The sequence below is a fragment of the Coregonus clupeaformis genome, chromosome 3, assembly GCF_020615455.1.
Source record: "Coregonus clupeaformis isolate EN_2021a chromosome 3, ASM2061545v1, whole genome shotgun sequence".
Lineage (NCBI taxonomy): Eukaryota > Metazoa > Chordata > Actinopteri > Salmoniformes > Salmonidae > Coregonus > Coregonus clupeaformis.
This window is the reverse complement of record NC_059194.1, coordinates 767,723-839,811: the sequence shown is the minus strand read 5'-3', so window position 1 is coordinate 839,811 and position 72,089 is coordinate 767,723. Positions and strand designations below refer to the sequence as shown.

General features: G+C 43.7%; 2 protein-coding genes across 2 annotated transcripts in view; one reads left to right on the top strand and one right to left on the bottom strand.

Moving 5' to 3' along the window:
• The window catches only part of stard15 (StAR-related lipid transfer (START) domain containing 15), a 23,524-nt gene extending 10,845 nt beyond the window's left edge, over window positions 1-12,679 (bottom strand). Inside the window, exon 1 of the mRNA XM_041846810.2 lies at window positions 12,223-12,679. Within this exon, the coding sequence (XP_041702744.1) occupies window positions 12,223-12,369 (147 nt within the window). The 5' untranslated portion in view covers window positions 12,370-12,679. The remainder of the gene's footprint in view (window positions 1-12,222) is intronic.
• A 22,433-nt stretch (window positions 12,680-35,112) lies between these two features.
• LOC121538619 (transforming growth factor-beta-induced protein ig-h3) lies at window positions 35,113-69,080 on the top strand. The gene is made up of 17 exons (XM_041846799.2): window positions 35,113-35,269; window positions 35,561-35,659; window positions 53,533-53,597; window positions 53,761-53,918; window positions 56,781-56,945; window positions 57,422-57,568; window positions 57,807-57,948; window positions 58,071-58,283; window positions 59,621-59,758; window positions 59,953-60,095; window positions 60,983-61,119; window positions 63,190-63,320; window positions 64,857-64,981; window positions 67,797-67,899; window positions 68,005-68,054; window positions 68,218-68,245; window positions 68,349-69,080. The coding sequence occupies exons 1-17, from the start codon at window positions 35,154-35,156 to the stop codon at window positions 68,408-68,410; spliced, it is 2,022 nt and encodes a 673-aa protein (XP_041702733.2). The 5' UTR covers window positions 35,113-35,153; the 3' UTR covers window positions 68,411-69,080.
• The last annotated feature ends 3,009 nt before the right edge of the window (window positions 69,081-72,089 follow it).

Below are 72,089 nucleotides of genomic sequence, written 5' to 3'. Positions count from 1 at the left end.
GGAACACAGTACACCACCATAACAACAGCATTTGAAGTTGAGGAAGTTGAATATTTTATATTACAGTAATACCTGTGTGACCATATGGAACCAACAGAATACACCAAGACCTAACTAAATTAATTTACCATATGAGATATATTAGTTGAATGAATAATAAACTAAATGAAGTGTTGCCTATGAGATACAGTGGGGAAAAAAAAGTATTTAGTCAGCCACCAATTGTGCAAGTTCTCCCACTTAAAAAGATGAGAGAGGCCTGTAATTTTCATCATAGGTACACGTCAACTATGACAGACAAATTGAGAAATAAAATTCCAGAAAATCACATTGTAGGATTTTTAATGAATTTATTTGCAAATTATGGTGGAAAATAAGTATTTGGTCACCTACAAACAAGCAAGATTTCTGGCTCTCACAGACCTGTAACTTCTTGTTTAAGAGGCTCCTCTGTCCCCCACTCGTTACCTGTATTAATGGCACCTGTTTGAACTTGTTATCAGTATAAAAGACACCTGTCCACAACCTCAAACAGTCACACTCCAAACTCCACTATGGCCAAGACCAAAGAGCTGTCAAAGGACACCAGAAACAAAATTGTAGACCTGCACCAGGCTGGGAAGACTGAATCTGCAATAGGTAAGCAGCTTGGTTTGAAGAAATCAACTGTGGGAGCAATTATTAGGAAATGGAAGACATACAAGACCACTGATAATCTCCCTCGATCTGGGGCTCCACGCAAGATCTCACCCTGTGGGGTCAAAATGATCACAAGAACGGTGAGCAAAAATCCCAGAACAACACGGGGGGACCTAGTGAATGACCTGCAGAGAGCTGGGACCAAAGTAACAAAGCCTACCATCAGTAACACACTATGCCGCTAGGGACTCAAATCCTGCAGTGCAAGACGTGTCCCCCTGCTTAAGCCAGTACATGTCCAGGCCCGTCTGAAGTTTGCTAGAGTGCATTTGGATGATCCAGAAGAGGATTGGGAGAATGTCATATGGTCAGATGAAACCAAAATATAACTTTTTGGTAAAAACTCAACTTGTCGTGTTTGGAGGACAAAGAATGCTGAGTTGCATCCAAAGAACACCATACCTACTGTGGAGCATGGGGGTGGAAACATCATGCTTTGGGGCTGTTTTTCTGCAAAGGGACCAGGACGACTGATCCGTGTAAAGGAAAGAATGAATGGGGCCATGTATCGTGAGATTTTGAGTGAAAACCTCCTTCCATCAGCAAGGGCATTGAAGATGAAACGTGGCTGGGTCTTTCAGCATGACAATGATCCCAAACACACCGCCCGGGCAACGAAGGAGTGGCTTCGTAAGAAGCATTTCAAGGTCCTGGAGTGGCCTAGCCAGTCTCCAGATCTCAACCCCATAGAAAATCTTTGGAGGGAGTTGAAAGTCTGTGTTGCCCAGCGACAGCCCCAAAACATCACTGCTCTAGAGGAGATCTGCATGGAGGAATGGGCCAAAATACCAGCAACAGTTTGTGAAAACCTTGTGAAGACTTACAGAAAACGTTTGACCTGTGTCATTGCCAACAAAGGGTATATAACAAAGTATTGAGAAACTTTTGTTATTGACCAAATACTTATTTTCCACCATAATTTGCAAATAAATTCATTAAAAATCCTACAATGTGATTTTCTGGATTTTTTTTTCTCATTTTGTCTGTCATAGTTGACGTGTACCTATGATGAAAATTACAGGCCTCTCTCATCTTCTTAAGTGGGAGAACTTGCACAATTGGTGGCTGACTAAATACTTTTTTTCCCCACTGTATTACATAAGGTGACATCCATCTTAATGCGCTCTGTTTACATTACATCCATCTTAATGCTCTCTGTTTAGATTACATCCATCTTAATGCTCTCTGTTTAGATTACATCCATCTTAATGCTCTCTTGTTTAGATTACATCCATTTTAATGCTCTCTGTTTAGATTACATCCATTTTAATGCTCTCTGTTTAGATTACATCCATTTTAATGCTCTCTGTTTAGATTACATCCATCTTAATGGCCTCTGTTTAGATTACATCCATCTTAATGCTCTCTGTTTAGATTACATCCATCTTAATGCTCTCTGTTTACATTACATCCATCTTAATGGCCTCTGTTTAGATTACATCCATCTTAATGCTCTCTGTTTAGATTACATCCATCTTAATGCTCTCTGTTTAGATTACATCCATTTTAATGCTCTCTGTTTAGATTACATCCATCTTAATGCTCTCTGTTTAGATTACATCCATCTTAATGCTCTCTGTTTAGATTACATCCATCTTAATGCTCTCTGTTTAGATTACATCCATCTTAATGCTCTCTGTTTAGATTACATCCATCTTAATGCTCTCTGTTTAGATTACATCCATCTTAATGCTCTCTGTTTAGATTACATCCGTCTTCGTGCTCGTTATACAATATAGTTTACATCATATTAAACTCTATTCAGTATAATGTACATAATATTAAACTGGATACAGTACAGTGTACATCATATTAAACTGGATACAGTACAGTGTACATCATATTAAACTGGATACAGTACAGTGTACATTGTATTAAACTCTATAAGGTATAGTGTACATCATATTAAACTGGATACAGTACACTGTACATAATATTAAACTCTATAAGGTATAGTGTACATCATATTAAACTCTATACAGTATAGTATACATCATATTAAACTGGATACAGTACAGTGTACATCATATTAATCTCTACAGTGAGGGAAAAAAGTATTTGATCCCCTGCTGATTTTGTACGTTTGCCCACTGACAAAGTCATGATCAGTCTATAATTTTAATGGTAGGTTTATTTGAACAGTGAGAGACAGAATAACAACAACAAAAATCCAGAAAAACGCATGTCAAAAATGTTATAAATTGATTTGCATTTTAATGAGGGAAATAAGTACTTGACCCCTCTGCAAAACATGACTTAGTACTTGGTGGCAAAACCCTTGTTGGCAATCACAGAGGTCAGACGTTTCTTGTAGTTGGCCACCAGGTTTGCACACATCTCAGGAGGGATTTTGTCCCACTCCTCTTTGCAGATCTTCTCCAAGTCATTAAGGTTTCGAGGCTGACGTTTGGCAACTCGAACCTTCAGCTCCCTCCACAGATTTTCTATGGGATTAAGGTCTGGAGACTGGCTAGGCCACTCCAGGACCTTAATGTGCTTCTTCTTGAGCCACTCCTTTGTTGCCTTGGCCATGTGTTTTGGGTCATTGTCATGCTGGAATACTCATCCACGACCCATTTTCAATTCCCTGGCTGAGGGAAGGAGGTTCTCACCCAAGATTTGACGGTACATGGCCCCGTCCATCGTCCCTTTGATGCGGTGAAGTTGTCCTGTCCCCTTAGCAGAAAAACACCCCCAAAGCATAATGTTTCCACCTCCATGTTTGACGGTGGGGATGGTGTTCTTGGGGTCATAGGCAGCATTCCTCCTCCTCCAAACACGGCGAGTTGAGTTGATGCCAAAGAGCTCCATTTTGGTCTCATCTGACCACAACACTTTCACCCAGTTCTCCTCTGAATCATTCAGATGTTCATTGGCAAACTTCAGACGGCCCTGTATATGTGCTTTCTTGAGCAGGTGGACCTTGCGGGCGCTGCAGGATTTCAGTCCTTCATGGCGTAGTGTGTTACCAATTGTTTTCTTGGTGTCTATGGTCGCAGCTGCCTTGAGATCATTGACAAGATCCTCCCGTGTAGTTCTGGGCTGATTCCTCAAAGTTCTCATGATCATTGCAACTCCACGAGGTGAGATCTTGCATGGAGCCCCAGGTCGAGGGAGATTGACAGTTATTTTGTGTTTCTTCCATTTGCGAATAATCGCACCAACTGTTGTCACCTTCTCACCAAGCTGCTTGGCGATGGTCTTGTAGCCCATTCCAGCCTTGTGTAGGTCTACAATCTTATCCCTGACATCCTTGGAGAGCTCTTTGGTCTTGGCCATGGTGGAGAGTTTGGAATCTGATTGATTGATTGCTTCTGTGTACAGGTGTCTTTTATACAGGTAACAAACTGAGATTAGGAGCACTCCCTTTAAGAGTGTGCTCCTAATCTCAGCTCGTTACCTGTATAAAAGAAACCTGGGAGCCAGAAATCTTTCTGATTGAGAGGGGGTCAAATACTTATTTCCCTCCTTAAAATGCAAATCAATTTATAAAATTTTTGACATGCGTCTTTCTGGATTTTTTTGTTGCTATTCTGTCTCTCACTGTTCAAATAAACCTACCATTAAAATTATAGACTGATAATTTCTTTGTCAGTGGGCAAACGTACAAAATCAGCAGGGGATCAAATACTTTTTTCCCTCACTGTATATAGTACAGTGTACATCATATTAAACTCTATACAGTACAGTATACATCATATTAAACTGGATACAGTTCAGTGTACATCATATTAAACTCCATACAGTAGGCCTAGCTACAAGTCAAGCACAGTGTATCATATCACAACGTAAACAAGCAAATATGTGGTTTTCCCCCATATCTCTGACCCATCAGTGTGGGATAGCTGGGGGCCACAGCAGTAGAGTGGGGGGGAGCGTGGGATAGCTGGGGGCCACAGCAGCAGAGTGGGGGGGTGCGTGGGATAGCTGGGGGCCACAGCAGTAGAGTGGGGGGGGTCGTGGGATAGCTGGGGGGCCACAGAAGTAGAGTGGTGGGGGGGGGGTCGGGATAGCTGGGGGCCACAGAAGTAGAGTGGGGGGGTGGCGTGGGATAGCTGGGGGCCACAGAAGTAGAGTGGAGGGGGGTCGTGGGATAGCTGGGGGCCACAGAAGTAGAGTGTGGGGGGCGGGATAGCTGGGGGCCACAGCAGCAGAGTGGGGGGGAGCGTGGGATAGCTGGGGGCCACAGCAGTAGAGTGGGCCATTCCAAGCCATTCCTTCTGTTTGGGTTTGAGTGTTTTTATGTCCAAGACAAATGTATCTTATCTCATCAGATCTTTTCTAATGATGGTGGCCCCTAGCCTTTCCTTGTGTTTGGGTTTGGGAGAGGAAGGAAGGACTGAGAGAGGAACCAGTGGTCAGAAGTTTATTGTTTGTATTTAACTATGAGGCTGCTACAGGAGTTTCCCATAACACTTCCTTTGGATACCCTCTCCATTAAGCATTATAAGCGCATTTTTAACACCTTATTAGCTGTGAATAATGCATTATAATGCACAACTTAGTTTACTTTCCTGTTGCACTCCATAGCTGTAGTAAATATGTTTATTTAGGCTCTTCTGTGATCAATTAGCTTTATTTTAATGAAAGTCATCTTCAGTGGGGAACATTGGTTTTTTGGCTCATCAAATGGCTCATCAAATGTCGGACTCTTTGTGAGTAAAGAATTAAGAATTAAGAAAAGACAGGATTCAAGATTAAAGTGGAAACTACAGGACAAAGAGATGATACATTCAATTCAATTTGACCCATTGTCATCGAGGTGTAAAGTCCAGGAGAGGAATACTGTAAAGAGGGGTTAAGCCCCGGAATAAGAATTCCACTTCCTTCCATTGTAAATCTTACAGGATGCCTTTAGTTGATCAGTGTGCAGGGATTACAGTGCTGTATAGCATTCCAGGTGCAACACAATCAGATATTGTGTGTCGGGTCAACGTAGCAAACGGCTCCATGTAACTCAATCAGTAGATCGCTGGTGTTGCGTTAATAATTCACCATCCAGGCCTGGCTTCAACAGAAGGCCTATTAGCTTCCCCGATTTCCACTGCCGTGGTTGGCTCCTTAGGTTAGGTCCCTCTGAATGGAATGTCGTCAATACCTCTACGCGAATGTTCTATTATTCAGGAGCCAAGAAGTGCATCAGTGCCCCCGGAAAGATTCATGCATTATAAAGACAGGTCTGTCTAGCCATCATCTCCTTTCTGTTGACGTTCGTTCTGGGTGTCAACATTTGTTTTCTCATTCATCTTTCTAAACAATTCATAATTCATACACTGTTTCTTGTCTTTCCTCTTTATTTACCCCCATCTGGGTTCCCGACAGGGTCAGCTGGAGTTCCTTCAGTAAGGGCTGTTACCCTCTTGGCAGCAGAGGGGAATCAGGTTTCCTCGTTACTAGCTGCTAGCCATTACCACAGTTTTCCATTGTTCATTTTTCAGGACGTCTCCTGGGTGGACGTCACCTCAGAGACCAAGATTGCTTTCCTTTCTGACAGGCAGAAACCAGAGGCCTTCTACATAGGCATGGTCTGATCATCTAGTGATCCTCTAGTCTTACCTAGGACTACAGTATAGCTGCTTTCTACAGAGGTGTGGTCAGATGATCTAGTCTTACTCTGATTCAGAGGGGTTGGGTTAAATGTGGAAGACACATTTCAAGTTGAATGCATTCAGTTGTATAACTGACTAGGTATCTTGCCCTTTACGTTTCCTTTTCCCTTTCCCTAGGACCAACGTTCCCTCTACATTGCGCGCGTGCGCGGCCCCGCACTTCCTCCAGGACTGCGGAGTAGAAGAAATGCCAGGCCACACAGAGACACAAGAGATTGTGTCTCTGTGCAGTTCGCCCCATTAGTTTGCACTTTATAGATAAACGTTTTTTCTGTGATCGAATCAACATTATATCATCCCCTTTTCAATGCAACAAATCAAAACAAATCTAACTTTGCAAGATTGAGTCTGTGATTTTGTGGTAGGCAGAGCCAGAGCGCAACGGAGTAGAATTCTACTGGCGGGGGGTAGCCCATGACCGGTCTTTCAATAACCCACGAGAGAATGCGCTTTTCAGATCAGATCAGATCAGAGCGCAGAGTCACGCGTGTTCACATTTGTTGATATTCTTTGCTAGTTAGCCAGTTATTAGCCCAGGCATAGATAAGTATAGGTCAGCAATGGGGAGTTACTGCTTCCTACAAGAGCACAAAAGTGTAGGCTGCATTTCTTTGAAAAGCCAGTCAGGTAAAAAAATATATGCCATTTTTAGCAGACGCTTTTATCCAAAGCGACTTACAGTCATGCGTGCATACATTTTTTGTGTATGGGTGGTCCCGGGGATCGAACCCACTACCCTGGCGTTACAAGCGCCATGCTCTACCAATTGAGCTACAGAGGACCACGAAGCTTGTCTTAATGAAAGGGGCAGTGTTGTATTTTGAGATAGGCTTGAATATGCAAATAAGCCAATAGGCAGAGGGGTAGCCTACATTGTCTAATTCTCTGTATGGTAATAATAATGAATGTTTTATTTGTAAAGTGGTTTCTTGCATCATACAACACAATACAATGCAATTTAAAGTTACCTATTTGGCCAATGGTGTTACAGACCAAGTAAAAAATAATGAATTAATGTCAAGTCCTTCATAATGTAAAAACGTTTTTAAAAGTCTCATGCAATGCAGGTCTGCATTGAACACCACATATTGGCTACTGTAGGCTATATCATAGAAATCAAAAGCTATTTCCATGTGAAAATGTTCTGGGATTTTCTCCATTGGTTTTGTTGGTAGGCCTACATTATGTTAAAATAGCCACAATAGACTATTGGCTACTGTCTAAAACTGTAAGTGTTCACTGTAAGCGGGCGCCGGAAGTTGCACAAAATTCTCACAATGTTCAAGTTTCCGCTCACAAGACCTACAATTTGCCTAGTGCCCCAATACTGCTATACTGCTATACTACTATACTACTACACTACTTTACTACTATAGTACTATACTGCTATAGTATTATACTACTATACTGCTATACTACTTTACTACTATAGTACTATACTGCTATACTGCTATACTACTGTACAACTATACTGCTATACTACTATACTACTATACCACTATACTGCTATACTACTTTAATAATATAGTACTGTACTGCTATACTACTGTACTACTGTACTAATATACTGCTATACTGCTATACTACTATACTGCTATACTACTATACTACTATACTACTATACTACTATGCTACTATACTACTGTACTACTATACTACTATACTACTATACTACTATACTACTATACTACTATACTGCTATACTGCTATACTGCTATACTGCTATAATAATATACTACTATACTACTATACTACTATACTACTATACTACTATACTACTATACTACTCTACTGCTATACTGTGGTGCAGAATTGGGATCCACCTGAATTCCTATCCAATGGTGCAATCACAAACCTTCCATCCTCTGGAACTGATTAGGATTTTAGGACATGAATACACTCAGAAAAAAAAGGCACTATCTAGAACCTAAAGGGGTTCTTTGGCTGTCCCCATAGGAGAACCCTTTGAAGAACCCTGTTTGGTTTCAGGTAGAACCCTTTTTGGGTTCCATGTAACACCCTTTTCACAAGGTTCTACCTGGAACCAAAAAGGGTTATCCTATGGGGACAACCGAAGAACGCTTTTGGAACCCTTTTTTCTAAGAGTGTAGGCTATGTTTTGGGAAACCACTAAATTATTGGTAAAGGATAGCAACATTTTACTGCATAATGTTGCTATCCTAAATTATCATAAATGAGAGGAAGCTCTCCTTTTAATAATTTAGGATTATCATCTTCATCATATTTTATGAGCCCTCTCTCTCTCTCTCTCTCTATCTCTCTCTCCCTCCTCCTCCTCCTCCTCCTCCTCCTCCTCCCCCCTAGCTTAGCATTATATCATCATAGCCCTATTCACTACACATTCACTAGACATTAAGCTCTGAGACTGAATAAACTGCTCTCGTAACAACAAGCATTTGCTGCAAAATGAGAAGATGAGAAACCTCTGCAGTTATTTATCTAGTGAGTTTTACAGGGGTCTCTAAGGGGGAGAACAGAAGAGAACCACAGCATTATGGGTAATGGAATGCTCCAGGGGTCTCTAAGGGGGAGGACAGAAGAGAACCACAGCATTATGGGTAATGGAATGCTCCAGGGGTCTCTAAGGGGGGAGGACAGAAGAGAATCACAGCATTATGGGTAATGGAATGCTCCAGGGGTCTCTAAGGGGGGAGGACAGAAGAGAATCACAGCATTATGGGTAATGGAATGCTCCAGGGGTCTCTGAGGGGGGAGGACAGAAGAGAACCACAGCATTATGGGTAATGGAATGCTCCAGGGGTCTCTAAGGGGGGAGGACAGAAGAGAACCACAGCATTATGGGTAATGGAATGTTCCAGTATTTGTCATTACCTGCCACTAATATGGTCAAGAGACCAGCACATATTATAATAACTCATGGTCGACTATGTTAACAGTCACCAGTGCTTTACAAAGCCTAAATCCTGGTGTAGTTAAACACCTACCTAATCAGAAAATTGTATGAACAGGGGAATTACTCAATGCCATGTTATCAGTGGCGGCTCCTGAAAAAATTCTCAGGGGGGGCAATTTTTCTGATGATTTAGGTGACCTACACACATTTTTAAAAAGATATGTCCAGCAACAACATGAAGACAGGGGCAGCATATAAGTCAATACCAGAAGCATTTATTGACTGATCTCAAAAGTGTTGGCTTACCAGGGTTGGTGGAGCCCTCAGTTTCATCTTTGCCTCGCAAAGCTAACTCAAACACTCCGCAAAACTTCACACACTGGATTAGCCGGCTGAGGATGTGGCGGTTCTTGCTAATGTCGTAGTAAATATATTTGTTATAGTGAATATGGAATATGATATGTTGAGTAAAATGTTGTGCTAAGATCTATTTAGGTCAGGAGCTGGTTATAAGTTCTGTTCCTATCCAATAACAATGGACAAAAGGGTCCTATCTTGTCAGCCTTGTCAGCAGGTGGCCAAGGACAACACCCACGCCATAGGCCTCTCAGTTCTTCCAACTCACGAGTTCTTGCTCTGAGGACACACACACACACACACACAAACACACACACACACATCATCACTGTTAAACACACACACACACACACACACACACACACACACACACACACACACATCATCACTGTTAAACACACACACACACAAAAAATCCCCTCTCTTAGGCTGAACATTTGAAGACAGAGAACCCGACTCAGAGCCAATGCAACAGTGACAGTAGCCTGGAGGGGACCTCGCCCAACTCATCAGGACCAATCAGAAGATCAGAACTACTAGATTCAACCTACTTCATTTATTGCATAAAATGTCTGCACACAATGTTTCGGGGCTCTCTTCAGATAATAATAATAATAATAATAATAATAATAATATGCCATTTAGCAGACGCTTTTATCCAAAGCGACTTACAGTCATGCGTGCATACATTTTTGTGTATGGGTGGTCCCGGGGATCGAACCCACTACCTTGGCGTTACAAGCGCCGTGCTCTACCAGCTGAGCTACAGAAAGTGGATACTCATGGATGCGCATCGCAATTGTAAAATGTCAACACAATTGGAGACACCACGTCATTTTTGGAGACATGTTATTGACAGTAAACTATTGTAGATGCGACTGCTAACTAAATAAAACATTTTAGCTGGCTAGCTAATCATCTTAGCTAAATGTGGGGCAAACAATTCAGTTATTTACCGTTAATTTGAGGGATTGGGGTGAAAGAAATCGAGTTACATAGTGATACTTTACGATATACTGTATTGACAATATCGCAATATTTTAGCGCTAGTTGGCTGTACCTGCACCAAAAACACCATTATTGTTCCTTCATAGCTTGTTCTCAATCTTTTCACATTGGGAGCCAATTTGTTTTCAGCACTTTATTTCCATGACTGATCAAAACTCGTTCTCATGGCTTTCTGATCCCTCTGCAACAGACATATGGTGCGCAATAAAATCACAGTATCGAATCGCACTACGTATAGAATCATGAGACTCGCAATGCATATATCTTATCGTGAGGTTCCTGGCAATTCCCAGCCCAAGTTCATTTGCCACAACAAATCTCTTCGCTAGCAAACGCGATGTCTTCTCCAAAACGGCAATGTGTCTCCAGCAATGTTTACTTTTTGACGTTCTATGGCATCTCCACTTTCCAAGCATATATGACCACCTGTAATATTTTGGTAAGTGATGCAAATAGTGAACTATGTAGGGCCAGGATGTAAAATATATGTAGCTGCAGCAATTTCTCTTATCTGATATGGTAAGTAATGGGGCTTAATGTATAGCTCCCTAAGAGTTTGACGAACGGGTCCGTGCACGCGATTCCAGATATCTTTACCTCTGAATAAACTGCCTTTATTATACCATATCCACCCTGTCCAAAGTCTCTACTTGGTCTCAGTTCTCCAGTAAACTTGTGATTATCAACACTAACCTCATCGTTGTGGCGGCGGACAGCTAGCCTGTATCCCTCATCCAGTTGAGTGGCAATGTTATTTTTTCGTTCGTACCAATTTTTGGAAAATCCTCGGGTGTAGGACTTTCCGCCTTTAGTAGAAACCTGTTGAATTATTAAATTTGGTCTGGGAGGTCCTAATTGTTTCGTTGCCAATTTATCTTGATTTGTTCGCCGACAAAAAGGAACTTCTTTCAAAGAGACAATCGAGTTGCACTGCCATTTTGACAGTAATAGTGAATTGATTGATGAGGCTACCCGCTCTTTTCTTAGTTACGTTCATGGTTATGTTACGTATGACGAAAGCGCGTAAGTGCAAGCCCTCAGACACCCATGAGATTGTATTGAAAGCTCTGATATTTGAAAAAATAGATTTTACATGGGAGTCTATGACAGACTTCTGGGCGATTTTCAACCTGACTGAAATCGCCCCAAAAGGGGGGGTGGCCATTTGAAGCACGACTTTAGCCTGATTGGACATTTAGTGGCAGATCAGACCAGACGTCTAGATTACAACACTGATAACTACTGTTGCCGTGATATAATTGATTAGAAAAAAAATCCCTTCCTTTTCCCGTTTGGCAGTGCGTCGCCCATATCGCCCTATTGAACACACCGCCCCTGCATGTTATTCACAAGGGTAAAGCTACGCCTCAAGTCTAACTATAGTCTACTCCAGACAAATACCATGAATAAGGCTGTATACAGGATTTATTGATGATCGTATTGATTTAAACATTAGGAAAATGATCATTATGATTCCATACATTAGATTCGAAACTGTTCAGTTGAAAAAAAATGATAATAATCTCGAGAAGCGCTACAGTAGTCGGGTTGCTCTTGGAAACCTCAAATTCCACACTTCCAGTGTTCTCTCCTCTCCTCTCTGCAGTGCAGTGTTTTCCCTTTAAGCACAGCACCAGTCGTACCAGAAGGATGCTGTAGAAGCGAGACACTTGCCTTTAGTTTCTGGATAGTTTTACACTCTTCGTCCCTGCACCACACCGTCACGCTTCCCTTGTTGTAGCGCGCTGTCCATCCTTCGTGGTTTTCACATTGTTCCTTGAAAGAGGTAAAGTCTGTATCGTCCGGTATCTGAACGGACATCTTCTTGTACCCCTCCTTGTGATGAGGACAGACAGAGAGTGGTAATCCCCTTTTGCATTAGATCTTCCTTTATCTCTGTTAGCTCCCACTGCAATGCTGAGTTCGATGGTTCTAGTAGATATCAGCACAAAGTGCTTCCCAGGGGAAATTCAGGTAACAATTGAAGTCCCAATAACAAGTAGAAACTAATTTGAAGGTAGAGCTATGACTAATTGACGAGGACTTTTGTCCGGAGTCCTGTTGATAATGTCACCTACTCTAAGCAGGTGCACCTTCGTCGTACTAATCTCCACTGCCTCTGACTCTCTCACACCCCCTATCCAGTGGCGGCTGGTGAAAAATATTCTCGGTGGGGCTGTGCCATACTTTTTTTTTCCTGTAACCATCGCGATATATTTTAACACAAACTGCAGGACAGCAGTGCTCAGTGAAACATTCAGTAATTATTTAATGCCAATATTAAAAAGTTGAGGCATTCTTACACAAAAACATATTACACAAACCCAAGCCTTTCATTTGCATTTAAAGTGAACTTTTCACCATTGGTAGTAAACAGGCAACGCAACAGGCATGCTGTCAGAACAGAGTGGAAAGTGGACAATAACATGAAATTATTATAAAGTTTATAGGAAATCTTACACTGTATAAAAGGATGTATAATATAGAAATGGATATCAAGTGGATGAACTCAAACCTTTGACTGGAAGAATAGCATACAGTATTTTATGATCATACTAAATGTGACTAATTGTTAATGTGCTCCAGAACTGCAACAATTAATTGATACAAAACAACATATATACAGTAATATTAGCAAAGACACTATTAAGACTTTCTAGAGTACCATATATAACTGGATTTTTTTATGCTAAGGTCAACTATATACAAAGAAACATGCGGCCAGAGCTGCTCTGTGTGTGTGTGTCTGTCATCTTATTTGTACAGGAATTTTGCCCGTCTGTCCTTCTGAGTGGCAAACCTCTCAATGACCCTTTGATTAAAGTCAGGAATGTCCCTGACAAGTTTCTTCTCCATGGAGAGCATGGCCAGAGCGTTCAGGCGATCCTGTGTCATGCTGTTTCTCAGGAAGGTCTTGATCCTTTTCAGTGTAGAGAAGCACCTTTCTGACTCAGCAGTTGTCATGGGTGTGGTGATGAGGATCTTGAGGAGGCTGGCAGTCTCTGTGAAAGTGCTCTGAAGGTTGTTCTCCATGAAGAACTGGTACAGGGGCACTGCACCACTACAAGCCTTGAACTCACTGTTCTCATAGATGAGGGACAGTTCGGTTTTGAGCTTGGCCTTGTTCAACATGGGGTACGCCCACGGTTGTTTCAAGCGCTGTATCGGGAACTTCACACTGTGTTGTGGGAACAACTCTCCGTGCAATAGTGTTGCGCTGATGAGGTGCTGGGTGAAGGAGAACCTCTCTTTGGCATGACTCAGGATGGTATCACATACCTGTAAAAGATACATCATCAGCTTTAATTTGCAATTAAGCTATTTTGATGCAAGTGATCCTGACTGACACATGCCTATGTCCAACTCAAGTATATGATTACCAAGGTGCTGATTGTTCAGGGTTTTGGCTACATACTACCAGGCCTGAAAAAAGTTCTAGGGGGAAACACTGACAATTACATCACAACTTACCTCTATAGCCAACCTCTGTTGTTCTCCTGGTCCCAGCATCCTCCGTCGCTTGATGGGCTGTTGCTGCTCGTCAGATGCGCTGTCCCCACACAAAGAGGGAATTGAGGCCCTGGGTCCAAAAAAATAAAGTTTAATTTGATAACTTGCAATCAGACTTCTTAACTCACTGTAATTCCCCCTCAACACACAACCAGTGACTTTTATATATATATATATATATATATATATATATATATATATATATATATATATATATATATAGACAGACAGACAGACAGACAGACAGACAGATAGTGTGTATATACACACAAACTATGTCTAGTAACTGCTTTTAACCTGTGATGTACATAATTAACTGATGTTATTACGTTTTAAAGCCTTTTTCTATTACATTTGTGAGAGGGATGCAACATCATTTTGTTCTGCTGTGCACTTAGCAATAAAGTTAATCTTCAATAACAACTAGGCCTCTTCTAGAAATTGACCTGGTGGACACCTGAATAATTATTACAAACTGTGTAGTACTTTCCTGCATTATTATCAACGTCTGATTGTGTCTTCTCTTTCCTTTTAAAATACTAAAACAAATATAATTGTGACGGCTCTATGATAATCACTCACTTTGATGACCAGACACATTTAGGCTTTTAAACTGTTGTAAGTGAACTATTCATCTTTCTAACAACATCTTTATCAGCCAATAGTAAATATAGTTATTTACCTGATTGTTAGCATGCTGTCTGTGAACCTCTGGACAAGTGCTTTAATGAAGACAGGGTCGATGTTCCTCTTCTGCAGCTGGCTGAAAAGCATGTCCACATTTGGCATGATCTTGTGGAACAGTGCCAGGAAAAACAGAAAGCCTCGTCTTCGAGCATCCTCACAAAGCCCCCCGCCTCTCTGACAGTCGGGGCATCAAAGTTCCCAGAGTCTCTGATGGTCTGGAAACACGTTAGGAGGTCATCCCTGTACTCGTACACAGTGTTTACAGCGCGACTGTGGAAGTTCCACCGTGTTGTAGAGGCTCTGGGAGTCTATGCGCAACCACTTCGTCAAGCACGGTGGTTCGCTTGGGAGACCTGGAGAAGAAAGCAGAAAATCCTGCAAGGTCGGAAAAGAAAGTGCCGATCCTGGGGATGCGTGAAGTAGCCTGCTGCATGATGAGGTTCAGCTGATGTGCATAGCAGTGGACGTAGTGCGCATTTTCGTACACATCCAGTATTTTACGCTGCACTCCGCCGGTGGCTCCCCTCATCACACTTGCTCCGTCGTAAGCCTGGGCAATAAGTTTGGCCTTTTGTCCATGTGAGAGTATGGTGCTGAGCCTCTCCAGCAGCGCTGTAGCGATGGTGTCGGGCGGTTGCGTTCTCGATCAAAATGAACTCGAAAAACGCTCTTGGACGTTACTTTTAGCATCGATGTAGCGTATCACAAGCACCAACTGGCAGTGGGTGGAAACGTCAGTCGTCTCGTCAGCTTGAATGGCGATAAAATCAGCACTCTTTACTTCCTCCAGGATGTAATCCTTAAGCACTGACAGCATACAGTCCAACAGCTCGTTCTGTATCGTCTTTGACGTGCCCTTAAAAACGGTAGCTGTCTTCAGGTGCTCCTCCAGCACACTGTCGAGGAGGCAACAAAATCCACTAAGCCCCGGAAAATGCCGGGGTTGTCCGAGGAGTCAGTCTCCTCGTGCCCACGCAAGGCCAACTCAAAAGCCCCACAGAACTTCACACAATCGATAATTTTGGATAGAATGTGCCTGTTTTTATCCACCTCCTCATTGTGTTTCCTCACCGCAATCCTGTGGCCGTCATCCAGCTGCGTAGCAATGTTCACCCTTCCTAATACAGCTAGCTTTACAGAGTTGTCCATGTGTGCCCTGGTGTTCTCATGTTTCTTTACCTTCTCTGACAGGTTCTCCGTCGTTTTAAAAAGCAAGCACGGAAAGTAAAATAAAGCATTAGCATCAGTGCACCCAGCTAGCCAAGCCTTCCTGGTGTACCAGCTACGGGAGAAGCCGCGCATATACTGCTTCCCTTTCTCGCTAGCCTGCTGTCTGATTGAGAGGTCAGGTTGATCTGGGCCCAGCTCTTTCACCCGAACTTTCTCTGACAAAGTTCTCCTCTCAAACGGATCTTGGAGGAGAGATTTCACCGAGTTAGGGTTGGGTCTTGGAGGAGTAACGCTTTGCGCTCGCCATTGTCGTCTAGTAAAAATGGCGCCACTGGAGCCCGGTCCTTATTTTATCAGGGGCGAGCTTGAGGGCGATAAAATAATCGCCCTCCTTGGATTCGAATTAAAATCGCTGATTAGCTACATTTTATGTCATACATTCATATCTTAAATTAGCAATTGGCTTAACTGCTACGTAGACCCGCCTCCTCCGGGGCACTTTCTGTATCGCCCAGAGCTGACGAGGCGTTTGACAGGCAGAGGAAAGGTTGCGAATATGATTTTCTATCATATCTTACACATATTACTGTGTGCATTCCATATTTCAAACACACAAATATTGACATACTGATGTTTTTATTATTATTATTATTATTTTTATTTATTTTTTATTTTATTTTTTAAAATAATTTTATTTAAGGGGGCGGCGCCCTAGCGCCCTCTATCGGCCAGCCGCCACTGCCCCTATCACTATTCAAAGTGGTGGAGCACGGTAAATAGATAGAGGCTTCACGTTACCAATATCCCGATTTTAGGTGCGGTGCGGTAGTCCTAGACAACATGTCCGCGTATTTAGTCAGACTGACAGATTAACAACAAGATTCAGGTGTCATGTTTATGATGTAGACTAGAGGAAAAATAATGATGTTCCTTCTGTGTTTGTTTTGGTCTAATTGTCTGCTGGTGAGGGTAGGTGAAAACAACCGGTAATAATACTATAATAACGTTTATAATCATTAAAAACGTCCCTTTGTCCACTAATGAGTTATTGTATATAAGGACAATGATTTTGGCTCCTACAGATTAGGCATATTATTTTAGATGTGTTTTTAAGGTTTCATATCAGTTTTGCATTGCACAACCACTAGCGGCCACCTGAAATGTCACAGAAAGTATCAACAATGGTTTTCAGGATACATCGTACCATGAGAGGGCACTCATCCACCTGAAGAGCAATCATGATGATGATGTTTTTTATTTATTTTTAAATTTCACCTTTATTTAACCAGGGAAGCCAGTTGAGAACAAGTTCTCATTTACAACTGCGACCTGGCCAAGATAAAGCAAAGCAGTGCGATAAAAACAACAACAACACAGAGTTACATATGGAATAAACAAAAACAAAACATACAGTCAATAACACAATAGAAAATCTATATACAGTGTGTGCAAATGTAGTAAGTTATGGAGGTAAGGCAATAAATAGGCCATAGTGCAAAATAATTACAATTTAGTATTAACACTGGAGTGATAGATGTGCAGAAGATGATGTGCAAATAGAGAGACTGGGGTGCAAATGAGCAAAATAAATAACAATATGGGGATGAGGTAGTTGGGTGGGCTAATTACAGATGGGCTGTGTACAGGTGCAGTGATCGGTAAGCTGCTCTGACAACTGATGCTTAAAGTTAGTGAGGGAGATAAGATTTTTGCAGTTCGTTCCAGTCATTGGCAGCAGAGAACTGGAAGGAATGGCGGCCAAAGGAGGTGTTGGCTTTGGGGATGACCAGTGAGATATACCTGCTGGAGCGCATACTACGGGTGGGTGTTGCTATGGTGACCAATGAGCTAAGATAAGGCGGGGATTTGCCTAGCAGATATTTATAGATGACCTGGAGCCAGTGGGATTGGCAACAAATATGTAGTGAGGGCCATCCAACGAGAGCGTACAGGTCACAATGGTGGGTAGTATATGGGGCTTTGGTGACAAAACGGATGGCACTGTGATAGACTACATCCAATTTGCTGAGTAGAGTGTTGGAGGCTATTTTGTAAATGACATCGCAGAAGTCAAGGATCGGTAGGATAGTCAGTTTTACGAGGGCATGTTTGGCAGCATGAGTGAAGGAGGCTTTGTTGCGAAATAGGAAGCCGATTCTAGATTTAACTTTGGATTGGAGATGCTTAATGTGAGTCTGGAAGGAGAGTTTATGGTCTAACCAGACACCTAGGTATTTGTAGTTGTCCACATATTCTAAGTCAGACCCGCCGAGAGTAGTGATTCTAGTCGGGCGGGCGGGTGCAAGCAGCGTTCCATTGAAGAGCATGCATTTAGTTTTACTAGCGTTTAAGAGCAGTTGGAGGCTACAGAAGGAGTGTTGTATGGCATTGAAATACGTTTGGAGGTTTGTTAACACAGTGTCCAATGAAGGGCCAGATGTATACAAAATGGTGTAGTCTGCGTAGAGGTGGATCTGAGCGTCACCAGCAGCAAGAGCGACATCATTGATATACACAGAGAATAGAGTCGGCCCAAGAATTGAACCCTGTGGCACCCCCATAGAGACTGCCAGAGGTCCAGACAACAGGCCCTCCGATTTGACACATTTAACTCTATCTGAGAAGTAGTTGGTGAACCAGGCGAGGCAGTCATTTGAGAAACCAAGGCTATTTAGTCTGCTAATAAGAATGTGGTGATTGACAGAGTCAAAAGCCTTGGCCAGGTCGATGAAGAGAGCTGCACAGTACTGTCTTTTATCGATCGCGGTTATAATATCGTTTAGGACCTTGAGCGTGGCTGAGGTGCACCCATGACCAGCTCAGAAACCAGATTGCATAGCGGAGAAGGTACGGTGGGATTCGAAATGGTTGATGATCTGTTTGTTAACTAACTGTAAGTCGCTCTGGATAAGAGCGTCTGCTAAATGACTAAAATGTCAAATGTAAATATAGGTCTGTAACAGTTTGGATCTAAAGTGTCACCCACTTTGAAGAGGGGGATGACCGCGGCAGCTTTCCAATCTCTGGGGATCTCAGATGATACGAAAGAGAGGTTGAACAGGCTAGTAACAGGGGTTGCTACAAGAGAGATAGCGCCTGGGGAGTAGGAGTGAGACTGGGGGCTACAGGGCCTGGGTTAACCTCTACATCACCAGAGGAACAGAGGAGGAGTAGAATAAGGATACGGCTAAAGGCTTTAAGAACTGGTCTTCTAGTGCGTTTGGTACATAGAATAAAGGGGGCAGATTTCCTGGCGTAGAAAAGATTCAGGGCATTATGTACAGACAAGGATATGGAAGGATATGAGTACAGTGGAGGTAAACCTAAGCGTTGGGTAAAGATGAAAGAGATAGCATCACTGGAGGCACCGATTGAGCCGGTCTCCGCGTGTTTGGGGGGGTGGGACAAAGGAGCTATCTGAGGCAGGTTGAGCGGGACTTGGGGCTCTACAGTGAAATTGTATATTAAGAACTAACCGAAACAGCAATAGGCAAGGCATATTGACATGGGAGAGAGGCATAAAGCAATCACAGGTGTTATTCGAGAGAGCTAAGACAACAAACTGGTAATGGCAACGAAAGTTTGGGCTGAGGCTAAACAGATAAACAGGATGGGGTACCGTATAATAGAACAGTCCAGCAGGCATCAGCTCTGTAGCTGAGTGATAATAAGGTCCAGTGAACAGCAATAGGTGAGTCTGGGAGTAGTTCCATGGCTGCTACGGCAAAGGCGAGCAGGAGGCATGGCTGTTGATTGCGTGTGCTAGCGGGCCGGGGCTAGCAGATGGATCTTCGTGGTCATCACAACGGGAAGCATGTTGAAACCACATCAGGCGATTACGTCGGCAGGCCAGTCATGATGGATCGGCGGGGCTCGGTGTCAACACTAGGAGGTCCCGTCCGGTTGACAGAGAGGTAGATAGCCGGGAGATGGTCCTGGCTCGAGGCTAGCTCAAGGCTAACTGGTGCTAGCTTTGGGACAAGTAGTGATTAGTGGTGATTAGCCAACAACAACAGCCATTCGGTTGCAGCTAGCTAGTTGCGATGATCCAGTGTTAAAGGTCCAGTGATTCAGTGATTCCGGCAGAAAATCCGATATGTTCTGGGTCGATAGCGCGCTGTGCGCTGTGCAGACTGGCCAATAATTGTCCAGGCTAGAGCTGGCTGGTAGGTAGTGCAGGCCATGGACAATGGTGAAAACCGATAACGGTGGTTAATAGCAAGTAATAAATGTGTGTGACATTTATCTTAGCTTGCTATTCATCCATGATAATAAGGCCCACTCTCTATTCATTACCTGTCTAACAATGAAACCTGACCACCATTGACTACCTCAATGGTTGATGATATTGGATCCAGGGGACAGACATTATCAATGAAACTATACATATGGTTTCCCTTTAAAGGGAAGTCTGTTAAACTTTACTACAATTATGTGAGGCCACAGGTTTTGTGAGGCTACAAGTAGGCTATTATATAATTATATTATATATATATTAAGTAGGCAAGTAGGTATGAACACAAAACATCGGAGCTCGCAATAACATGGCCCAGAGCACTTTTGTGAGCCACTGACCCTTGTCACTTCAAGACATCTGCCCTGGTAACCTGACCCAACTACAAGCACAAAACTACACTAGTATGATAGTTGTTTCATCTAAGTTACCATATGCTACTTTAAATGGACAGATTACACAACCCGTTCTTCTTAACCCCGCTGCATCATCTGAGACCTTGATTTCTGGAAGGTCTAACACATTATTTGATACAGTGGCAAACTGATAAACACTAGACAAAACGTGATATGACCATAAGTGAGAAAAATACTTAAAAATTAATATGTATACTATGTATTCCATTCCTAGAGAGGTTGGAGTGGCCAATTGACCAATATTTGGTCCCGGCTACTACTGTGCTTCTAAAGGTTTGAAGAGAAGAAGGGTTGGATGGCGCTGAAACGAATAAGGGTTGGATGGCGCTGAAACGAATAAGGGTTGGATGGCGCTGAAACGAATAAGGGTTGGATGGCGCTGAAACGAATAAGGGTTGGATGGCGCTGAAACGAATAAGGGTTGGATGGCGCTGAAACGAATAAGGGTTGGATGGCGCTGAAACGAATAAGGGTTGGATGGCGCTGTCAGATTTATGCACTGAGAATGTTTACAGGAGAGATTCTGGAGAATTTACGCAACCACCACTAACTAGGCCCCATGGCAACAGTATAGTTAACTGTTCATCACTAACTAGGCCCCATGGCAACAGTATAGTTAACTGTTCATCACTAACTAGGCCCCATGGCAACAGTATAGTTAATTGTTCATCACTAACTAGGCCCCATGGTAACAGTATAGTTAACTGTTCATCTCTAACTAGTCCCCATGGCAACAGTATAGTTAACTGTTCATCACTAACTAGGCCCCATGGTAACAGTATAGTTAACTGTTCATCTCTAACTAGGCCCCATGGCAACAGTATAGATAACTGTTCATCACTAACTAGGCCCCATGGCAACAGTATAGTTAACTGTTCATCTCTAACTAGGCCCCATGGCAACAGTATAGATAACTGTTCATCACTAACTAGGCCCCATGGCAACAGTATAGTTAACTGTTCATCTGTAACTAGTTCCCATGGCAACAGTATAGTTAACTGTTCATCTCTAACTAGGCCCCACGGTAACAGTATAGTTAACTGTTCATCTCTAACTAGGCCCCATGGTAACAGTATAGTTAACTGTTCATCTGTAACTAGGCCCCATGGCAACAGTATAGTTAACTGTTCATCTCTAACTAGGCCCCATGGCAACAGTATAGTTAACTGTTCATCTCTAACTAGGCCCCATGGTAACAGTATAGTTAACTGTTCATCTCTAACTAGGCCCCATGGCAACAGTATAGTTAACTGTTCATCTCTAACTAGGCCCCATGGTAACAGTATAGTTAACTGTTCATCTCTAACTAGGCCCCATGGCAACAGTATAGTTAACTGTTCATCTCTAACTAGGCCCCATGGCAACAGTATAGTTAACTGTTCATCACTAACTAGGCCCCATGGCAACAGTATAGTTAACTGTTCATCTGTAACTAGTCCCCATGGCAACAGTATAGTTAACTGTTCATCTCTAACTAGGCCCCATGGCAACAGTATAGTTAACTGTTCATCTCTAACTAGGCCCCACGGCAACAGTATAGTTAACTGTTCATCTCTAACTAGGCCCCACGGCAACAGTATAGTTAACTGTTCATCTCTAACTAGGCCCCATGGTAACTCACTCCTGTTGGACATGGCCATAAAACCCTGATAGAAGAAATAGACGGCTGTCCACAAGGTAACGTCATATTTAATCTCTGTCTTCTTTCAACAACAATAGAAGAAATACAGCCCCAACGACCAGTTAACTATCTATCCATCAACCACTCTCTCAGAGAAGATTGTATATCGATCCATTTTTCATGTGTTACTTTGAAAATTTGAGAAATTACATCTCAAATACATTCCTCCTACGCTGACCATTATTAGAAAATTATTAAATAAATAACCGTACACACAGCAAATGCTATTACACACACACACACACACACACACACACACACACACACACACACACACACACACACACACACACACACACACACACACACGATCGTCAAAAGGAGTAGACCAAGGCGCAGCGTGGAATGCCTACATCTTTAATGGAGTACTTAATACAATGCACAAAACGAAACGTGAAGTCCTCGGTTAACAAACAAACCGACACGGAACAAGATACCACACCACACAAATGCCAAACGACTACCTAAGTATGGTTCCCAATCAGAGACAACAAGCAACAGCGGATTCACATTGCCTCTGATTGAGAACCACCCCGGCCAACATAGAAACACAAAACATAGAAACTAACACCCTGGCTCAACATTAAAGAGTCCCCAGAGCCAGGGCGCGACAATTACACACACACGTAGTGATTCTCTGTTTGTTTGAGGAGGGTAACAGTAATAATAATATGCCATTTAGCTGACGCTTTTATCCAAAGCGACTTACAGTCATGTGCGCATAAATTTTTACGTATGGGTGGTCCCGGGGGATCAAACCCACTACCCTTGGCGTTACAAGGGCCGTGCTCTACCAGCTGAGCTACAGAGGACCACAGCGTACCTATAGAGCTTTCAGGGGCATCACAAACTTTCAGTCTTCCCTGATGATGTAGAGGGGTCCTCAGCTGTCCAGCTCTACTCTGACCCACCCGTCCCTGAGAAATGCCTTTTAAAGAATTATAATGTTTGTTTTTCACCCTCCAACACGCCAGCCAGTAAAAACAACTCAGCCCCACAAAACGTATAGCACACTAAACCCAAGATGTACTCTTAAGGAGCCTGCCGTTACTCCTTAAGGTCCAAGGACCTTGTAATGATATCTCAGAGGTAGACTGGCTCTGGTAGCCAAAACATCCAAATACTCAATTTAAACGTGAATCGATTCTCAATTGCGGTACGGTTCTAGAAACATAAAGCCCTTTACTTTCATATCACATCAAAATTATTTCACAAATGCAAAATCTACACTTACTGTACACTGTCACAGTTGCAGACAACAGTATCTTTCAGTGACAACACGTTTCTGGTGGCCTTCATCCATTACACACAGGAGCATGCTAGATAGCTAATTAGCACAGGTGGTCCCTCTGTCTTCTGTCTGTCTTCCACAAGCACACGCTGTAACACATAGACAGGAAGGAAGAGAAGGCCACTCTAGAACACATAGACAGGAAGGAAGAGAAGGCCACTCTAGAACACATAGACAGGAAGGAAGAGAAGGCCACTCTAGAACACATAGACAGGAAGGAAGAGAAGGCCACTCTAGAACACATAGACAGGAAGGAAGAGAAGGCCACTCTAGAACACATAGACAGGAAGGAATAGAAGGCCACTCTAGAACACATAGACAGGAAGGAAGAGAAGGCCACTCTAGAACACATAGACAGGAAGGAAGAGAAGGCCACTCTAGAACACATAGACAGGAAGGAAGAGAAGGCCACTCTAGAACACATAGACAGGAAGGAAGAGAAGGCCACTCTAGAACACATAGACAGGAAGGAAGAGAAGGCCACTATAGAACACATAGACAGGAAGGAAGAGAAGGCCACTCTAGAACACATAGACAGGAAGGAAGAGAAGACCACTCTAGAACACATAGACAGGAAGGAAGAGACGGCCACTCTAGAACACATAGACAGGAAGGAAGAGAATGGCCACTCTAGAACACATAGACAGGAAGGAAGAGAAGGCCACTCTAGAACACATAGACAGGAAGGAAGAGAAGGCCACTCTAGAACACATAGACAGGAAGGTTAATTAAGCAATAAGGCCCGAGGGGGTGTGGTATATGGCCAATATACCACGGCTAAGGGCTGTTCTTAGACACGACGTAACACGGAGTGCCTGGATACAGCCCTTAGCCGTGGTATATTGGCCATATATCACAAACCCCCGAGGTGCCTTATTGCTATTATAAACTGGTTACCAACATAATTAGAGCAGTAAAAATAAATGTTTTGTCATACCCATGGTATACGGTCTGATATACCACAGATTTCAGCCAATCAGCATTCAGGGCTCGAACCACCCAGTTTATAAATTCACATAAATAATGATATATACTGTAGCACACCTACAATAATGAACCTTGGGTCTCATACAGTGCACTGTAGTCCTTATACTGAATATGTGGCTTCTGAATAATGAGTTTAATTAGCAGTATTCCACAGCTCTATGTAGTCTAGGGGATGACGGTAGACGTGGCAGTGCAGTAGACTGACTCCCACCACGCAGCATCCTGTATACCTGCTGGGTTTGACTGTTAATGGATAATTACTACATTGTTACAAAGTCTGGGTCTTTTTCCCCCCCTTTGGCATTAAAGAAACCTTCACAGTTTATGTTAAACACCAGCTAAATATCTCAGAATAAGTTAAATTGCTTAAGTTACAGCCAAGAACATTCATTTCATTACATAAATGCTATACTACTAGTGGTGCATCTAAAATAGCATTGAATTCCCTATATACAGTGCATTCGGAAAAGTCTTCAGACCCCATCCCTTTTTCCAAATGTTGTTACGTTACAGCCTTATTCTAAAATTGATTAAATCAATTAAAATCCTCATTAATTTACACACAATACCAAATAATGACAAAGCGAAAACAGGTTCTTAGAAATGTTTTGCAAAGGTATAAAAAAAAAACAACTGAAATACCTTATTTATATAAGTATTCAGACCCTTTGCTATGAGACTCAAAATTGAGCTCAGGTGCATCCTGTTTCCATTGATCATCCTTGACATGTTTCTACAACTTGATTGGAGTCCACCTGTGGTAAATTCAATTGATTGGACGTGATTTGTAAAAGCACACAACTGTCTATATAAGGTCCCACAGTTGACAGTGCATCTCAGAGCAAAAACCATGCTATGAGGTCAAAGGAATTGTCCGTAGAGCTCCGAGACAGGATTGTGTCTAGGCACAGATCTGGGGAAGGGTACAAAAAATGTCTGCAGCATTAAAGGTCCCCAAGAATGCAGTGGCCTCCATCATTCTTAAATGGAAGAAGTTTGGAACCACCAAGACTCTTCCTAGAGCTGGCCACCCGGCCAAACTGAGCAATCGGAGGAGAAGGGCCTTGGTCAGGGAGGTGACCAAGAACCTGATGGTCACTCTGACAGAGTTCCAGAGTTCCTCTGTGGAGATGGGAGAACCTTCCAGAAGGACAATCATCTCTACAGCATTCCACCAATCAGGCCTTTATGGTAGAGTGGCCAGCCGGAAGCCACTCATCAGTAAGCCACTCATGGTGGTGGCAGCATCATGATGTGGGGATGTTTTTCAGCAGCAGGTACTGGGAGACTAGTCAGGATCGAGGGAAAGATGAACGGAGCAAAGTACAGAGATATCCTTGATGAAAACCTGCTGCAGAGCGCTCAGGACCTCAGACTGGGGCGAAGGTTCGCCTTCCAACAGGACAACGACCCTAAGCACACAGCCAAGACAACGCAGGAGTGGCTTCGGGACAAGTCTCTGAATGTCCTTGAGTGGCCCAGCCAGAGCCCGGACTTGAACCCGATCAAACATCTCTGGAGAGACCTGAAAATAGCTGTGCAGCGACGCTCCCCATCCAACCTGACAGAGCTTGAGTGGATCTGCAGAGAAGAATGGGAGAAACTCCCCAAATACAGGTGTGCCAAGCTTGTAGCATCATACCCAAGAAGACTCAAGGCTGTAATCACTGCCAAAGGTGCTTCAACAAAGTACTGAGTAAAGGGTCTGAATACTTATATTTCAGTTTAAAAATTTGTATAAAGGGCATTGCTTTGTCATTATGGGGTATTGTGTGTAGATTGATGAGGAAAAATAACAATTTAATCAATTTTAGAATAAGGCTGTAACGTAACAAAATGTGGAAAAAGTCAAAGGGGGTGAATACTTTCCGAATGCTCTGTATTCTACTAATATTGATCAGAACCCCTAACCCCTGACCCTCCAACCTCCCTGCTCCCTCTCTCTCTCTGTGAGGAATTGAACCCCTGACCCTCCAACCTCCCTGCTCCCTCTCGCTCTCTGTGAGTAATTGACCCCTGACCCTCCAACCTCCCTGCTCCCTCTCTCTCTCTGTGAGGAATTGACCCCTGACCCTCCAACCTCCCTGCTCCCTCTCTCTCTCTGTGAGGAATTGACCCCTGACCCTCCAACCTCCCTGCTCCCTCTCTCTCTCTGTGAGGAATTGACCCCTGACCCTCCAACCTCCCTGCTCCCTCTCTCTCTGTGAGGAATTGAACCCCGACCCTCCAACCTCCCTGCTCCCTCTCTCTCTGTGAGGAATTGAACCCCTGACCCTCCAACCTCCCTGCTCCCTCTCGCTCTCTGTGAGGAATTGACCCCCGAACCTCCAACCTCCCTGCTCCCTCTCTCTCTCTGTGAGGAATTGAACCCCTGACCCTCCAACCTCCCTGCTCCCTCTCTCTCTATGTGGAAGTGAGCTAGTAGAAAAATACCACATGGTCAATGGAGCATTATGACGGTATGGAGGGGAACAAGAGAGGTCTTTTAGAGACTGCTATCGTAGATTTATTGGTCTTCCTTCATACCTGACACTGGACGCTACAGGCTCCCACAGCTGGGTGGAAATTATTTCTAAAGTTTGTCTGACTGACTGGACTTTAAGCTCTAGTCGGCCTTTAGTCGATTTGGCAAGACCTCCTGTGTTCAGTCAAATATTTGTGTGGTAGACCTGAATCAACATTAATTTAATTATTAGCTCCGGTGTCAGAAGTACCAAGGCTGTAGAGGTAGAGGTAGTACTTAACAGCAGCTTAAGTCAACTTCTGGGTTGGCATCAAAGCTGAAGCTATGTCTGAGGAAACACCTTGGAATGTTTCTTGTTCCATTTGCCCAAGGGCAGACAGAGCAGACAGGGCAGACAGAGAAGACAGGGAAGACAAGGAAGACAGGGCAGACAGGGAAGACAGGGAAGACAGGGCAGACAGAGAAGACAGGGAAGACAGGGCAGACAGAGAAGACAGGGAAGACAGGGAAGACAGAGAAGACAGGGAAGACAGGGAAGACAGAGAAGACAGGGAAGACAGGGAAGACAGAGAAGACAGGCAGACAGGGCAGACAGGGAAGACAGGGAAGACAGGGAAGACAGGGCAGACAGAGAAGACAGGCAGACAGGGCAGACAGGGAAGACAGGGAAGACAGGGAAGACAGGGAAGACAGAGAAGACAGGCAGACAGGGCAGACAGGGAAGACAGAGAAGACAGGGAAGACAAGGAAGACAGGGCAGACAGGGAAGACAGGGAAGACAGGGAAGACAGGGAAGACAGAGAAGACAGGGAAGACAGGGCAGACAGAGAAGACAGGGAAGACAGGGCAGACAGGGCAGACAGGGAAGACAGCAGAGCTCTGTGCAGTTAAATAAAATGTGGTCTAGCTCCTGTAGCTGGCTGGCATTCTGATGATGAAATGTAAATGTGTCAGTCCGCCTGTAAGTACAACTAACCCTAACCCTAACCCTGGCAGTGGACCTAACCCTAACCCTGGCAGTGGACCTAACCCTAACCCTAACCCTGGCAGTGGAACTAACCCTAACCCTGGCAGTGGAACTAACCCTAACCCTGGCAGTGGAACTAACCCTAACCCTGGCAGTGGAACTAACCCTAACCCTGGCAGTGGAACTAACCCTAACCCTAACCCTGGCAGTGGAACTAACCCTAACCCTGGCAGTGGAACTAACCCTAACCCTGGCAGTGGAACTAACCCTAACCCTGGCAGTGGAACTAACCCTAACCCTGGCAGTGGAACTAACCCTAACCCTGGCAGTGGAACTAACCCTAACCCTGGCAGTGGAACTAACCCTAACCCTAACCCTGGCAGTGGAACTAACCCTAACCCTGGCAGTGGAACTAACCCTAACCCTAACCCTGGCAGTGGAACTAACCCTAACCCTAACCCTGGCAGTGGAACTAACCCTAACCCTGGCAGTGGAACTAACCCTAACCCTAACCCTGGCAGTGGAACTAACCCTAACCCTGGCAGTGGAACTAACCCTAACCCTGGCAGTGGAACTAACCCTAACCCTGGCAGTGGACCTAACCCTAACTTTGCAGTGGAACTAACCCTAACCCTAACCCTAACCCTGGCAGTGGAACTAACCCTAACCCTAACCCTGGCAGTGGAACTAACCCTAACCCTGGCAGTGGAACTAACCCTAACCCTGGCAGTGGAACTAACCCTAACCCTGGCAGTGGAACTAACCCTAACCCTAACCCTGGCAGTGGAACTAACCCTAACCCTGGCAGTGGAACTAACCCCTAACCTCAACCCTGGCAGTGGAACTAACCCTAACCCTGGCAGTGGAACTAACCCTAACCCTAACCCTGACAGTGGAACTAACCCTAACCCTGGCAGTGGAACTAACCCTAACCCTGGCAGTGGACCTAACCCTAATCCTGGCAGTGGAACTAACCCTAACCCTAACCCTGGCAGTGGAACTAACCCTAACCATGGCAGTACAACTAACCCTAACCCTGGCAGTGGAACTAACCCTAACCCTGGCAGTGGAACTAACCCTAACCCTGGCAGTACAACTAACCCTAACCCTGGCAGTGGAACTAACCCTAACCCTAACAGTGGAACTAACCCTAACCCTAACCCTGGCAGTGGAACTAACCCTGGCAGTGGACCTAACCCTAACCCTGGCAGTGGAACTAACCCTAACCCTGGCAGTGGAACTAACCCTAACCCTGGCAGTGGAACTAACCCTAACCCTAACCCTGGCAGTGGAACTAACCCTAACCCTGGCAGTGGAACTAACCCTAACCCTAACCCTGACAGTGGAACTAACCCTAATCCTGGCAGTGGAACTAACCCTAACCCTGGCAGTGGAACTAACCCTAATCCTGGCAGTGGAACTAACCCTAACCCTGGCAATGGAACTAACCCTAACCCTGGCAGTGGACCTAACCCTAACCCTAACCCTGGCAGTGGAACTAACCCTAACCCTGGCAGTGGAACTAACCCTAACCCTGGCAGTGGAACTAACCCTAACCCTGGCAGTGGAACTAACCCTAACCCTGGCAGTGGAACTAACCCTAACCCTGGCAGTGGAACTAACCCTAACCCTGGCAGTGGAACTAACCCTAACCCTGCCAGTGGAACTAACCCTAATCCTGGCAGTGAAACTAATCCCTAACCCTGGCAGTGGCAGTGGAACTAACCCTAACCCTAACCCTGGCAGTGGAACTAACCCTAACCCTGGCAGTGGAACTAACCCTAACCCTGGCAGTGGAACTAACCCTAACCCTAACCCTGGCAGTGGAACTAACCCTAACCCTGGCAGTGGAACTAACCCTAACCCTGGCAGTGGAACTAACCCTAACCCTGGCAGTGGAACTTGGTGTGAATCTATTATGCTACTTATCACTGTTAGCTTATGTCATCATTATCCTTTTACAAAAACATATTGGATTCAATCTTGAATAGTTTTTATACATTGTTCATAAATGTGCATAATATTACTAGAAATCATTAATCAGTGATTTGATTGCCTTAAAGTGTCAGTTTGGTATCACTTTATTTGGATAGTCCATCTGAAGATGCTCCACAGACTATCAGTAACAATTCAACTAACTATCTACTAACCTTTGCCCTAACCTTAACCCTTACCCTAACCCTAGCCTAACCCTTACCCTTACCCTTACCCTAACCCTTACCCTTACCCTTACCCTTACCCTAACCCTTACTCTAAAGCTAACACTAACCGTAACCTTAGCAAGCAGTTGCTTTTCAACAGATAGTTTGTTGATAGTATGACCATCTGTAGAGCATCTACAGACGGACTATCCGGACTATCCAAATAAAGCGTGAATGTCCGTTTTTTTTCAAATAACAGAAGGAATTCTGTTGTGTGGTTTGTTTCTATGGTAGCGATCAGGGGAAGAAGCCAACAGTAACTACTGCTTCAGGTCTGCTAAAGTAATTCAGGTCTCAGTTGGTGACATAAAACATCAGAAAGACATGATGTCCTCCTGGATGGTTGGAACTTTACTTTTCATCTTTCCCAGGAGACGCAGGAGATGCAGGAGATGCAGGAGATGCAGGAGACGCAGGAGATGCAGGAGATGCAGGAGATGCAGGAGATGCAGGAGATGCAGGAGATGCAGGAGATGCAGGAGATGCAGGAGATGCAGGAGATGCAGGAGATGCAGGAGATGCAGGAGATGCAGGAGATGCAGGAGATGCAGGAGATGCAGGAGATGCAGGAGATGCAGGAGATGCAGGAGATGCAGGAGATGCAGGAGATGCAATGCAACTGTGCTTTGTTTGGTTTACCAGTTCTAAATTCAAAACATCATTTATATAATTATATATACCAGCGGGAATAGAACCTACAATCCTGACATTGCTCTAGTGCCGTGCTCTACCAACTAAGTCACAGTGAGGGGAAAAAAGTATTTGATCCCCTGCTGATTTTGTACATTTGCCCACTGACAAAGACATGATCAGTCTATAATTTTTATGGTAGGTTTATTTGAACAGTGAGAGACAGAATAACAACAAAACAATCCAGAAAAACGCATGTAAAAAATGTTATAAATTGATTTGCATTTTAATGAGGGAAATAAGTATTTGACCCCCTCTCAATCAGAAAGATTTCTGGCTCCCAGGTGTCTTTTATACAGGTAACAAGCTGAGATTAGGAGCACACTCTTAAAGGGAGTGCTCCTAATCTCAGTTTGTTACCTGTATAAAAGACACCTGTCCACAGAAGCAATCAATCAATCAGATTCCAAACTCTCCACCATGGCCAAGACCAAAGAGCTCTCCAAGGATGTCAGGGACAAGATTGTAGACCTACACAAGGCTGGAATGGGCTACAAGACCATCGCCAAGCAGCTTGGTGAGAAGGTGACAACAGCAATTATTCGCAAATGGAAGAAACACAAAATAACTGTCAATCTCCCTCGGCCTGGGGCTCCATGCAAGATCTCACCTCGTGGAGTTGCAATGATCATGAGAACGGTGAGGAATCAGCCCAGAACTACACGGGAGGATCTTGTCAATGATCTCAAGGCAGCTGGGACCATAGTCACCAAGAAAACAATTGGTAACACACTACGCCGTGAAGGACTGAAATCCTGTAGCGCCCGCAAGGTCCCGCTGCTCAAGAAAGCACATATACAGGGCCGTCTGAAGTTTGCCAATGAACATCTGAATGATTCAGAGGAGAACTGGGTGAAAGTGTTGTGGTCAGATGAGACCAAAATCGAGCTCTTTGGCATCAACTCAACTCTGCGTGTTTGTAGGAGGAGGAATTCTGACTATGACCCCAAGAACACCATCCCCACCATCAAACATGGAGGTGGAAACATTATGCTTTGGGGGTGTTTTTCTGCTAAGGGGACAGGACAACTTCACCGCATCAAAGGGACGATGGACGGGGCCATGTACCGTCAAATCTTGGGTGAGGACCTCCTTCCCTCAGCCAGGGCATTGAAAATGGGTCGTGGATGGGTATTCCAGCATGACAATGACCCAAAAAACACGGCCAAGGCAACAAAGGAGTGGCTCAAGAAGAAGCACATTAAGGTCCTGGAGTGGCCTAGCCAGTCTCCAGACCTTAATCCCATAGAAAATCTGTGGAGGGAGCTGAAGGTTCGAGTTGCCAAACGTCAGCCTCAAAACCTTAATGACTTGGAGAAGATCTGCAAAGAGGAGTGGAACAAAATCCCTCCTGAGATGTGTGCAAACCTGGTGGCCAACTACAAGAAACGTCTGACCTCTGTGATTGCCAACAAGGGTTTTGCCACCAAGTACTAAGTCATGTTTTGCAGAGGGGTCAAATACTTATTTCCCTCATTAAAATGCAAATCAATTTATAACATTTTTGACATTTTTTTGTTGTTATTCTGTCTCTCACTGTTCAAATAAACCTACCATTAAAATTATAGACTGATCATTTCTTTGTCAGTGGGCAAACGTACAAAATCAGCAGGGGATCAAATACTTTTTTCCCTCACTGTATCTTCAGTGAATGAAACAATTAAATCAAATCAAATTTATTCATGAAGCCCATTTTACATCAGCAGATGTCACAAAGTACTTTTACAGAAACCCAGCCTAAAACCCCAAACAGCAGCAATGCAGATGTAGAAGCACAGTGGCTAGGAAAGTCTCCCTAGAAAGGAAGGAACCTAGGAAGACACCTGGAGAGAAACCAGGCTCTGAGGGGTGGCCAGTCTCCTTCTGGCTGTGCCGGGTGGAGATTATAAGAGGACATGGCCATCGTTCTTCAAGATGTTCAAACATTCATAGATGACCAACAGGGTCAAATAATAAGCACAGTGGTTGTAGAAGGTGCAACAGGTCAGCGTCTCAGGAGTAAATGCTAGTTGGCTTTTCATAGCCGAGCATTCAGAGGTGGAGACAGCAGGTGCGGTAGAGAGAGAGAGAGAGAGGGTTGGAAAACAGCAGGTCTGGGACAAGGTACCACGTCCAGTGAACAGATCAGGGTTCCATAGCCACAGGCAGAACAGCAGAAACTGGCACGACCAGGTGGACTGGGGACGGGGACAGCCTGGAGTCATCAGGCCAGGTAGTCCTGAGGCATGGTCCTAGGGCTCAGGTCCTCCGAGAGAGAGAGAGAGAGAGAGAGAGAGAGAGAGAGAGAGAGAGAGAGAGAGAGAGAGAGAGAGAGAGAGAGAGAGAGAGAGAGAGAGAGAGAGAGAGAGAGAGAGAGAGAGAGAGAGAGAGAGAGAGAGAGAGAGAGAGAGAGAGAGAGAGAGAGAGAGAGAGAGAGAGAGAGAGAGACCACAGGTAACTTCCACAAAGCTGTGAACGATCTGAGAGACAAGGCAAGAAGGGCCTTCTATGCCATCAAAAGGAACATAAAATTTGATATACCAATTAGGATCTGGCAAAAAATACTTGAATCAGTTATAGAACCCTTTGCCCTTTATGGTTGTGAGGTCTGGGGTCCGCTCACCAACCAAGAATTCACAAAATGGGACAAACACCAAATTGAGACTCTGCATGCAGAATTCGGCAAAAATATCCTCTGTGTACAACGTAAAACACCAAATAATGCATGCAGAGCAGAATTAGGCCGATACCCGCTAATTATCAAAATCCAGAAAAGAGCCATTATATTCTACAACCACCTAAAAGGAAGCGATTCCCAAACCTTCCATAACAAAGCCATCACCTACAGAGAGATTAACCTGGAGAATAGTCCCCTAAGCAAGCTGGTCCTGGGGCTCTGTTCACAAACACAAACAGACTCCACAGAGCCCCAGGATAGCAACAGCAACACAATTGAACCCAACCAAATCATGAGAAAACAACAAGAAAATTACTTGACACATTGGAAAGAATTTACAAAAAAACAGAACAAACTAGAATGCTATTTGGCCCTAAACAGAGAGTACACAGTGGCAGAATACCTGACCACTGTGACTGACCCAACATTTAGGAAATCTTTGACTATGTAAAGAAAGGCCGCCGTAGGCAGACCTGGCTCTCAAGAGAAGACAGGCTATGTGCACACTGCCCACAAAATGAGGTGGAAACTTAGCTGCCAAATGTATGACCATATTAGAAACACATACTTCCCTCAGATTACACAGACCCACAAAGAATTCGAAAACAAATCCAATTTGGATAAACTCCCGCATCTATCGGGTGAAATACCACAGTGTGCAATCACAGCGGCAAGATTTGTGACCTGTTGCCACAAGAAAAGGGCAACCGGGGGACACTGTGGCCCCGTCCGACGATACCCCCGGACAGGGCCAACCAGGCAGGATATAACCCCACTCACTTTGCCAAAGCACAGCCCCCACACCACCAGAGGGATATCAACAGACCACCAACCTACTACCCTGAGACAAGGCTGAGTATAGCCCACGAAGATCTCCTCCACCGCATGAGCCCAAGGGAGTGACAAACCGGACAGGAAGATCACGTCAGTGACTCAACCCAACTCAAGTCGAGTATAGCGAAAAAAGCCTGGCACTACGTAACGCACCCCTCCTAGGGACGGCATGGAAGCCAGTGACTCAGCCCCCGTAATAGGGTCAGAGGAAGAGAATCCCAGTTAACAATGCATTCATCCCTGCTGAAATACTCTGGATGTGAGACAGATGTATTAACAAAAATGAGTTTTGTCAGAGTTCCCAGTCCAGGGTTCCCAGTCCAGGCCAATGACTGAATCTATTGTCTGAGAAACTTTGTTCAGGTCAAATGAGACTTTCTGTGGTAAAATAAATGTCCTGGCTATGATACTCTCTACAGTGGATGTCCTCGGAAGGCTAGATGTCCTGGCTATGATACTCTCTACAGTGGATGTCCTCAGCAGCTGAAATCCCCATGTATCTAATGGCTGACCCAGGCATTAACTTGAGGAGCTGATGCAAGTCTTCATGTCTCAGGCGAGGGATGGCATTGCATTTGGGAGTAATTTGAAGACCAATAATTGTATCTCAAAATTATTTGTTCACATTAATGAATCGATTTTCTTTTCAATCTATTCTACTTATTTTCTTTCAATATCATTACTGTATTTGTGGCTCACTCCCCACGCCCGTCTTGGCTCACTCCCCACGCCCCTCCCCATAAATGTTTCCTTCACTATATATTCCTGGTCGCACCGTTCTCCGACTTGTCTGGAGTGCGGAGGGCAAAAGGCCAAAATGCAGCACTTAACTTTATTCACTTTGGCGCTCACCTCGATTGCAACTATTTGTTTGGCAAAGTCACCCTATCAATCAGTTCTTCAGCACAGCAGGATAAGAGGCAGACAGCATGGGTAAGGCTCCGAAATTATTCAAATGATGATGTGCACATAGAAAGTTCTGCGCTATTCAATTTCAAGCGAACATGACTTCTGTTCGTATAATTACAAAGCATGATTTATGTTTTATGTTTGAAAATATACAACCTACTACGCCTACTGATTTGTAATGGCATAATGTGTTGTTCTTCACAACTGCTTGAAGTAAAGTGAACAAGTAATTCGATGTGAAGGGCAAACTCAAATTGTCTACTGTAATGTGCCGGCAAAATAAAGCGTAATGAAATATTATTTCATCTCTTTTAGACCCAACGTGTGCGCGATGCAGAAAATACAGGGGACTGACAAGAAGTACTTCACCAACTGCAAGCAATGGTACCATCGCAAGATCTGCGGCAAGCCAACGTGAGTGTACTATAAGCATGTAATTAACGTGCATTTTAATTTGAATGGTTGACAGTGAGTTGATTTATTACAACATGCTGCGTCAATATATGTGTATTATAGCCTACTGGTGTAGACAATACATCTACTGTGGATCGATAGGCTGTCCTTCATCAGAAGGGATGAGGATCTCAAACTTTTTAAGTCATTTGTGCTGAGCAGGCCATTTCCTGTATTGTTCATTTAGATATGCAAACATTAGATTTTAAGCATGATTTATGAGTTGTCCACTCCTTTCATGTGGGTTTATTGAAGGAGAACTCCCAACTAAGATTGTCAGGCTGAAAGAAAAGTAGATAAAGCATTTAGCCTTCACCTCTATTCTGCTGGAAGCATAGAATAGAATAGAGATACACTAGATGGCATACAGGGAGAAGGAATTGATTTGACAGTTACAGTGGCTTGCGAAAGTATTCACCCCCTTGGCATTTTTCCTATTTTGTTGCCTTACAACCTGGAATTAAATTTGATTTTTTTTGGGGGGGGGGTTGTGTCATTTGATTTACACAAACATGCCTACCACTTTGAAGATGCAAAATATTTTTTATTGTGAGACAAACAAGAAATAAGACAAAAAAAACAGAAAACTTGAGCGTGCATAACTCTTCACCCCTTTTGCAGCAATTACAGCTGCAAGTCTCTTGGGGTATGTCTCTATAAGCTTGGCACATCTAGCCACTGGGATTTTTGCCCATTCTTCAAGGCAAAACTGCTTAGCTCCTTCAAGTTGGATGGGTTCCACTGGTGTACAGCAATCTTTAAGTCATACCACAGATTCTCAATTAGATTGAGGTCTGGGCTTTGACTAGGCCGTTCCAAGACATTTACATGTTTCCCCTTAAACCACTCAACTGTTGCTTTAGCAGTATGCTTAAGGTCATTGTCCTGCTGGAAGGTGAACCTCCGTCACAGTCTCAAATCTCTGGAAGACTGAAACAGTTTCCCTCAAGAATTTCCCTGTATTTAGCGCCATCCATCATTCCTTCAATTCTGACCAGTTTCCCTGCCAATGAAAAACATCCCCACAGGATGATGCTGCCACCACCATGCTTCACTGTGGGGATGGTGTTCTCGGGGTGATGAGAGGTGTTGGGTTTGCACCAGACATAGCATTTTCCTTGATGGCCAAAAAGCTCAATTTTAGTCTCATCTGACCAGAGTACCTTCTTCCATATGTTTGGGGAGTCTCCCACGTGGCTTTTGGAGAACACCAAACGTGTTTGCAGCTTAAAGTGTACGGCTTAAAGTGGTCCTATGGACAGATACTCCAATCTCCGCTGTGGAGCTTTGCAGCTCCTCCAGGGTTATCTTTCGTCTCTTTGTTGCCTCTCTGATTAGTGCCCTCCTTTCCTGGTCCGTGGTTTTGGTGGGCGGCCCTCTCTTGGCAGGTTTGTTGTGGTGCTATATTCTTTCCATTTTTTAATAATGGATTTAATGGTGCTCCGTGGGATGTTCAAAGTTTCAGATATTTCTTTATAACCCAACCCTGATCTGTACTTCTCCACCACTTTGTCCCTGACCTGTTTGGAGAGCTCCTTGGTCTTCATGGTGCCGCTTGCTTGGTGGTGCCCCTTGCTTAGTGGTGTTGCAGACTCTGGGGCCTTTCAGAACAGGTGTATATATACTGAGATCATGTGACAGATCATGTGACACTTAGATTGCACACAGGTGGACTTTATTTAACTAATTATGTGACTTCTGAAGGTAATTGGTTGCACCAGATCTTATTTAGGGGCTTCATAGCAAAGGGGGTGAATACATATGCACGCACCACTTTTCCGTTATTTATTTTCTAGAATTCTTTGAAACAAGTTATTTTTTCATTTGACTTCACCAATTTGGACTATTTTGGGTATGTCCATTACATGAAATCCAAATAAAAATCCATTTAAATTACAGGTTGTAATGCAACAAAATAGGAAAAATGCCAAGGGGAATGAATACTTTTGCAAGGCACTGTATGCTGAGTTAGTCCCAAACACCAGCTTGCATAAAATCTCAATCTTCAGAGAGTAAGCACGATGAAGGTGAGAGTTTAAGAAGCACATAAGTGAAATTCCTTCCTGAAACAGTAGCCCAAATATTTAAGTCACCTAACCACAACGACTCGATGTTGTAAAAGGTGACATGCAGTGAGGTCTGTTTTCAATCATCTGCTGAGATTGCGGTTGTTATTACAAAACCTGGTTAAGATTGGTTCAGTTGGTATCCAGCTAGCTGCATGTTGAAGTGGGAAATGCTTTTTCTTCATCCTGTTACGGGAACTTCTCCTGCAGTAGTTGGGTCCTGCCAGGACTGTCTGATGCAGTAGTTGGGTCCTGCCAGGACTGTCTGATGCAGTAGTTGGGTCCTGCCAGGACTGTCTGATGCAGTAGTTGGGTCCTGCCAGGACTGTCTGATGCAGTAGTTGGGTCCTGCCAGGACTGTCTGATGCAGTAGTTGGGTCCTGCCAGGACTGTCTGATGCAGTAGTTGGGTCCTGCCAGGACTGTCTGATGTAGTAGTTGGGTCCTGCCAGGACTGTCTGATGCCAGTGGAGATGAGACAGTGTGTCTGTCCCAAATGGCACCCTACTCCCTAAATAGTGTACTACTTTTGACCAGATCCCTATTACTTTTGACCGGGGCTCCTAGGGCTCTGGTCAGAAGTAGTGTACTATATAGGGAATAGGGTGCCATTTGGGATGTAGTGTATAGTCTGCTATAATGCAAGACGTCCCAACAGTCCTGGGGGAGAAAATATATTCTAAAAGTGTTTATGACTTAATGGTCCAGTTAACATTTTACATTTTAGTCATTTAGCAGACGCTCTTATCCAGAGCGACTTACAGTTAGTGAGTGCATACATTTATTTTATTTTATTTTGCATACTGGCCCCCCGTGGGAATCGAACCCACAACCCTGGCGTTGCAAACACCATGCTCTACCAACTGAGCTACATCCCCTGCCGGCCATTCCCTCCCCTACCCTGGACGACGCTGGGCCAATTGTGCGCCACCCTATGGGTCTCCCGGTCACGGCCGGCTACGACAGAGCCTGGATTCGAACCAGGATCTAGTGGCACAGCTAGCACTGCAATGCAGTGCCTTAGACCACTGCGCCACTCGGGATTTCACAGTATAAAGGCGTCCTCATGCTTCCCAGCCGAAACAGTTTGGAAGAGTTTGTGCATATATTATGATGACATTTTGTGACGTTTTTGTTCGTTTTGGACTTCGGTAAGGGGTTTTTCGGTTGTTCGGGCATTTTCATTTAGAAATACTGCACCAAACATCTTAGTTAGATGTCAAATTGGTCTAGCTGTCTGGTCTAACTGTAGTAGTCTCTGGTCTAACTGTAGTAGTCTCTGGTCTAATTGTAGTAGTCTCTGGTCTAACTGTAGTAGTCTCTGGTCTAACTGTAGTAGTCTCTGGTCTAACTGTAGTAGTCTCTGGTCTAACTGTAGTAGTCTCTGGTCTGTCTCGGTCAACTGTAGTAGTATCTGGCTAGCTGTAGTAGTCTCTGGTCTAACTGTAGTAGTTTCTGGTCTAACTGTAGTAGTCTCTGGTCTAACTGTAGTAGTATCTGGCTAGCTGTAGTAGTCTCTGGTCTAACTGTAGTAGTCTCTGGTCTAACTGTAGTAGTCTCTGGTCTAGCTGTAGTAGTCTCTGGTCTAACTGTAGTAGTCTCTGGTCTAACTGTAGTAGTCTCTGGTCTAACTGTAGTAGTCTCTGGTCTAACTGTAGTAGTATCTGGCTAGCTGTAGTAGTCTCTGGTCTAACTGTAGTAGTTTCTGGTCTAACTGTAGTAGTCTCTGGTCTAGCTGTAGTAGTCTCTGGTCTAACTGTAGTAGTCTCTGGTCTAACTGTAGTAGTCTCTGGTCTAACTGTAGTAGTCTCTGGTCTAGCTGTAGTAGTCTCTGGTCTAACTGTAGTAGTCTCTGGTCTAACTGTAGTAGTCTCTGGTCTAACTGTAGTAGTCTCTGGTCTAACTGTAGTAGTCTCTGGTCTAACTGTAGTAGTCTCTGGTCTAACTGTAGTAGTCTCTGGTCTAACTGTAGTAGTCTCTGGTCTAACTGTAGTAGTCTCTGGTCTAACTGTAGTAGTATCTGGCTAGCTGTAGTAGTCTCTGGTCTAACTGTAGTAGTCTCTGGTCTAACTGTAGTAGTCTCTGGTCTAACTGTAGTAGTATCTGGCTAGCTGTAGTAGTATCTGGCTAACTGTAGTAGTCTCTGGTCTAACTGTAGTAGTCTCTGGTCTAACTGTAGTAGTCTCTGGTCTAATTGTAGTAGTATCTGGTCTAACTGTAGTAGTCTCTGGTCTAACTGTAGTAGTATCTGGCCTAGCTGTAGTAGTCTCTGGTCTAACTGTAGTAGTATCTGGTCTAGCTGTAGTAGTCTCTGGTCTAACTGTAGTAGTTCTTCTGGTCTAACTGTAGTAGTCTCTGGTCTAACTGTAGTAGTATCTGGCTAGCTGTAGTAGTCTCTGGTCTAACTGTAGTAGTTTCTGGTCTAACTGTAGTAGTCTCTGGTCTAGCTGTAGTAGTCTCTGGTCTAACTGTAGTAGTCTCTGGTCTAACTGTAGTAGTCTCTGGTCTAACTGTAGTAGTCTCTGGTCTAACTGTAGTAGTATCTGGCTAGCTGTAGTAGTCTCTGGTCTAACTGTAGTAGTCTCTGGTCTAACTGTAGTAGTCTCTGGTCTAACTGTAGTAGTATCTGGCTAGCTGTAGTAGTCTCTGGTCTAACTGTAGTAGTCTCTGGTCTAACTGTAGTAGTCTCTGGTCTAACTGTAGTAGTCTCTGGTCTAACTGTAGTAGTCTCTGGTCTAACTGTAGTAGTCTCTGGTCTAACTGTAGTAGTATCTGGCTAGCTGTAGTAGTATCTGGCTAGCTGTAGTAGTCTCTGGTCTAACTGTAGTAGTCTCTGGTCTAACTGTAGTAGTATCTGGCTAGCTGTAGTAGTCTCTGGTCTAACTGTAGTAGTATCTGGCTAGCTGTAGTAGTCTCTGGTCTAACTGTAGTAGTATCTGGCTAGCTGTAGTAGTCTCTGGTCTAACTGTAGTAGTATCTGGCTAGCTGTAGTAGTCTCTGGTCTAACTGTAGTAGTCTCTGGTCTAACTGTAGTAGTCTCTGGTCTAACTGTAGTAGTCTCTGGTCTAACTGTAGTAGTCTCTGGTCTAACTGTAGTAGTATCTGGCTAGCTGTAGTAGTATCTGGCTAGCTGTAGTAGTCTCTGGTCTAGCTGTAGTAGTATCTGGCTAGCTGTAGTAGTCTCTGGTCTAACTGTAGTAGTATCTGGCTAGCTGTAGTAGTCTCTGGTCTAACTGTAGTAGTATCTGGCTAGCTGTAGTAGTCTCTGGTCTAACTGTAGTAGTCTCTGGTCTAACTGTAGTAGTCTCTGGTCTAACTGTAGTAGTCTCTGGTCTAACTGTAGTAGACGACATGAAGCATGGACAACTATTTCTGGAGCATAAATAGCTAGGTTAGCTAGGTAGTTAGTTTAAGGGAGATAAATAGCTGGGTTAGCTAAGTAGTTAGTTTGGACAAGATAAATAGCCAGGTTAGCTAGGTAGTTACACAGTAGATCATGGATACCTTGTGTCTCTCTAATCAATCAGTCAGGGTAGTGTTAAGTAGCTTGACCACCTCTGAGGGTCAAAGGACAACTCAAGTGACCAGTCTTCCAGATCGGCCCCGTCCTGGATCCATGGGCAGTAAAGGCACTGACAGCACTCCACAGTAGCGGTGGTTTGATTGACATCAATGTTAACGTCCCTGCAGGGAGAAAGATGCTATTGGTTATTTGCTCTGTCTAACATTCCTGTGAGATTGTGTTGTAGGTTTTGCATGGCATGGGAAAGCCATGTGTCGACCATTGCACCATTACATACCGCCTTGCCCTGCAGTGCATGGGAATTGGTGTGCTAAGAAAACATGCATTTGCTATTTAGGATAAGTTAGTGTGTGTGTGTGTGTGTGTGTGTGTGTGTGTGTGTGTGTGTGTGTGTGTGTGTGTGTGTGTGTGTGTGTGTGTGTGTGAGAGATAGTCTTCTGTTCCTGGAATGTTCTTGTTATTTGATCTCCCTTGATAAGTATTGTGAAATTATCTGGATATTTCCTGTAGAAAATGTAACCACTGACACTAACTTGATGACTTTGTAACGGGAGACTTTTGCTGGCGATTCACAACAGTGTTTCTTTCATTGGAAATCTCATGAAAGTTGAAGAGGAAGTGAAACTTTGCTGTGGGCGCTGGATGTTTGGAGGAAATTATGGCTTTAGAGGACACTGTTGAGGGACCCTACATCCTTAAACACACACTAATCATTCATAAGGGAGCCAGGAAAATGTACTTTTTCCATAGCAAGCCAGGCCTAACTGTCAATTTGAGAGGGCTGGGACTGGGAGTTTGAGAGTTGCGTTCAAAAGGACAAACTTGGGCTTGTGTAAACAAAGGTTCCTAAAAGCTTTTATCTGCTTGGATTTAATTACATTTACAGACAGAGACAGACATCCATGGAAAGAGGGAGCCAACCTGTTAAAATACTATTTAGAATATTTAGAATACTTGTATCCTTTTCTCTAGCCTGTCTGTAGTGCCAGATGTGCAGGGGTTTGCAGTTTGGGGAATATTATATTGGACTGTTAGGCCAGGTAAGCAAAAAAACAAACAAAAAACACATAACATTTCTTAAATGATTTCAAATATTATTTGAACCCAGGTCTGGATGGAGTTTTAAAGACAGGAGTGTGTAGTAGCTTTCATCGTCCTGTACTGAACAATCCCTGTCTGTGTGACTGTGAGTGGCCACTGGGCTCAACAGGCAATGGGGTAGAATGTAGGCCATGGGGAGGTGGTGCTGCTGGGGCTAGAGAGGTTACAGTCACCAATAACCCTAACAACCCCCCTAGCTACCTAACAACACCCCCTAGCTACCTAACAACCCCCCTAGCTACCTCCCAACACCCCCTAGCTACCTAACAACCCCCTAGCTACCTCCCAACACCCCCTAGCTACCTCCCAACACCCCCTAGCTACCTCCCAACACCCCATAGCTACCTCCTAACACCCCCTAGCTACCTCCCAACACCCCCTAGCTACCTCCCAACACCCCCTAGCTACCTCCCAACACCCCCTAGCTACCTCCCAACACCCCCTAGCTACCTAACAACCCCCCTAGCTACCTCCCAACACCCCCTAGCTACCTCCCAACACCCCCTAGCTACCTAACAACCCCCCTAGCTACCTAACAACCTCCCTAGCTACCTCCCAACACCTCCTAGCTACCTCCCAACACCCCTTAGCTACCTCCCAACACCCCCTAGCTACCTCCCAACACCCCCTAGCTACCTCCCAACACCCCCTAGCTACCTCCCAACACCCCTTAGCTACCTCCCAACACCCCTTAGCTACCTCCCAACACCCCCCTAGCTACCTCCCAACACCCCCTAGCTACCTCCCAACACCCCCTAGCTACCTCCCAACACCCCCTAGCTACCTCCCAACACCCCTAGCTACCTCCCAACACCCCTAGCTACCTCCCAACACCCCCTAGCTACCTCCCAACACCTCCCAACACCCCTTAGCTACCTCCCAACACCCCCTAGCTACCTCCCAACACCTCCCAACACCCCTTAGCTACCTCCCAACACCCCCTAGCTACCTCCCAACACCCCCTAGCTACCTCCCAACCCCCTATCTACCTCCCAACCCCCCTAGCTACCTCCCAACACCCCCTATCTACCTCCCAACACCCCCTAGCTACCTCCCAACACCCCCTAGCTACCTCCCAACACCCCTTAGCTACCTTTAAGCCCCAATCTCAACGTCAATGCGTTGGTTCTTCTGCTTTGCTCAGCAATCACACTATGTTTTGAAGTAGTAACATTTGACCAAAGGTGAATCCCAAAGCTACAGTGGGGAGAACAAGTATTTGATACACTGCCGATTTTGCAGGTTTTCCTACTTACAAAGCATGTAGAGGTCTGTAATTTTTATCATAGGTACACTACAACTGTGAGAGACGGAATCTAAAACAAAAATCCAGAAAATCACATTGTATGATTTTTAAGTAATTAATTTGCATTTTATTGCATGACATAAGTATTTGATACATCAGAAAAGCAGAACTTAATATTTGGTACAGAAACCTTTGTTTGCAATTACAGAGATCATACGTTTCCTGTAGGTCTTGACCAGGTTTGCACACACTGCAGCAGGGATTTTGGCCCACTCCTCCATACAGACCTTCTCCAGATCCTTCAGGTTTCGGGGCTGTCGCTGGGCAATACGGACTTTCAGCTCCCTCCAAACATTTTCTATTGGGTTCAGGTCTGGAGACTGGCTAGGCCACTCCAGGACCTTGAGATGATTCTTACGGAGCCACTCCTTAGTTGCCCTGACTGTGTGTTTCGGGTCGTTGTCATGCTGGAAGACCCAGCCACGACCCATCTTCAATGCTCTTACTGAGGGAAGGAGGTTATTGGCCAAGATCTCGCGATACATGGCCCCATCCATCCTCCCCTCAATACGGTGCAGTCGTCCTGTCCCCTTTGCAGAAAAGGATCCCCAAAGAATGATGTTTCCACCTCCATGCTTCACGGTTGGGATGGTGTTCTTGGGGTACTCATCCTTCTTCTTCCTCCAAACACGACGAGTGGAGTTTAGACCAAAAAGCTCTATTTTTGTCTCATCAGACCACATCACCTTCTCCCATTCCTCCTCTGGATCATACAGATGGTCATTGGCAAACTTCAGATGGGCCTGGACATGCGCTGGCTTAAGCAGGGGGACCTTGCGTGCGCTGCAGGATTTTAATCCATGACGGCGTAGTGTGTTACTAATGGTTTTCTTTGAGACTGTGGTCCCAGCTCTCTTCAGGTCATTGACCAGGTCCTGCCGTGTAGTTCTGGGCTGATCCCTCACCTTCCTCATGATCATTGATGCCCCACGAGGTGAGATCTTGCATGGAGCCCCAGACCGAGGGTGATTGACCGTCATCTTGAACTTCTTCCATTTTCTAATAATTGCGCCAAACAGTTGTTGCCTTCTCATCAAGCTGCTTGCCTATTGTCCTGTAGCCCATCCCAGCCTTGTGCAGGTCTACAATTTTATCCCTGATGTCCTTACACAGCTCTCTGGTCTTGGCCATTGTGGAGAGGTTGGAGTCTGTTTGATTGAGTGTGTGGACAGTTGTCTTTTATACAGGTAACGAGTTCAAACAGGTGCAGTTAATACAGGTAATGAGTGGAGAACAGGAGGGCTTCTAAAGAAAAACTAACAGGTCTGTGATAGCCGGAATTCGTACTGGTTGGTAGGTGATCAAATACTTATGTCATGCAATAAAATGCAAATTAATTACTTTAAAATCATCCAATGTGATTTTCTGGAGAATTTTTTTGATTCCGTCTCTCACAGTTGAAGTGTACCTATGATAAAAATGACAGACCTCTACATGCTTTGTAAGTAGGAAAACCTGCAAAATCGGCAGTGTATCAAATACTTGTTCTCCCCACTGTAACTAGTCTGTAAAGCTTTATACATAGTCACTTTTACAACAAATTACATCTTGTTATTTTGTCTGGGAAAGGAACATTTTTGTTGTCTATTCTTAATCAATAAAGCAAGAAAACAATTTTTGGGTACTGTACCTATGAATATAAAGTTAAAAATGAGAGACTGTGTGGTAAATCCAAATCTATCTAGCATGCTGTTTTCAACATGGAACCAATAAAGTCGAATGGCCCTCCAGTCTCTTCTTCAGTACTTTAGTCTGGTGGATCGCTTGCCTCAACACTTGGACGTCTCAATGTACACAGTGTTTGAATTATGCAACCTTACTGTTTATTTTGTCAGAAATCCATGGCTACCATCTTTGTTTATGCTTGCGGAGAACAAAAACGAAGTTGAGTGACCATCTGTTTTGATAATCAGTCTGGTCTGGTTTCCAAGCTAGTGTGTTTTACAGGGTTTCCCTGTAACCCCACCTCCTTGCTTAATATTAGGATTGTCCCCAAACCATGTTTCTGAGCTACCCCTACCCTCACCCTGGGAGTTTAACAGTAGCTGATTGCTCAGAGCCTCGCCTGTCTGGGGTCTTTAACAGCTTTTACAGTATAGTTCATTATGCTTGAAGGGGATGGTGGGGATGGGGGTGGCTAACTAGGGTTGATGTTGACAAGTGGGTTATTGAATGTGTCAGACTCAGGTAGTTTTCCATTGACTTTCATCAATGTTAGGACTCAGAGTTGGTCCTCTTTTACATTTTAATCATTTAGCAGACGCTTTTATCCAGAGTGAGTTAGAGTTAGTGCATTCATCTTAAAATAACTAGGTGTGACAACCACATATCTCAATCATAGTAAGTACTTTTTCCTCAGTAAAGTAGCTATTGGGGGAGGGGGGTGCTGTGGGATTATTTAAGAAACTCTTTGAAGAGGTAGGGTTTCAGATGTTTTCGGAAGATGGGCAGGTACTCTGCTGAAGAGCTTTGACTGGTCTGGGCCAAGAGATCAGAGCTGGAGTACTCGAGTTGGGGTGTAGGGGCTGCACGGGGCTGCAAGATGCCAAATAATTTTAGCGTAGCTTTCCACAGCTTTTGCCTTGTCTTTTTTTTTTGTGTGTTATGTATTGTTAATATTGCCACTGTGTGTTCCTCACTATAACCTATGTGTGCCACTGTTTGATTAGCAATACTAATGTTTACACAATGGACTAGCATCTTTTATTCATGTTTTTTGTTTTCTGGTTGTACCCCTAGCTACCTCCCAACCCCCTATCTACCTCCCAACCCCCTAGCTACCTCCCAACACCCCCTAGCTACCTCCCAACACCCCCCTATCTACCTCCCAACACCCCCTATCTACCTCCCAACCCCCTAGCTACCTCCCAACACCCCCTAGCTACCTCCCAATACCCCTTAGCTACCTCCCAACCCCCTAGCTACCTCCCAACCCCCCTATCTACCTCCCAACCCCCCCTAGCTACCTCCCAACACCCCCTAGCTACCTCCCAATACCCCCTATCTACCTCCCAACACCCCTTAGCTACCTCCCAACACCCCCTAGCTACCTTTAAGCCCCAATCTCAACGTCAATGCGTTGGTTCTTCTGCTTTGCTCAGCAATCACACTATGTTTTGAAGTAGTAACATTTGACCAAAGGTGAATCCCAAAGCTACAGTGGGGAGAACAAGTATTTGATACACTGCCGATTTTGCAGGTTTTCCTACTTACAAAGCATGTAGAGGTCTGTAATTTTTATCATAGGTACACTACAACTGTGAGAGACGGAATCTAAAACAAAAATCCAGAAAAATCACATTGTATGATTTTTAAGTAATTAATTTGCATTTTATTGCATGACATAAGTATTTGATACATCAGAAAAGCAGAACTTAATATTTGGTACAGAAACCTTTGTTTGCAATTACAGAGATCATACGTTTCCTGTAGGTCTTGACCAGGTTTGCACACACTGCAGCAGGGATTTTGGCCCACTCCTCCATACAGACCTTCTCCAGATCCTTCAGGTTTTCGGGGGCTGTCGCTGGGCAATACGGACTTTCAGCTCCCTCCAAACATTTTCTATTGGGTTCAGGTCTGGAGACTGGCTAGGCCACTCCAGGACCTTGAGATGATTCTTACGGAGCCACTCCTTAGTTGCCCTGACTGTGTGTTTCGGGTCGTTGTCATGCTGGAAGACCCAGCCACGACCCATCTTCAATGCTCTTACTGAGGGAAGGAGGTTGTTGGCCAAGATCTCGCGATACATGGCCCCATCCATCCTCCCCTCAATACGGTGCAGTCGCCCTGTCCCCTTTGCAGAAAAGGATCCCCAAAGAATGATGTTTCCACCTCCATGCTTCACGGTTGGGATGGTGTTCTTGGGGTACTCATCCTTCTTCTTCCTCCAAACACGACTTGAGTGGAGTTTAGACCAAAAAGCTCTATTTTTGTCTCATCAGACCACATCACCTTCTCCCATTCCTCCTCTGGATCATACAGATGGTCATTGGCAAACTTCAGATGGGCCTGGACATGCGCTGGCTTAAGCAGGGGGGACCTTGCGTGCGCTGCAGGATTTTTTTATCCATGACGGCGTAGTGTGTTACTAATGGTTTTCTTTGAGACTGTGGTCCCAGCTCTCTTCAGGTCATTGACCAGGTCCTGCCGTGTAGTTCTGGGCTGATCCCTCACCTTCCTCATGATCATTGATGCCCCACGAGGTGAGATCTTGCATGGAGCCCCAGACCGAGGGTGATTGACCGTCATCTTGAACTTCTTCCATTTTCTAATAATTGCGCCAAACAGTTGTTGCCTTCTCATCAAGCTGCTTGCCTATTGTCCTGTAAGCCCATCCCAGCCTTGTGCAGGTCTACAATTTTATCCCTGATGTCCTTACACAGCTCTCTGGTCTTGGCCATTGTGGAGAGGTTGGAGTCTGTTTGATTGAGTGTGTGGACAGTTGTCTTTTATACAGGTAACGAGTTCAAACAGGTGCAGTTAATACAGGTAATGAGTGGAGAACAGGAGGGCTTCTAAAGAAAAACTAACAGGTCTGTGATAGCCGGAATTCGTACTGGTTGGTAGGTGATCAAATACTTATGTCATGCAATAAAATGCAAATTAATTACTTTAAAATCATCCAATGTGATTTTCTGGAGAATTTTTTTGATTCCGTCTCTCACAGTTGAAGTGTACCTATGATAAAAATGACAGACCTCTACATGCTTTGTAAGTAGGAAAACCTGCAAAATCGGCAGTGTATCAAATACTTGTTCTCCCCACTGTAACTAGTCTGTAAAGCTTTATACATAGTCACTTTTACAACAAATTACATCTTGTTATTTTGTCTGGGAAAGGAACATTTTTGTTGTCTATTCTTAATCAATAAAGCAAGAAAACAATTTTTTGGGTACTGTACCTATGAATATAAAGTTAAAAATGAGAGACTGTGTGGTAAATCCAAATCTATCTAGCATGCTGTTTTCAACATGGAACCAATAAAGTCGAATGGCCCTCCAGTCTCTTCTTCAGTACTTTAGTCTGGTGGATCGCTTGCCTCAACACTTGGACGTCTCAATGTACACAGTGTTTGAATTATGCAACCTTACTGTTTATTTTGTCAGAAATCCATGGCTACCATCTTTGTTTATGCTTGCGGAGAACAAAAACGAAGTTGAGTGACCATCTGTTTTGATAATCAGTCTGGTCTGGTTTCCAAGCTAGTGTGTTTACAGGGTTTCCTGTAACCCCACCTCCCCTTGCTTAATATTAGGATTGTCCCCAAACCATGTTTCTGAGCTACCCCCTACCCTCACCCTGGGAGTTTAACAGTAGCTGATTGCTCAGAGCCTCATCTGTCTGGGGTCTTTAACAGCTTTTACAGTATAGTTCATTATGCTTGAAGGGGATGGTGGGGATGGGGTGGCTAACTAGGGTTGATGTTGACAAGTGGGTTATTGAATGTGTCAGACTCAGGTAGTTTTCCATTGACTTTCATCAATGTTAGGACTCAGAGTTGGTCCTCTTTTTACATTTTTAATCATTTAGCAGACGCTTTTATCCAGAGTGAGTTAGAGTTAGTGCATTCATCTTAAAATAACTAGGTGTGACAACCACATATCTCAATCATAGTAAGTACTTTTTCCTCAGTAAAGTAGCTATTGGGGAGGGGGTGCTGTGGGATTATTTAAGAAACTCTTTGAAGAGGTAGGGTTTCAGATGTTTTCGGAAGATGGGCAGGTACTCTGCTGAAGAGCTTTGACTGGTCTGGGCCAAGAGATCAGAGCTGGAGTACTCGAGTTGGGGTGTAGGGGCTGCACGGGGCTGCAAGATGCCAAATAATTTTAGCGTAGCTTTCCACAGCTTTTGCCTTGTCTTTTTTTTTTGTGTGTTATGTATTGTTAATATTGCCACTGTGTGTTCCTCACTATAACCTATGTGTGCCACTGTTTGATTAGCAATACTAATGTTTACACAATGGACTAGCATCTTTTATTCATGTTTTTTGTTTTCTGGTTGTACCCCCTAGCTACCTCCCAACCCCCCTATCTACCTCCCAACCCCCCTAGCTACCTCCCAACACCCCTAGCTACCTCCCAACACCCCCTATCTACCTCCCAACACCCCCTATCTACCTCCCAACCCCCCCCAGCTACCTCCCAACACCCCCTAGCTACCTCCCAATACCCCTTAGCTACCTCCCAACCCCCCCTAGCTACCTCCCCAACCCCCCTATCTACCTCCCAACCCCCCTAGCTACCTCCCAACACCCCCTAGCTACCTCCCAATACCCCTATCTACCTCCCAACACCCCTTAGCTACCTCCCAACACCCCTTAGCTACCTTTAAGCCCCAATCTCAACGTCAATGCGTTGGTTCTTCTGCTTTGCTCAGCAATCACACTATGTTTTGAAGTAGTAACATTTGACCAAAGGTGAATCCCAAAGCTACAGTGGGGAGAACAAGTATTTGATACACTGCCGATTTTGCAGGTTTTCCTACTTACAAAGCATGTAGAGGTCTGTAATTGTTATCATAGGTACACTACAACTGTGAGAGACGGAATCTAAAACAAAAATCCAGAAAATCACATTGTATGATTTTTAAGTAATTAATTTGCATTTTATTGCATGACATAAGTATTTGATACATCAGAAAAGCAGAACTTAATATTTGGTACAGAAACCTTTGTTTGCAATTACAGAGATCATACGTTTCCTGTAGGTCTTGACCAGGTTTGCACACACTGCAGCAGGGATTTTGGCCACTCCTCCATACAGACCTTCTCCAGATCCTTCAGGTTTCGGGGCTGTCGCTGGGCAATACGGACTTTCAGCTCCCTCCAAACATTTTCTATTGGGTTCAGGTCTGGAGACTGGCTAGGCCACTCCAGGACCTTGAGATGATTCTTACGGAGCCACTCCTTAGTTGCCCTGACTGTGTGTTTCGGGTCGTTGTCATGCTGGAAGACCCAGCCACGACCCATCTTCAATGCTCTTACTGAGGGAAGGAGGTTATTGGCCAAGATCTCGCGATACATGGCCCCATCCATCCTCCCCTCAATACGGTGCAGTCGTCCTGTCCCCCTTTGCAGAAAAGGATCCCCAAAGAATGATGTTTCCACCTCCATGCTTCACGGTTGGGATGGTGTTCTTGGGGTACTCATCCTTCTTCTTCCTCCAAACACGACGAGTGGAGTTTAGACCAAAAAGCTCTATTTTTGTCTCATCAGACCACATCACCTTCTCCCATTCCTCCTCTGGATCATACAGATGGTCATTGGCAAACTTCAGATGGGCCTGGACATGCGCTTGGCTTAAGCAGGGGGACCTTGCGTGCGCTGCAGGATTTTAATCCATGACGGCGTAGTGTGTTACTAATGGTTTTCTTTGAGACTGTGGTCCCAGCTCTCTTCAGGTCATTGACCAGGTCCTGCCGTGTAGTTCTGGGCTGATCCCTCACCTTCCTCATGATCATTGATGCCCCACGAGGTGAGATCTTGCATGGAGCCCCAGACCGAGGGTGATTGACCGTCATCTTGAACTTCTTCCATTTTCTAATAATTGCGCCAAACAGTTGTTGCCTTCTCATCAAGCTGCTTGCCTATTGTCCTGTAGCCCATCCCAGCCTTGTGCAGGTCTACAATTTTATCCCTGATGTCCTTACACAGCTCTCTGGTCTTGGCCATTGTGGAGAGGTTGGAGTCTGTTTGATTGAGTGTGTGGACAGTTGTCTTTTATACAGGTAACGAGTTCAAACAGGTGCAGTTAATACAGGTAATGAGTGGAGAACAGGAGGGCTTCTTAAAGAAAAACTAACAGGTCTGTGATAGCCGGAATTCGTACTGGTTGGTAGGTGATCAAATACTTATGTCATGCAATAAAATGCAAATTAATTACTTTAAAATCATCCAATGTGATTTTCTGGAGAATTTTTTTTTGATTCCGTCTCTCACAGTTGAAGTGTACCTATGATAAAAATGACAGACCTCTACATGCTTTGTAAGTAGGAAAACCTGCAAAATCGGCAGTGTATCAAATACTTGTTCTCCCCACTGTAACTAGTCTGTAAAGCTTTATACATAGTCACTTTTACAACAAATTACATCTTGTTATTTTGTCTGGGAAAGGAACATTTTTGTTGTCTATTCTTAATCAATAAAGCAAGAAAACAATTTTTTGGGTACTGTACCTATGAATATAAAGTTAAAAATGAGAGACTGTGTGGTAAATCCAAATCTATCTAGCATGCTGTTTTCAACATGGAACCAATAAAGTCGAATGGCCCTCCAGTCTCTTCTTCAGTACTTTAGTCTGGTGGATCGCTTGCCTCAACACTTGGACGTCTCAATGTACACAGTGTTTGAATTATGCAACCTTACTGTTTATTTTGTCAGAAATCCATGGCTACCATCTTTGTTTATGCTTGCGGAGAACAAAAACGAAGTTGAGTGACCATCTGTTTTGATAATCAGTCTGGTCTGGTTTCCAAGCTAGTGTGTTTTACAGGGTTTCCCTGTAACCCCACCTCCCTTGCTTAATATTAGGATTGTCCCCAAACCATGTTTCTGAGCTACCCCCTACCCTCACCCTGGGAGTTTAACAGTAGCTGATTGCTCAGAGCCTCGCCTGTCTGGGGTCTTTAACAGCTTTTACAGTATAGTTCATTATGCTTGAAGGGGATGGTGGGGATGGGGTGGCTAACTAGGGTTGATGTTGACAAGTGGGTTATTGAATGTGTCAGACTCAGGTAGTTTTCCATTGACTTTCATCAATGTTAGGACTCAGAGTTGGTCCTCTTTTACATTTTAATCATTTAGCAGACGCTTTTATCCAGAGTGAGTTAGAGTTAGTGCATTCATCTTAAAATAACTAGGTGTGACAACCACATATCTCAATCATAGTAAGTACTTTTTCCTCAGTAAAGTAGCTATTGGGGGGGGGGGGGTGCTGTGGGATTATTTAAGAAACTCTTTGAAGAGGTAGGGTTTCAGATGTTTTCGGAAGATGGGCAGGTACTCTGCTGAAGAGCTTTGACTGGTCTGGGCCAAGAGATCAGAGCTGGAGTACTCGAGTTGGGGTGTAGGGGCTGCACGGGCTGCAAGATGCCAAATAATTTTAGCGTAGCTTTCCACAGCTTTTGCCTTGTCTTTTTTTTTTGTGTGTTATGTATTGTTAATATTGCCACTGTGTGTTCCTCACTATAACCTATGTGTGCCACTGTTTGATTAGCAATACTAATGTTTACACAATGGACTAGCATCTTTTATTCATGTTTTTTGTTTTCTGGTTGTAGGAAGAACTTGCCACCGAATGTAGCTAGTTAAAAGCTTCCTTTTCATGGATCTAGACCACTTATTTTTGATTTAACTTTAAGGTGAACATTTTTATCCAGTAGTTTAGTGGTACACCTTCGCTTGACCGTTTTACTCTTTGTTTTTACTGGCGGGAGCCTGTGTTTCAGTATCAGTCCCATAGTCCCTTTTCAGGAGTTTCCTTTGGCCAACCCTGGGTCAGCGGATTCCTCTGCTCCTTCTCTCACTCCGAGGAAATTAGCTTTTATGACCTTCCGGGATCCAGCTGAGCCCAGTTCAGATTTATTGTGGAAATATCTTAAATGCACAAAAAATGGCAGAACTATGTGTATAGCATGTGGTTGAATCATTTAACCTAAGACGCATTGCTCAATCTTTTGTAGCCTGGTCCCAGATCTGTTTGTGGTAAGACGGCACAAACGAGATCTGGGACAAGGCTAGAGTCTTTTTGATTTGAAAGGGTAATGAGAAACTGACCTGTTTTGTTTTCATCTCTGATTGGCTGCAGTCATCCTTAACGTGTGTTCTTATTGGTCGACAGGGTGATCAGCTATGAGTGTTGCCCCGGTTACGAGAAGCTTCCAGGAGAGAAGGGTTGTCCCGCTGGTAAGAAATATGCAAATGAAGTTATAGCTCGGTCACTTACTACCCATATAATGCAACAGCTAGTCATCAATTGGTTGTGAAATAAACATCCATCAAGTCAACATTTTGAATTTCATACATTCCCCCATATGAAAGATGAAAGAATGTATTTTTTTTCTTCCAGCCCTGCCGTTGGTGAACATCTACAACACCCTGGGTATGGTTGGAGCTGCCACCACTAAGATATACTCAGAGAGGGCTCAGCTGAGGGAGGAGATCGAGGGACCAGGGAGCTTCACCTTCTTCGCTCCCAGCAACGAGGCATGGGCGGCCTTACCCGTTGTGAGTGTGTCTAGTTTTCACAGGAGAGGGGATACACTGAGGGAAAACCTGGAAATTAAATATAATTGACCCCAATCCTGTTGCATCTAGAGATATTGTATTATGCTGGCCTCGGACTATGTGTTATCAGCCTAGCCAACCACACTAGCGTTTCAAAGTTATTTTTAGGAGCAGTAGTTATAGCTATAACCAAGTTCATGTATTTGTTAATATATACAGAGCATTCGGAAAGTATTCAGACCCCTTGACGTTTTCCTCATTTTGTTATGTTACAGCCTTACTCTAAAATGGATAAAATGTAATTACATTTTCCTAATCAATCTACACACAATACCCCATAATGACAAAGCGAAAAAAGGTTTTTAGATATTTTTGCAAAGTTATCAAAAACAAAAAACAGAAATACCTTAATTACGTAAGTATTCAGACCCATTGCTATGAGACTCAAAATTGAGCTCAGGTGCATCCTGTGTCCATTGATCATCCTTGAGATGTTTCTACAACTTGATTAAAGTCCACCTGTGGTAAATTCAATCGATTGGACATGATTTGGAAAAGCACACACCTGTCTATATAAGGTCCCACAGTTGAAAGTGCATGTCAGAGCAAAAATCAAGCCATGAGGTCGAAGGAATTGTCCGTAGAGCTCGGAGACAGGATTGTGTCGAAGCACAGATCTGGGGAAGGGTACCAAAAACTGTCTGCAGCATTGAAGATTCCCAAGAACACAGTCGCGCCCATCATTCTTAAATGGAAGAAGTTTGGAACCACCAAGACTCTTCCTAGAGCTGGCTGCCCGGCCAAACTGAGCAATCGGGGAGAAGGGCCTTGGTCAGGGAGGTGACCAAGAACCCGATGGTCACTCTGACAGAGCTCCAGAGTTCCTCTGTGGAGATGGGAGAACCTTCCAGAAGGACAACCATCTCTGCAGCACTCTACCAATCAGGCCTTTATGGTAGAGTGGCCAGACGGAAGCCACTCCTCAGTAAAAGGCACATGACAGCCCGCTTGGAGTTTGCCAAAAGGCACCTAAAGGACTCTCAGACCATGAGAAACCAGATTCTCTGGTCTGATGAAACCAAGATTGAACTCTTTGGCCTGAATGTCAAGCGTCACGTCTGGAGGAAACCTGGCACCATCCCTATGGTGAAGCATGGTGGTGGCAGCATCATGCTGTGGGGATGTTTTTCAGCGGCAGGGACTGGGAGACTAGTCAGGATCGAGGGAAAGATGAACGGAGCAAAGTACAGAGAGATTCTTGATGAAAACCTGCTCAGGACCTCAGACTGGGGCGTAGGTTCACCTTCCAACAGGACAACGACGCTAAGCACACAGCCAAGACAACGCAGGAGTGGCTTCGGGACAAGTCTCTGAATGTCCTTGAGTGGCCCAGCCAGAGCCCGGACTTGAACCCGATCGAACATCTCTGGAGAGACCTGAAAATAGCTGTGCAGCGATGCTCCCCATCCAACCTGACAGAGCTTGAGAGGATGTGCAGAGAAGAATGGGAGAAACTCCCCAAATACAGGTGTGCCAAGCTTGTAGCGTCATACCCAAGAAGACTCGAGGCTGTAATCGCTGCCAAAGGTGCTTCAACAAAGTACTGAGGAAAGGGTCTGAATACTTATGTAAATGTGATATTTCATATTTATTTATTTTTAATACATTTACAAGGGGGAAAAAACAATTTAATACATTTTAGAATAAGGCTGTAATGTAACAAAATGTAGAAAAAGTCAAGGGGTCTGAATACTTTCCGAATGCACTGAACAAAAATATAAACGCAACTTGCAACAATTTCTAATAGTTAAAGTTCAAATAAGGAAATCTGTCAAGTGAAATAAATTCATTAGGCCCTAGTCAATGGATTTCACATGACTGGGAATACAGATATGCATCTGTTGGTCACAGATACTTAAAGTAAAGGTAGGAGCATGGATCAGAAAACCAGACAGTATCTGGTGTCACCATTTGCCTCATGCAGTGCGGCACATCTCCTTCACATAGAGTTGATCTGGCTGTTGATTGTGGCCTGTGGAATGTTGTCCCATTCCTCTTCAATGGCTGTGCGAAGTTGCTGGATATTGGCGGGAACTGGAACACGCTGTCCTACACGTCTATCCAGAGCATCCCAAACATGCTCAATGGGTGACATGTCTGTTGAGTATGCAGGCCATGGAAGAACTGGGACATTTTCAGCTGCCAGGAATTGTGTACAGATCCTTGTGACATGGGGCTGTGCATTATCATGCTGAAACATGAGGTGATGGCGGCGGATGAATGGCATGACAATGGGCCTCAGGATCTCGTCACGGTATCTCTGTGCATTGAAATTGCTATTGATAAAATGCAATTGTATTTGTTGTCCGTAGCTTATGCCTGCCCATGCCATAATCCCACCACCACCATGGGGAACTCTGTTCACAATGTTGACATCAGCAAACCACTCGCCCACACGACGCAATACACGTGGTCTGTGGTTGTGAGGCCGGTTGGACATACTGCCAAATTCTCTAAAACGACATTGGAGCCGGCTTATGGTAGAGAAATTATCATTCAATTCTCTGGCAACAGCTCTGGTGGACATTGCTGCATTCAGCATGCCAATTGCACTCTCCCTCAACTTGAGACATCTGTGGCATTGTGTTTTGTGACAGAACTGCACATTTTAGTGGCCATTTATTGTCTCCAGCACAAGGTGCACCTGTGTAATGATCATGCTGTTTAATCAGCTTCTTGATATGCCACACCTGTCAGGTGGATCGTGATGCATTTTTTATATTTTTGTTCAGCATATATTGTTAGCTTGTGACTGATCGTTATTCTGATGAAAATATGACTCTGGTTTTTATGGTTGTGTAGGAAATCCTGGATGCTCTGGTGAGCAACGTGAACATTGAGCTGCTCAACGCACTCCACTACCACATGGTGAACCGCCGTTTGACCTCTGAGGACCTGAAGCATGGATCTGCCTTCCCCTCCATGTACCAAGACTTCAACGTTCACATCCACCACTACCCCAACGGAGTGAGTAGCATCTGTCCAATGTTAATGTTGCGTTATATTGGAAACACAGGCGGCTGGTTGGCACCTTAATTGGGGAGGACGGGCTCCATAGTAACGACTGGAATGGAATGAATAGAATGGTGTTGACACATCAAACACAGGGTTTCCATCTGTTTGATACCATTTCATTCACGTCATTCCAGTCATTGTTATGAGCCGTCCTGTCCTCACCAGCCTCCTGTGATTGGAAGGTATATGATGTTTTGACCTGGCCTGGTCCCAGATCTGTTTGTGCTGTATGACACAGCCCATCTGGGACAAGTCAGTTGGAACCTCTAGAGAGACAGCTCAACAACAAAAGAGACATGAACAGACAACGTCGTCGTCTAAAAAACAGTTTTGGTAATTTTTCAAAAATGGTCACGTTGACCATCGACCGAAATCCAGCTAAATCATGAGATGAACAAAAACGTCATAATGTTCTCTCGTCATTGCAGATTGTAACAGTGAACTGTGCTCGTCTGGTGAAGACAGACCAGCATGCTACCAACGGGATCGTGCACGTTGTGGACAGAGTCATCACCGCCGTTACCAACGACGTGCACACTTTCATCGACACCGATGATGATCTGGAGACTCTTCGTGTAAGTAAATGAGTTTTAACAGTTTGTTGCTTTATCCATTAATCCATTCATTCATTCATTCATTCATTCACAGAACAGTCTATCACACAGAACTCTCTTACCATTTTATACATGTTGAACATATGCTATGCAATGCTATCAGTCTTTTTTATTGTATGTGCAATTTGAATCATGTAGAGAAAAACAGTGTTCAGTGTTGATTCAGTGTTGATTCAGTGTGTGAATCTCTGTGTTTTAGACTGCTGTTGCTGCTGCTGGTCTGACCCAAATGCTGGAGAGTGATGGTCACTACACGGTGTTCGCTCCAACCAACGAAGCCTTCGCGAAGATCCCCCCTGAAATGCTCAACAGGATCCTGGGAGACCCCGTGGCTCTGAGAGGTGACTCTTTTTTTTTTTTAAGGACAGTTGGATATACAATGGGGAGATAGATATTGGAGAAGGAAACCCAATCACTTATTAACATTAACTAACTTCTACTTGTGTCTGTACTCTCCATCCAGACCTGCTGAACTACCACATCCTGAAGAACATGCAGTGTGCAGAGTCCATCACATCTGGTACTCCCCTGGAGACCTTACAGGGAACTGTGCTTGAGGTGGGCTGTGATGGGGCTGACATGACCCTCAACGGGAAGGCCATCATCCAGAAGAAAGACCAGCTGGGGACCAACGGAGTCATCCACTACATCAACGAGCTCCTCATCCCAGACTCAGGTATTCAAACCAGAGCCAGAGACATAGATTGAGAGTTGCGTCAATGCCAAATATAAGGCTGTAATTCAAATATTGGACCTCTGCCTTCTGTTATGAGATTATTAGTAAAGGTGATTTAGTCTGAGAAGATCTCTGTTATGAGATTATTAGTAAAGGTGATTTATTCTGAGAAGATCTCTGTTATGAGATTATTAGTAAAGGTGATTTATTCTGAGAAGATCTCTGTTATGAGATTATTAGTAAAGGTGATTTAGTCTGAGAAGATCTCTGTTATGAGATTATTAGTAAAGGTGATTTATTCTGAGAAGATCTCTGTTATGAGATTATTAGTAAAGGTGATTTAGTCTGAAAAGATCTCTGTTATGAGATTATTAGTAAAGGTGATTTAGTCTGAGAAGATCTCTGTTATGAGATTATTAGTAAAGGTGATTTAGTCTGAGAAGATCTCTGTTATGAGATTATTAGTAATGGTGATTTAGTCTGAGAAGATCTCTGTTATGAGATTATTAGTAAAGGTGATTTAGTCTGAGAAGATCTCTGTTATGAGATTATTAGTAATGGTGATTTAGTCTGAGAAGGTCTCTGTTATGAGATTATTAGTAAAGGTGATTTAGTCTGAGAAGATCTCTGTTATGAGATTATTAGTAAAGGTGATTTAGTCTGATAAGATCTCTGTTATGAGATTATTAGTAAAGGTGATTTAGTCTGAGAAGATCTCTGTTATGAGATTATTAGTAAAGGTGATTTAGTCTGAGAAGATCTCTGTTATGAGATTATTAGTAAAGGTGATTTAGTCTGAGAAGATCTCTGTTATGAGATTATTAGTAAAGGTGATTTAGTCTGAGAAGATCTCTGTTATGAGATTATTAGTAATGGTGATTTAGTCTGAGAAGATCTCTGTTATGAGATTATTAGTAAAGGTGATTTAGTCTGAGAAGATCTCTGTTATGAGATTATTAGTAAAGGTGATTTAGTCTGAGAAGATCTCTGTTATGAGATTATTAGTAAAGGTGATTTAGTCTGAGAAGATCTCTGTTATGAGATTATTAGTAATGGTGATTTAGTCTGAGAAGATCTCTGTTATGAGATTATTAGTAAAGGTGATTTAGTCTGAGAAGATCTCTGTTATGAGATTATTAGTAAAGGTGATTTAGTCTCTGACGATCAGAGGAGTTGAGAGTCTAAGTGTGTCTGTTTGGGACGCTACTGCACTGAATATAAAGTAAATTCAACTCAATGGTTCTTGTTGAGACAAGACCTCAAGGCTACTTATGAGGAGTGTTTTCCATCTCTATGTGCAGTGATAAATGTTTATATGGATTTATCTCTTTTTAAAGCTAAGACCTTATTGGAGCTGGCCCAGGGATCCGTCGTTACCACAGCAACCAAGCTGTTTGTTGACGCTGGTCTTAGCGCCCACCTTTCTGGCTCAGAGGCTCTGACCATCCTGACCCCTCAGAATGATGCTTTCAAAGGTAACATCGATCGATGGCACTCTCTCTCCATCTTTGTCTCTCTCCATCTCTTTCTCTCTCTCCATCTCTCTCTCTGTCTCCCTCCCTCTCTCTGTCTCCCTCCCTCTTCCCTCTCTGTGCTAACAAACAGGAGGGACTTGAGCCATGATTCTTCAGCCATTTCATCAATCTGATAACGTCTCTATTGTTAACAGAGGGTGTGTCGGTGACTGGTGAGCTGAAGAAGCTGTTGAAGAACCACATCCTGAAGGAGCAGCTGTCTTCCAGGTCGCTGTACCACGGACAAGAGCTAGAGACTCTGGGAGGAATCAAACTCAGAGTGTTCGTCTACCGTAACGTAAGAACCACCGATCAAAGCCCTCTAGAGGACCTACAGCTGGCATCAGATGATATAAAAGCCTCAATTGAGCTGAATTAAGAGCGCGATCTAAAAGTAACTCTGAGCACAGTTCTTCTGGAAAAAGACAAATATCTTCCTAAGGGCTAACTCATTATGTAGATGACTCTCTTCCTAAGGGCTAACTCATTATGTAGATTACTCTCTTCCTAAGGGCTAACTCATTATGTAGATTACTCTCTTCCTAAGGGCTAACTCATTACATAGATTACCCAAAATACACTATACCAAACTATACAAAGCATGATTGTGCTTGTTTTCATATTAACAATGAACAGTTTCTGGGTGGTCAATTCTCCAAATTCTCCAAATGAGTCAGAGAAGTAGGCCTAACTAGTGAGGTTTTAGTCCCTCGACACATCCTCATACTGTAGAATAGTTATCCAGAATGTTGTTTCACACCGTTTTCACAGCTCTGCTCCGTTCTCTCCTGGGTGGCAGATGGTTGTTCGGCAGCGCTCACATTTCTGCTTTGTAATGGAATTTCCAGACGACCACAATAAGCGTTTTCCAGAGCGAGAGAGAGAGACCACTTGTGAGCCATCATGTCAGAGTGCAGGGGAAGAAAGGAAGGACGCCATGTGCCAGACTGCTTGGTAGACTGGATGGGGTGCATCCCAAATGGAACCCTATTCCCTACGTAGTGCACTACTATTGACCAGAGTCCACAGGGCCCATAGGGCTCTGGTCAAAAGTAGTGCACTACATAGGGAATAGGGTTCCATTTGGGATGCAATCATGGTGATGAGTAGAGCAAACGTTCCTTTAACCTCTCTGTCTGTTCCTCTCTCTCTCTCTCTCTCTCTCTCTCTCTGTTTTAATAACAGAGCCTGTGCATTGAGAACTCCTGTATCGCTGCCCACGACAAGACCGGACGTTTCGGCAGCATGTTCATGGTCGACAAGGTCCTGACTCCCCCAATCGGCACCATCATGGATGTCCTGAAGGCTGATGACCGATTCAGGTGAGAGTCAATGAATCAAAGAAAATAAATCAGTGAATGATTCAATGAAAAGGCTTACAAAGGTTGCCCTTAATAATATCTTGAGGCAACATTATTTAATTTCTGAAGAACAACCCTTCAGTCTGTTTCTCCCACCTATCTGTGATTCCCTGCTCCAACCCTTCAGTCTGTTTCTCCCACCTATCTGTAATTCCCTGCTCCAACCCTTCAGTCTGTTTCTCCCACCTATCTGTGATTCCCTGCTCCAACCCTTCAGTCTGTTTCTCCCACCTATCTGTGATTCCCTGCTCCAACCCTTCAGGCTGTTTCTCCCACCTATCTGTGATTCCCTGCTCCAACCCTTCAGTCTGTTTCTCCCACCTATCTGTGATTCCCTGCTCCAACCCTTCAGTCTGTTTCTCCCACCTATCTGTGATTCCCTGCTCCAACCCTTCAGGCTGTTTCTCCCACCTATCTGTGATTCCCTGCTCCAACCCTTCAGTCTGTTTCTCCCACCTATCTGTGATTCCCTGCTCCAACCCTTCAGTCTGTTTCTCCCACCTATCTGTGATTCCCTGCTCCAACCCTTCAGTCTGTTTCTCCCACCTATCTGTGATTCCCTGCTCCAACCCTTCAGTTTGTTTCTCCCACCTATCTGTATCCCCTTTGTCATTTCATAACTGTCTCAATAAAGGGTAAAAATATATTTTTACAAATAAAATATGCTAGTCGTTTCAATGATTTGTTAATTTCAATTGACCAAAATAATGTAAAAATAAATCCAACTTTATATGTTGCTAAAATGTAAGTATCTTTCAAATTGAGTGATTGAACTCATTGGAAGTCTTTTGATTTTAATCACATTGCATTTACTTATCTTGACACGTGACTCTGTTTTTAGAGGATTGTGGGTTATTCAAAACATTTGACTTTTTGATTATTTCACCCAATGTTGTATGAATGTTTGAAGAAAAGTATATTTCTATATTAGTATTAAGCTTGTTGTGCCATCATGAGGTGTAATGGATCATGATGAACGGATATCAAAATCGTCAGACAAATTGACATTCAATGAGCACAGCACCCATTCCCACGTTCATGAATGTCAATGGATGAGGCAAGTGCAGAATCCTCAAGTCTTGCAGTTCAACATCCAGTTAGTGCTGGTGGTTTGAACACTGAGCTTGACAATGCCCGACAACCCGGTATAAAATGGCAAATGATGAAATACATAAAACAATGTTAACCATTAAGACACCAGACAAAGGGATCTAATTCTGCACTAGACCGGATTCAAAACATCATACTGGCATTTTGAAGCTGTAGAGAGAGTAAACGACAGCAAAGGAGAAGGTATCTAATTCTGCACTAGACAGGACTCGAAACACCAAAATAGTGTTTTCAATCTTTTCTGTTAGTGCTCCCAGTCCCTGGCTAGGTGTTGCACAACACTTGATTAAGGGGTGCTACAACACACCATGTAAATGATTCAGAACATCTCAGGAGGATGTGTTTCAATACTCCAGCAAAGTTAAGATTTTGTCTCCTTCAAGTTGGTGGCAGCTCAGTTCAGTTGGTGGCAGCTCAGTTCAGTTGGTGGCAGCTCAGTTCAGTTGGTAGCAGCTCAGTTGCCACTGATTTTGGTGTTACAACGCACTTCATTTTAACAGTGTAGCTTCTTCCTACGTAGCACAGCGTGTGTTCTTCTTCTGTAGCTAGATATTCTGGGGAGAAGTCCCCCCAAGCGTCTAATGGTTTTCCCAGAACTGAAAGGCTGAAAGGCAATATGCTGCTTCATTTCAACCCACGTTCAGAGACCTGGTTCTTTTCCATTTTCTCTGTATGTTTTCACTACCAGTGATCTGTTCTGTTCTGCCATGATTCAACTGATACATCTTTTGGTATATTTGGCACATCAGAAACCACAACTCATCGATGTGGTTAAAACTTTCCTATTAGTCAACTGTCAAGTCCTCTTTCTTGCTCTGAATATGTTTTTTCAAACTGTGTGTGTTGGAAATCAGTCAGTTGTCAAGTCTTTCTTGCTCTAAGGATGGTCTTTCTAAGTGTGTGTTCTCTTCTTTGTTCCAGTCTGTTGGTCGGTGCCATCCAGACGGCTGGCATGACAGAGCTGATGAACCAGGCCGGTCCCCATACCGTGTTCGCGCCCACCAACGATGCTTTCAGCGCCTTGCCAAAGGCTGACCTCAACAAACTCATGGGTAAGGACAGCCCTGGCTCCAGACATTCTAGTTTTTCTAAAACAAAGCCAATCTCAAACGAGAATACAGGGTTGAGGTCTGGTGATGTAAGACTAGGATCATTACCAGACACCTCTCGGCCATACAGGCTCTATCACATGCATGCCATATGTAGTGTATGCCATATGTAGTGTATGCCATATGTAGTGTATGCCATATGTAGTGCATGCCATATGTAGTGTATGCCATATGTAGTGTATGCCATATGTAGTGTATGCCATATGTAGTGTATGCCTTATGTAGTGTATGCCATATGTAGTGTATGCCATATGTAGTGCATGCCATATGTAGTGTATGCCATATGTAGTGTATGCCATATGTAGTGTATGCCATATGTAGTGTATGCCATATGTAGTGTATGCCATATGTAGTGTATGCCATATGTAGTGTATGCCATATGTAGTGCATGCCATATGTAGTGTATGCCATATGTAGTGTATGCCATATGTAGTGTATGCCATATGTAGTGCATGCCATATGTAGTGCATGCCATATGTAGTGCATGCCATATGTAGTGTATGCCATATGTAGTGCATGCCATATGTAGTGTATGCCATATGTAGTGTATGCCATATGTAGTGTATGCCATATGTAGTGTATGCCTTATGTAGTGTATGCCTTATGTAGTGTATGCCATATGTAGTGCATGCCATATGTAGTGTATGCCATATGTAGTGTATGCCATATGTAGTATATGCCATATGTAGTGTATGCCATATGTAGTGTATGCCATATGTAATGTATGCCATATGTAGTGTATGCCATATGTAGTGCATGCCATATGTAGTGTATTTCGGTGACTGGCATCCTGCCTGACAAACAACCAAACTGTGAACAGGTTTCACATGACTGGCTTTGCAGAACACAGTACTTTTCCAGTAAAGAAAAATCAATGGCACCTAAAGACAACCTGATATGACCCACAGTGAGAATATGTTCGGCAGACAGACAGAACTATTTGAATAAACCTAATGACCTATCTACACCCAGGAAATGATGACATGAAATAATTCCTTCTTGGATGCTGCCACACGTATGAATGCCAAACAGCTGTGGTTAACTGGAGCCAGTTGTTCAGTTACAGTATCACCCACCTACAGTATACTGCAGCTACAAATACGCTTGTTTGGGTATATAAAATAATTTATAATGAATAAACACTGCTGTTTGTTAATGATTGCCTAGCCGTTTTGCAACAACAACTGTTTCGATGAGCAGGGCATGTTTAGACAAATAGCATCATGTTGAATGACTTCATGTTCAATGACTTGGCCACAGCAATGAGAATGTAGCTGTAATGCTAAAGTGACCTTAACTCGTCAGTTCCATGTTGCAACTTGCACAAACCGATTCCTCTTCACTTTTTAAGCAATATTCATTCCTCAGCAGTGTTTTTAATGCGGGCTGGTAGTTTTCCTAAATCCTCTGTTTGTAAATGTCTAGACCATAGAGATACAATATGATCCGGTAGGTGTTCTATTTCATTTTGTTGTCTAGGCAACCGCCAGGAGCTGGCCAGTGTGTTGAAGTACCACATGGCTAAGGAGATTCTGGTCAGTGGAGGAGTGGGCTCCCATAACAGACTGAAGCCTCTGCAGGGAGAGAAGCTGGAGCTGAACATGGTACAGTAGGCCCTCGTGACTGTTTGATCCTGGAACACATGATTCCTGGAACACATGATCCTGGAACACATGGTCCTAGAACACATGATCCTGGAACACATGCCCTAGAACACATGATCCTGGAACACATGATCCTGGAACACATGATTCCTGGAACACATGATCCTAGAACACATGATCCTGGAACACATGATCCTGGAACACATGATCCTGGAACACATGATCCTGGAACACATGATCCTAGAACACATGATCCTGGAACACATGATCCTGGAACACATGATCCTAGAACAATTTGATCCTAAAAAATGTTGATCTTGTAACAATTTGATCCGATAACACATAATGTTTGATATTGATACTACTAACATGTGTACTACCAATACTACCAGTACTAACATGTACTAACATGTAATAACATGTACTAACATGTAATAACAGTACTAACATGTACTAACATGTAATAACAGTACTAACATGTACTAACATGTAATAACAGTACTAACATGTACTAACATGTACTAACATGTAATAACAGTACTAACATGTACTACCAGTACTAACATGTACTACCAGTACTACCAGTACTAACATGTAATAACAGTACTAACATGTACTACCAGTACTAACATGTACTACCAGTACTACCAGTACTAACATGTACTAACATGTACTAACATGTAATAACATGTACTACCAGTACTAACATGTACTACCAGTACTAACATGTACTACCAGTACATGTTTTTCTTTTTATTGATGATTTTGTTTTCAGTGGAGAAAATGTGTACTTTTTTTGTTGTGTACTTCTATTGTGTACTTCTATTGCTTACATAATTTGTAATAATTTGTGTACAATGTATTGCTATACAGTACCAGTCAAACGTTTGGACACACTTACTCATTTTTCTTAATTTGTACTATTTTCTACATTGTAGAATAATAGTGAAGACATCAAAACCATGAAATAACACATATGGAATCATGTAGTAACCCAAAAAGGGTTAAACAAATCTAAATATATTTTATATTTGAGATTCTTCAAAGTAGCCACCCTTTGCACACTCTTGGCATTCTCTCAAACAGCTTCATGAGGTAGTCACCTGGAATGTATTTCAATTAACAGGTGTGCCTTGTTACAAGTTAATATGTGGAATTTATTTCCTTCTTAATGCGTTTGAGCCAATCAGTTGTGTTGTGACAAGGTAGGGGGGTATACAGAAGATAGCCCTATTTGGTAAAAGACCAAGCCAATATTATGACAAGAACAGCTCAAACAAGCAAAGAGAAACGACAGTCCATCATTACTTTAAGACATGAAGGTCAGTCAATCCAGGAACATTTCAAGTGCAGTCGCAAAAACCATAAAGCGCTATGATGAAACTGGCTCTCATGAGGACCGCCAGAGGAAAGGAAGACCCAGAGTTACCTCTGCTGCAGAGGATATGTTCATTAGAGTTAACTGCACCTCAGATTGCAGACCAAATAAATGCTCAAGTAACATACACATCTCAACATCAACTGTTCAGATCAACTGTTCAGATCACTCCTGAGTGGCGCAGTGGTCTAAGGCACTGCATCGCAGTGCTAGCTGTGCCACTAGAGATCCTGGTTCGTATCCAGGCTCTGTCGTAGCCGGCCGTGACCGGGAGACCCATGGGGCGGCGCGCAATTGGCCCAGCGTCGTCCATGGTAGGGGAGGGAATGGCCGGCAGGGATGTAGCTCAGTTGATAGAGCATGGTGTTTGCAACGCCAGGGTTGTGGGTTTGATTCCCACAGGGGGTATGAAAAAAAATATATAATGTAAGTCGCTCTGGATAAGAGCGTCTGCTAAATGACGTAAATGTAAATGTAAATGTAAATGAGACTGCATGATTCAGGCCTTCATGGTCGAATTGCTGCAAAGAAACCACTACTAAAGGACACCAATAAGAAGAAGAGACTTGCTTGGGCCAAGAGACACGGGCAATTGACATTAGACCGGTGGAAATCTGTCCTTTGGTCTGATGAGTCCAAATTTGAGATTTTTGGTTCCAACCGCCGTGTCTTTGTGAGACACAGAGTAGGTGAATGGATAATCTCTGCATGTGTGGTTCCCACCGTGAAGCATGGAGGAGGAGGTGTGATGGTGTGGGGGTGCTTTGCTTGTGACACTGTCGTTGATTTATTTAGAACTCAAGGCACATTTAACCAGCATGGCTACCACAGCATTCTGCAGCGATACGCCATCCCATCTGGTTTGCGCTTAGTGGGACTATAATTAGTTTTTCAACAGGACAATGACCCAACACACCTCCAGGCTGTGTAAGAGCTATTTGACCAAGAAGGAGAGTGATTGAGTGCTGCATCAGATGACCTGGCCTCCACAATCACCCGACCTCAACCCAATTGAGATGGTTTGGGATTTGTTGGACCGCAGAGTGAAGGAAAAGCAGCCAACAAGTGCTCAGCATATGTGGGAACTCCTTCAAGACTGTTGGAAAACCATTCCAGGTGAACCTGGTTGAGAGAAGAGTTTGCAAAGCTTTCATCAAGGCAAAGGGTGGCTACTTTGAAGAATCTAAAATCTAGTTTGATTTTTTGAACACTTTTTTGGTCACTACATGGTTCCATATGTGTTATTTCATTTTACATTAAAATGTTTAGTCATTTAGCAGACGCTCTTATCCAGAGCGACTTACAGTTATTATGATGTCTTCACTATTATTCCACAATGTAGAAAATAGTCAAAATAAAGAAAAACCCTTGAATGAGTAGGTGTTCTAAAACTTTTGTATCACCTTGTAAATGGCCTGTATGTTTTTTCTCCTTCAGAGGAACCAGACAGTGTACATCAACAAGGTGCCAGTGGTTGAAGCCGACTTGATGGCCACCAATGGAGTTGTCCACGCTGTGGGAGCCATCATAACGCCACTGCGTAAGAGCAATCACTTTATAAATACTGAATAAACCATCTCACCTTACTGTATATGGCATACTGTATTATCCTCCAACGGTCTCATTCTCTCTCTATCTCCTCCAGCTCCTAAGGTTGACAGGGAACAGGCTGATGCCCCCATCTCTTCCATGGGAGTAAGACATTTATAGACAGTTCACTTATCGTGTCTCTCTTGACTGTCTTGTTAGATGACTGTTGTTGTAAAGCTGCAGCTATGTGAATGTACATTATCTTAAAGAGATTTGTTTTGTATTTGTAGATTGATATCTAAATATTGTTGTATTCCTTTCTTCACAGATGGACTCAAGAATCGGAGTCAAAAATGGTAAATATTCTCTTATCTACATCTCCCACAGTCTCACGTGGTGCATTCCACAAATCAAACTGTTGTTGAACTGGTGTTAAATGTTGTTATGAACTTGTTTCAGATGATCTCTTCCAGAAGGTCAGGAAAAGTCTCTCCAGCAGGACGATGACTCGCGTCCAGTAAAACAAATGAAGAGGAGAAAAACATAATTACCTACGGTACATCAACACAAATCAAGGGATTGTTTATGGAATGTATTCTTATCTGGAACTCTCAAAGGGAGTCTTATCGATCTAATTTTGTCAAAGATGGTCAACATAAATAATAACCCAGCACTAGATGAAGACAGAGATGGGATATATTTTAGTAGAATATGTTGTATAATTGCTTTCATATACCAAAGACCGAAGATTTGAATTTAATAGAATTACTTGTCGGTTTTCTTTTATGTGAAAATGGTCAACCAAAGCACAGCAACTAGCTATGACTACATATACTGTAGTTTCATGAAAGTGTTTTGAATGTTCACGCGTGACTTCTGTTTTAAATGTAAACGCAGAGCAGATTTTTTTGAGAAACGTATACTGTATTTTGTTTTGATGTGATACATGTAGCATGTTTGCATGTTTAGGCTGGAAAGGAAAAGCTATTCAGGCACACGCAAATGGATGTCAAAGTCATGGCCTCTTGAGTTCTGATTCTCTTTCATTTTTTCATTAAACCTGTTGAAAACTTTAATTCACCCATATTCAAGTCACATGCATTCCATTTGTAACATACTGTAGCAATATATTTTGTGTGGAAACCAAAGAGCAATGTCTGCACATTTCAAAAATAAAATGTTCATTTTGTAGCCACAGAGTTTATTTGGATTTATTAAAGTTCTATCCATGACGACACGTAAGTGTTTCAAGATATTGGCACGGCGCTTGTGTATATTATATTATATTATCTGGTCCTCTGTAGCTCAGCAGGTAGAGCACGGCGCTTGTTCCGCCAGGGTAGTGGGTTCGATCCCCGGGAACACCCATACACAAAAAAAATTTATGCACACATGACTGTAAGTGGCTTTGGATAAAAGCGTCTGCTAAAATGGCATATTATGTTATCATCTTATCTGCGTTCCAAACGGTATCCTATTCCCTTTATAGTCTACTACCTTTGACCATGGTCCATAGGGCTCTGTTCAAAAGGTAGTGTACTGTATAGGAAATAGGGTGCAGTTTGGGACGTTCCCTACCCAATGTCTGAGAACAATGTCTTCCTTCTGTTTGAATTCGACTAACTCCTGCTGAAAACCACCATCACAGGTCCATCTGTAGGACAAAGTCAACACCTCACTGTACAGGAACTGAAAACTGAATTGGACATTTTTCTAAGTTCATCTCATCCATGTGATATCAATAATAATTGAATCCAAGACCAATACCTTCAATTCACCACTCACTAACATTGACTTTAATGTTAAGTTTGAAAACCTCTTTGAAGTTTGTTTCTGTATTAACTCTGGAGGGGAAAAGGGAAGAATTGTTCTCTGTAAAGAATTTAGAACATAGGAACCCTTACCCTGAGTTCCAGTTTCTTGGTTGAGTGCCTGGGAAGGGTCGTGTACAGGAGCGTTGTAAAGGAGAGAGAGAGGGAGAGAGAGGGGGAGACAGAGAGAGAGAGAGAGAGAGAGAGAGGGGGAGACAGAGAGGGAGAGGGAGAGAGAGAGAGAGGGAGGGGGAGACAGAGAGGGGGGAGACAGAGAGGGAGAGAGAGAGAGAGAGAGGGAGGGGGAGACAGAGAGGGAGAGAGAGAGAGAGGGAGGGGGAGACAGAGAGGGAGAAAGAGGGAGAGAGGGAGAGAGGGAGAGAGAGAGAGAGAGAGAGAGAGGGAGAGAGAGAGAGAGAGAGAGCAATAGAGAGATGGAGAGAGAGAGCGAGGGAAAGAGAGAGAGAGAAAGAGAGGGGATGACAGGAGAGAGGTCGATGACAGGAGAGAGAGAGAGAGAGAGAGAGGGGGGAGAGAGAGAGAGAGAGAGGGAAATATGGAGAAAGAGAGATAGAGAGATGGAGCGAGAGAGAGAGAGAGAGATGGAGCGAGAGAGAGTGAGGGAGAGAGAGAGAGAGAGAGAGATGGAGAGAGAGAGATAGAGAGTTGAGAGAGAGAGAGAGAGAGAGAGAGAGAGAGAGAGAGAGAGAGAGACAGAGACAGAGACAGAGACAGAGACAGAGACAGAGACAGATATATGCGTGCCATAGCCAGCTCCCAGTTGGCAGGTCTCCCGGCAAATTATCCGGAAAACAATGAATGAAACATTCCAAAAGTGTTTTACACTCTGGACCAGACACTACCAAGCTGTTGGAGCTACAGGGGGCAGAGCGAGCACTGGCTAGGAGCCCTCATCAGGAACGGAAGGCCACTGACTGGTCTGGATGCCAAGAAACAATTTAACAAGTCTAAATATTGTGAGACAGATTATGGAGCAGGCAAAGGTCAAGGCACTCATTAGAGCTCTGGAATTCCCACCGGATTCTAGAACTCTCTCTAATGTCAGAGTTCTGATTTTATAAGAGACTTGTTGCTCAAGGTAACAGATGGAGCAAACAAGGTCAGGAAGAATAATAATGTAGTTACATCCTTACTATTACATCAGTAACCAGACATGCAGTGACTTAATATTGTTGCTCGATGCCATGTAGTTTATTACATGCTACTAGTAGCCTATAGTATATGGTGCAGCAAGACATATTATATTATTACTATATTATATTATATTATATAAGACATGGTAGATTGGCGCACTATTTGAAATGCAATAGTCATGCAAGTTTAGAGGGTTTCTATGTCAACGTACCCATTGTTTAAGTTCAATCCTCCGTTTCATTTATTCTATACCTTAACTGCGCCCTCCTGGACTATGAGGAAGTCGGCCTAGCGCCGGTTATTGCCCTGTAACATGGAACACGTGTGGAACTATTAAAAACACCATGGATTTAGTACTGCTTTTACCTCATGTATTCCTCTACCGGTCCTGTTCCTGTGGCTTTAACACGTCTTCCTCACACCTAGCCATTACATTTTCATCCCTGAAGACCGCTGTTACCCTTGGTAACCTACTAAACCTAGCCTAAGAGCTTTGTTCTTTCTATATTCAAGTTGAAATTCCAACAATGATCACTCATCTCTGACAGAGCAGGATGTTTCACGACATCAGTGAAGAGGTTGTCTTGACCTAACAATAACCAGTTATACCGAAACTTTTTATAGCCTCGTCCCAGATCAGTTTATGCTGTATTTCCAACTCCTAAGGTCATTGATGACCATATTGATGATCATAAAAGTTGGCAAGACAGCACAAACAGATCCGGGACCAGGCTAAACTTTTGCTCCTCAGAGAAGATTCTGTCCTTCTCTCTGTATTGATAGAGACAGTTTTATTGATCCTCCCCAGAACGGAAGGCCTCCAGACCCTGTACCATGGTTGACCTGTGGTCCATCTGCTGCCCCCCTGATACACCCTGTTAACATGGCCAGGCTTGGCCAGGCTTGGCCTACAATGGCCCACTTATGTCAAGAGGGGAACACCCAAGATGCGGCCGGTAATTTGGGAAACAGATAAAATGGGTATTGTATCTCTTGCGTTAACGTGAAAGAGCTGTCAATAAAGATCTACAAACCAATTAATTTCCTTCCATCAAAGGGAGAGTATCTGTGTATGGGTGACATAGAGTTTGGGACTTATAGGTTAAGTAAATGAGGACTTAGAGAAAACTGTAGGCCTATTTTAAACCATAAAAAAAAAAAGAGTGAACATGAAGGAGTGATAAAGGAGGAGTGAAAACCACAAAACAGACAGCCACCCAGTGGCGGCTCCTGA

Bases quoted from the DNA above. Each gene is read 5' to 3' on its own strand.
- LOC121538619 (XM_041846799.2), top strand. From the start codon at position 35,154: ATGCAGCACTTAACTTTATTCACTTTGGCGCTCACCTCGATTGCAACT. The intron at 57,569-57,806 runs GTAAGTAAATGA...TCTGTGTTTTAG, and splicing joins ATGATCTGGAGACTCTTCGT to ACTGCTGTTGCTGCTGCTGG. The intron at 63,321-64,856 runs GTAAGGACAGCC...TTTGTTGTCTAG, and splicing joins TGACCTCAACAAACTCATGG to GCAACCGCCAGGAGCTGGCC.